The sequence below is a fragment of the Anolis carolinensis genome, chromosome 2, assembly GCF_035594765.1.
Source record: "Anolis carolinensis isolate JA03-04 chromosome 2, rAnoCar3.1.pri, whole genome shotgun sequence".
Lineage (NCBI taxonomy): Eukaryota > Metazoa > Chordata > Lepidosauria > Squamata > Dactyloidae > Anolis > Anolis carolinensis.
The window spans coordinates 71,956,573-72,016,845 of record NC_085842.1 but is presented as its reverse complement, the minus strand read 5'-3'; the positions used below and the strand labels follow the sequence as shown (position 1 = coordinate 72,016,845).

At 39.2% G+C, this 60,273-nt stretch overlaps 1 protein-coding gene across 5 annotated transcripts; it reads right to left on the bottom strand.

The window, feature by feature from the left end:
* Positions 1–5,980: 5,980 nt before the first annotated feature.
* ptpdc1 (protein tyrosine phosphatase domain containing 1) lies at positions 5,981–54,707 on the bottom strand. 5 transcript variants are annotated; one of them, XM_003223975.4, is made up of 10 exons: positions 54,553–54,707; positions 28,621–28,713; positions 19,237–19,408; positions 18,178–18,258; positions 17,870–17,988; positions 17,018–17,155; positions 14,627–15,765; positions 13,599–13,784; positions 12,166–12,276; positions 5,981–6,754 (listed from the first exon to the last, which is right to left on the bottom strand). In XM_003223975.4, the coding sequence occupies exons 2-10, from the start codon at positions 28,703–28,705 to the stop codon at positions 6,638–6,640; spliced, it is 2,148 nt and encodes a 715-aa protein (XP_003224023.1). In that variant the 5' UTR covers positions 28,706–28,713; positions 54,553–54,707; the 3' UTR covers positions 5,981–6,637. The 5 variants fall into 5 exon arrangements, with proteins under 5 accessions (XP_003224023.1, XP_062826027.1, XP_008113775.1 ...); XM_062969957.1 differs by lacking the exon at positions 54,553–54,707 and adding an exon at positions 24,041–24,180; XM_008115568.3 differs by lacking the exons at positions 28,621–28,713; positions 54,553–54,707 and adding an exon at positions 26,894–26,990.
* Between the last annotated feature and the right edge of the window lie 5,566 nt (positions 54,708–60,273).

Genomic DNA, 60,273 nt, shown 5'->3' with positions numbered 1-60,273 from the left:
TGAAGTGGCAATGAGCTGAGGACACAAGGAGATGCCTGTGACTTCTTTCTCCAGATGTCCACAATTGCTCAATTCCTAACCTCACAAGTGAGTAGAGACAAGCAAGATATTAGCCTTGTTGGGCAACATGTGTACCTTAACTATTGTCAGGGATTCCTCTTCTTCAGAAGAGGAAGGGGAGCAGGAAAGTGTTCATGAATCTGAGGGTGAGTTGGAGTCTGAGGAGGAGGCTTTGCTAGTACCCTCATTCCAGGAGAGGCGAAAGGAAACAGAGCAGAGATGTCGTTCAACTAGATTAGCTGCCAGAAATGCAGCTGAGTAATTAGGAACTGCCCTAGCAGCTGTGTGGGGACCCAGGTGTTGCACCCCAGGGCAGTGTGAGCACTGAAAACCAGACAAAGACCAATAAACATATAATATCTTTATTAAAACAATTATAAATCCAGAAATGAATAGGTGGAAAGGTTGAGCAGATAATAGTCCTTTATGAAAAGGTATGAATTAGTCCAAAGAATTGAAGGGAAATGTCCAATAATATTGTCCAAATTCCAGAAACCGAAACATGCTCAAAACTGTTGGAAAGTTCTTGAGCAGGGAAAAACAAGGAAGCAAGACTGAAATAACAAGGTCCAAAGTCACTAGGAAATCTTTGATATCCAGGCAGGAACGTGATGAAACAGAGGCAAAACTTGGTTCAGGAGCTAGGCAAGGAAGTAGACTTAAACTGGGTCTACTCGGGAGTTGCGGCTCTGCTTGGCCGCCAGGATCTGGAAACTTGGCTTGGAAGAAACAGGAGCTAGAGTCAGTGAACCTTTCTCAGGAAATCACAAAGTTGACACTGCGAAGTGTCCACAGTGTAAAGCACTTTTATGGAACTTAGATTTGATCACAAACAAGGAAAGCCAAACTCCCTAAAAGTTCCCAAGGGAAAACATTCTATCCATTATCCCCTCGAGATGCCAAGCGGTTACTCCTGCGGAGTTCTTGTTTCTTAGATCTCTGGCGATGCAGAAACTCCCTTCTGTTGAAGGACACATTCTCTGGGGAACTAAGAACATCTGGTTCTGCCATAGGAGTAATATTTTCACTTTCTTTCCCAATTAAGGAATCATCCGAGCTATCAACAGTCAGCAGCTGTAATTGGAAAGAGCTCTGTGGACTAGGTAAAAAGTCAGAATAAGCTTCCTCCTGGTCATAGTTCATTTCTGGATCAGGTTCAGAAGCCAAAGGTGGCTGGGGCTATAAAAGCAGAAGCAGGTGCAGCCAGCTCTTGCTGGTTACAAACTGACTCTAATGCCTTCACTCTCTGTCTGCCTGCTCCAAGGCTACATCTGGATTTATGCCTGTTTCTTTGTCTGAAGTAAGACTTCCTGGCTTTCTTTTGCTTTATTTCACTGAGTGTACTGTACTTTATGTTTTGATGAAGTAAAGCAGTTTTCATTTACTTACCACAGTGTCTTAAGGCTGTTCTTGAAAGACAAAACAGGACAACTATCTATATATATAAAAATGTTCTGACAGTTTTCCCCTTAACTTAAACAACAAAATTTCTGGAGCAAATAACACCAAATTTGGCAACAAAAGACATAGTCATCCGGTCTGTGTTTTTATATTAAAAAAAAAACAAGAAAAATAGTCCAAATTACAGAAAATGAGAAAGAGCCTTTCTCCCTTAACTGCCAGTTAGAAAGGTAGGCTCTGCTGCCTTTAGCCCCCCCCCCACTGCCTTTAGGCCCCACCCCCTTCGTATCCTAGCAACTCCCTCAGCCAAGATGGCACCCAGGGGACAGGCACTAAGGCCTGATCCACACTGCCTATAAAATACAGATTATCTGATTTGAACTGGATTATATGGCAGTGTAGACTCAAGGCCGTCCTACACAGCTATATTACCCAGAATATAATTCACAGTATATGCTTAGAACTGGAATATATTGAGTCCACACTGCCATATAATCCAGTTCAGTGTGGATTTTAAACACCTGTGTAGAAGGGACCCCATATAATCCAGTTCTAAGCAGATAATATATTATAAATATAATGTGTAATAATTACTGTGATATAATAATACAGAACAATATAATCTCTAAAACCAGGACAGTAAAAAAGAGCAACACTCTGAAAGCAGGGAAATTGGGAATTCCAGAAAGGAAACAATCAGGGCCAGCTAACACCTCCCAAGAAAGGATTCTTCCAGAAATGAAGCTGAGAAGTGAGAGAAGCAGTATGTATTACCAAAGTCATTATTATTATTATTATTATTATTATTATTATTATTATTATTATTATTATTGTGTTGCTGTGAACCATGAAAATGAACAGAATCTGGCTCCAAGTATTCAAAAACACTAAAATCAGAATATATAAAAATTACTGTGGTATAATAAAACAGAACAATACAATCTCTAAAATCAGAACACTAAATAAAGAACAACACTGGAAATAGGGGAATTCTATACAGGAAACAGTCAGAGCCAGCTAACACCTCCCAACAAAGTATTCCCATCACCAAAGTCTGGCAAAACCTCTGTTTTCTGAGGGCCACAGCCTTTCTTTTAGTGTGTGCGCTCAAGCACTGCATATGGGACTTCATCTACACAGACAGTAGAAGCACATAAAATATCGCAAAGAACAACTCTGAAAACAAGGGAATTCCAGACAGGAAACAATCAGGGCCAGTTAACACCTCCCAACAAAAAATTCCCCCAGGGAGGAAGCAGCCAGGCTTTAAAGCTGAAAGGCTATTACATGCTAATCATTTTGGCTAATTGCAGCATTCATACTTGCCTCCAACAGACAAAAAATGGAACAATTAGAAATATTGTATATTCACAAGCTTTAGGAAATAATATTCCCCTAGTGGCGCAGTGTGTTAAAGCGCTGAGCTGCTGAACGTGTGGACTGAAAGGTTTCAGGTTCGAATTAGGGGAGCGGAGTGAGCCCCCACTGTTAGCCCCAGCTTCTGCCAACCCAGAAGTTCGAAAACATGCAAATGTGAGTAGATCAATAGGTACTGCTCCGGCGGGAAGGTAACAGCACTCCATGCAGTCATGCCAGTGGCCACATGACCTTGGAGGACAACGTCAGCTCTTCGGCTTAGAAATGGATAAGCACCAACCCCTAGAGTCAGAGACAACTGGACTTAATGTCAGGGGAAAACCTTTACCCTTTACCACCAATTCCTCATATTATTTCCCATATCACCATACTTTGCCACAGCAACGCTTGGCCGGGCACAGCTAGTTCCAATATATTTGAGCTGGGATTGTTTCCCTCCTCATTTTACTTTTACAGTAATCCTATGACACGTTAGGCTGGGAAAAGTTAAATGAGTGTGTGCTTTCAAGTTGTTTTCAATTCTAGCAGCCCTAAGGTGACCTGACGGCAGGGTTTTCTGGGACTGAGAATGTGTGACTCTTAAAAGGTTAGCCAACAGTTTTCCATAGATCAGCGGGAAAATCGAACCTTGGTCTCTGGAGTCCAACATTCAAACCATTACAACACATTGGTTCCACGTGGGGCATTGTAAATTTCCTGAAATACTAAAAATCAGGACAAGTCATCCCATTGTTTCCAAAGTCTAATAATAATAATAATAATAATAATAATAATAATAATAATACCAGTAAAAACCAGTACAAGAAAGCCACACTACAAACTAGAGCTGACAGCTGGCACAACAAAACATTGCATAGAAAGTTCCTTGACAAAATTGAAGGAAAAGCTGATAAGGAGAAGACCTGGCTCTGGCTCACGAATGGGACCCTGAAGAAGGAGACAGAAGGCCTGATCCTTGCAGCCCAGGAGCAAGCCATCAGAACAAATGCAATTAAGGCCAAGATCGAAAAATCAGCTGATGACCCAAAATGCAGACTGTGCAAGGAAACCGACGAAACCATTGATCATATCCTCAGCTGCTGTAAGAAAATTGCACAGACAGACTACAAACAGAGGCACAACTGTGTGGCCCAAATGATTCATTGGAACTTATGCCTCAAGTACCACCTGCCAGCAGCAAAGAACTGGTGGGATCACAAACCTGCAAAAGTATTGGAAAATGAGCACGCAAAAATACTGTGGGACTTCCGAATCCAGACTGACAAAGTTCTGGAACACAACACACGACATCACAGTTGTGGAAAAGAAAAAGGTTTGGATCATTGATGTCGCCATCCCAGGTGACAGTCGCATTGACGAAAAACAACAGGAGAAACTCAGCCGCTATCAGGACCTCAAGATTGAACTTCAAAGACTCTGGCAGAAACCAGTGCAGGTGGTCCCGGTGGTGATGGGCACATTGGGTGCCGTGCCAAAAGATCTCAGCCGGCATTTGGAAACAATAGACATTGACAAAATTACGATCTGCCAGCTGCAAAAGGCCACCCTGCTGGGATCTGCACGCATCATCCGAAAATACATCACACAGTCCTAGACACTTGGGAAGTGTTCGACTTGTGATTTTGTGATATGAAATCCAGCATATCTATCTTGTTTGCTGTGTCATAATAATAATAATAATAATAATAATAATAATAATAATAATAATAATAATAATAGAATACTGCTAAGGAAAGATATCAGAACTTTCTCTGAATCATGAATCATGGTTTGACACTGAGATTCCCAACCTAGTGTCAGTCTTGCTTTTGGGAAGACTATTAGTGATAGAGAAAATGTGTTATACAGTGTTCCCTCACTTATCGTGGGGGTTAGGTTCCAGGACCACCCGAAATAAGTGAAAATCCATGAAGTAGGGAAGCTATATATTTATACATTATTTTAGTAGTTATACACTGTTTTAAGTCTTTATCAACCAATTGTGTGTTGATAAATTGCCTCCTTCTCCCATTGCCACTTGGGCTCCCTTTCTCTCCCTTCAGCTTCTCCTTCCTCTGGCTGTAAATTGTAATTTTTTATTATTTATAATATTTTAGAGTTTATTGAAAAACCGCAAAACTGAATCTGCAAAAAGCAAACCACGAAGTAGTGAGGGAATAGCAAAGTACGTCTGTATTGTCGTTGCTCCTGTCACTTATTTTGTACACATTCCAATGCAACAAAATGTCATTTTATCCCTTTTTATCTCACAGAAGATAAACTAGGTTGGATGAGTGCAAGAAGCAGATAAACAGCAATCTGGAATCATAAGGGCTGCTAGAGCAGGGAACATGCTGAATTAGATTATATATCGAAGTATTCCTGCCCTAAGGCTCTAAGAAAGCATGAATCACCAGGAACTCATCATCTTTCTTGGCTTGAGTAGGAAATGATGAAAGTTTAGAGCATTTCATGTTTCATTTTACTCTTCTGGTCTCGGAGCGATTACAATATAGGTCTGCCAAAAGCAAGAAGTGAAGGTACCATCAGCAGGGGCTTTGAGGGAAAGGGCAGTGTTTGTTTCCCTTGCTGCCCCTGGCCCAGCTCCACTTGGTGCTGCCGGACTCCATCTTGACAAGCCTCCATTTCGGCATCTTGGGGTCAGCACAGAGATACCGGCATTTGTTTCTTCCAGCCATGGTCCTTGATTCACCTGGGCCCTCTCGAGTGAACGCTGCCACCGCAACCCCAGTTTTTTGTCTCATTTCTCCCGATGGAACATCTCTTCCATTAAAACTATGTTTTAATCTATTTTACTGCATTTATATGTTTGAATTATTTTATAATTTGATATGTTATATTATTTGTTGTATAATGCGGCATTGAATTTTGCCATAATCTGTAAGCTGCTCTGAGTCCCCTTCGGGGTTGAGAAGAGCGGCGTATAAATATAGTAAATAAATAAATAAATAAATTAAACTTCTGTTTTTCCAGTAGGTGGGGATTTTTAACCTTACAATGTTTTTTTAAGAATCAGAAATTCTCAATTTCCAGTGAAGAGTCTATTAGCTTGTGATTGTCCATCTCTGTATTACGAATTATGTTTAAATATTTGCCTACAAGTATGTTTAAGTTTGCAATCAGTCCCTTTATTACTCCTAAGAAAGAGACAAGTATGAATGAGTGTTTATTCATCAAAGTAAAGGCAATACCACTGAGGTACACATCAGAATGTATACTTAAAAGGGTTAATACAGAGATACTTAACTGAATAAACCATTTCATAACATGGCACTGAATGTATGGCAGTAGTTAAAATGGGAAAAAACAGTGTCTTGATTCCAGCTGTTATTCTGCCAGCAGGAGCAGCCTGAGAGGCGTTTCACCCAGAATATACCCATAAGCAGAAGGAGGGATTTTTGTGTAATCCTCTCTCTTACTGAAACCCCCAGTGCCACCTACCCCACTATTTTTGGGGCATCCCTACAAAGAACGGACAAAGACTGTTTTCTTCTTCCTGCAGCAACTCTATCAGAAGCATCCTGCGGGCAGAATGAGCCCTTCTGCCTATGGGAGGCTTATGCTGGATCCAATTCATAGCTTATTAATGAGAAACTTTCAAAAACAAAAATATATATATTTTACAACACAAGTCAAATACCAAATGCCACAGTACAAACCAAAGAATGGCAACTTAAGTATCAATTTATAGACATATGTAGATATAATAACTTAACACAAACCAGGAGATACAAAGTACAGAGTAAATTAGAAGTAGCTTTGGAGGACTTCAGAAATCTATAGCTTAGCAGTGTAAGCATCATAATGGCTTTTCTGATCCTTCCTTGGAAGATTTTCTTTGGTGTTCCAGAATCTGTTTAAAAACATTCTTCAAAATGTTGTAAACGTATGCTCCGTCTTCAGCATCACAGCTCATCTGTTGAAGTTGAAACCAAACTTAATTACCTTGTTAAAATATGGCATCTAACTATAGTAGGACGAGATATAAGATGCAAGCACCTGCTTTTTCAAAACATTGGGAGAATATAGTTTTACTAATTATTTGAATAATTTCTATATTTTTTCATGCCGCAATTTGATCTATAATGACTATTAGATGTAGCTAAAAGAATTAAACAGAGCAGCAGGAACAAAATGTAAAAACATTTCTGAATTAGCTGTTCAAAGCTATTGTGAAGTATGACTCACAATTCCTTCTCTTCCAATTACTTCACCTATTTCACGCTATATTAGAAGAAATGCTGAGAGGAATACAATTTACTCTTTTGCCTCCTGACAGTCAAATAAAAGCACAGTAGGACTTCAAGAACAGAGCAGCTATTCTACATGGGCAGATTGACACTGCATATTATTTAATGTAAAAAAAAAAACAACAACAGAGAAATTTAAAAGGCTGTTTTGTACTACCTGGGATAAACTGGTCCACATGATGAACAATAACTGAAGTAAAATGTGCATAAGAAATCAGATTATTCCAAGCCGAAGTTTCAGCAATCCTTTGCAGGATGGTACACATGAGTAAGTCTTCCCAAACCAGGGGTGACTTTTAACTGATCTAAGAAAATGAACGCTAGAAGGCGTCATGCCATGAATACAAGGTCTTTGTGAAGTTCTGCCAGAAGCACCAATGACTAAACAGCATATGCCAGGCTGAGCACAAAACCCAGCAGTGTATTACCCCTTATGGCTAAGACTGAAGATACTCCCAGAAAACATGCAATTAATTAAGATGGACATCTCCATATGGGAAGGGATGAGGCTCTTGGTGTAGGTTAAAGCTAGCCAGATTCAGTGCTTAAAAGGGGATTCATAACAAGCACTGATTCGTCTTTCGTGTTCCTTTTTTATTTTATTGTCCAATATTCCTAGTAATGTAAGTTCCGGCTTAAAGTTTATTCTTGTTTTAAGGATTTCTTGGATTACCCCATTAATTTGTCTCCAGATGTGTTTACCCTTTTTATAGGACCACTACATATGATAGTAAGAGCCTTCATGGACTTCACACTTCCAACACTTAGTTATTCGCACTGCAGTACATGCTAACAGCTGCAAAAATACTATATGCTCAAAAGTGGAAAAGGACAGAAATACCAATTATCATGGAGGAAGAACCCACCCAAACCTCTCAGACAGATGGCCATCCGGTTTAGTTGTGTTGTTATAGTCACAATGCGTTGTTGTGAGTTTTTTGGGTCCAGATTGTGGTTTTGTGGTGTGGTTGTGTTGTTACAACCGGGAGGGAAGGCTTTTGTGTTGTGTTGCCAAGTTTCGTATTTCTGGGGCGTTTAGTTGTGTTGTTATAGTCACGATGCGTTGTTGTGAGTTTTCTGGGTCCGGATTGTGGTTTTGTGGTGTGGTTGTGTTCTTACAACTGGGAGGCAAGGCTTTTGCATTGTGTTGTCAAATTTTGTATTTCTGGGGTGTTTAGTTGTGTTGTTATAGTCACGATGCGTTGTTGTGAGTTTTGTGGGTCCAGATTGTGGTTTTGTGGTTTGGTTGTGTTGTTACAACCGGGAGGCAAGGCTTTTGCGTTGTGTGCCAAGTTTCGTATTTCTGGGGCATTTAGTTGTGGTGTTATAGTCATGATGCATTGTTGTGAGTTTTGTGGGTCCGGATTGTGTTTTGTGGTGTGATTGTGTTGTTACAACCGGGAGGCATGGCTTTTGCGTTGTTTTGCCAAGTTTCGTATTTCTGGGGTGTTTAGTTGTGTTGTTATAGTCATGATGCATTGTTGTGAATTTTGTGGGTCTGGAATGTGGTTTTGTGGTGTGATTGTGTTGTTACAACCGGGAGGCAAGGCTTTTGCGTTGTTTTGTCAAATTTTGTTTTTCTGGGGCATTTACTTGTGTTGTTATAGTCACAATGCGTTGTTGTGAGTTTTGTGCATCCGGATTGTGGTTTTGTGGTGTGGTTGTGTTGTTACAACCGGGAGGCAAGGCTTTTGCATCGTGTTGTCAAGTTTTGTATTTCTGGGGCATTTAGTTGTGTATCAAGTTTCGTATTTCTGGGGCGTTTAGTTGTGTTGTTGTAGTCACGATGCATTGTTGTGAGTTTTAAGGGTCCGGATTGTGGTTTTTTGGTGTGGTTGTGTTGTTACAACCGGGTGGGAAGGCTTTTGCATTGTGTCGCCAAGTTTCGTATTTCTGGGGTGTTTAGTTGTGTTGTTATAGTCACGATGCGTTGTTGTGAGTTTTGTGGGTCCAGTGTGGTTTTGTGGTGTGATTGTGTTGTTACAACTGAGAGGCAAGGCTTTTGCGTTGTGTTGCCAAGTTTTGTATTTCTAGGGCATTTAGTTGTGTTGTTATAGTCATGATGTGTTGTTGTGAGTTTTGTGGGTCAGGATTGTGGTTTTGTGGTGTGGTTGTGTTGTTGTAACCGGGAGGCAAGGCTTTTGCATTGTGTTGCCAAGTTTCGTATTTCTGGGATGTTTAGTTTTGTTGTTATAGTCACTGCGCCCGCAACTTTATCCTTTTATATATATAGATACTAGCTGTGCCCGGCCACGCGTTGCTGTGGCGAAGTATGGTGTTATGGGAAATAAAGTATTGAGGAATTGGTGGTAGTTAAGGTCAAGGGTAAAGGTTTTCCCCAGACATTAAGTCCAGTCGTGTCTGACTCTGGAGGTTGGTGCTCATCTCCATTTCTAAGCCAAAGAGCCGGCGTTGTCCGTAGACTCCTCCAAGGTCATGTGGGATGACTACATGGAGCGGCGTTACCTTCCCGCCGGAGCAGTGCCTATTGATGCACTCACATTTGCATGTTTTCAAACTTCTGGGTTGGCAGAAGCTGGGGCTAACAGTGGGGGCTCTCTCCGCTCCCCCAATTCAAACCTGTGGCCTTTCGGTCCAGAAGTTCAGCAGCTCAGCGCTTTAACACGCTGCGCCATCAGGGGATATTATTTCCTAAAGGTTGTGAATATACAATATTTCTGATTGGGTTTTTTTGTTTGTTGGAGGCAAGTATGAATGCTGCAATTAGGAAAAATGATTAGGATGTAATGGCCTTGCAGCTTTAAAGCCTGGCTGTTTCCTCCCTGAGTGAATTTTTTGTTGGGAGGTGTTAGCTGGCCTTGATTGTCTCCTGTCTGGAATTCCCTTGTTTTCAGAGTGGTGTTGTTTGCGATATTTTATGTGCTTCTACTGTCTGTGGCCCTGAGAAAACAGAGGATTTTCCAGACTTTGATGATGGGAATACTTTGTTGGGAGGTGTTAGCTGGCCCTGATTGTTTCCTGTCTGGAATTCCCTTGTTTTCAGAGTGGTGTTGTTTGCGATATTTTATGTGCTTCTACTCTCTGTGGCCCTGAGAAAACAGGATTTGCCAGACTTTGATGATGGGAATACTTTGTTGGGAGGTGTTAGCTGGCCCCGATTGTTTCCTGTGTGGAATTCCCCTGTTTATTTACTGTCCTGGTTTTAGAGATTATATTGTTCTGCATTATTCTATCCCAGTAATTATTTCATATTAAAGAAGAATCTCACTTATCCAACATTCGCTTATACAATGTTCTGGAGTATCCAACGCAGTCTGCCTTTTCATAATCAATGTTTTTGTAGTCAGTGTTTTAAATTCCTTGTGATATTTTAGTGGTAAATTTGTAAATACAGTACAGTAGAGTCTCACTTATCCAACATAAACGGGCCGGCAGAACGTTGGATAAGCGAATATGTTGGATAATAAGGAATAAAGGATAACCCTATTAAACATCAAATTAAGTTATGATTTTACAAATTAAGCACCAAAACATCATGTTAGACAACAAATTTGTCAGAAAAAGTAGTTCAGTACACAGTAATGCTATATAGTAATTACTGTATTTATGAATTTAGCACCAAAATATCACGATATATTGAAAGCATTGACTACAAAAATGCGTTGGATAATCCAGAACGTTGGATAAGCGAGTGTTGGATAAGTGAGACTCTACTGTAAATACTACATAGCATTACTGCGCATGGAACTACTTTTTCTGTCAAATTTGTTGTATAATATGATGTTTTGGTGCTTAATTTGTATAACGATTACCTAATTTGATGTTTAATTGGCTTTTCCTGAATCCCTTCTTATTATCCAACATATTCACTTATCCTGCCGGCCTGTTTACGTTGGATAAGTGAGACTCTACTGTATATTGATAATCTTATATTATCTGCTTAGAACTGGATTATATGAGGCCCCTTCTTCACAGCTTTATAAAATGCCCACTGAAGTGGATTATATGGCAGTGTGGAGTCAAGATAATCCAGTGCAAAGCAGATAATATAAGATTATAAATGAGTTATATAGCTGTGTTGAAGGGCCTTGAGTCTACACTGCCATATAATCCAGTGCAAATTAGATAATCTGTGGAAGAAGTCTAAGTGAGGCCTAAATCTGCCTGTCCCCTAACTGAAACCTGGCTGTCCCTTGGTTGCTAGGCAACCAAGTGGACAGAGATTAGCCCTCTAAACTGGCAGCAATTGGATAAAAAAAATTATTGCTCTCCCTCTAATTAGGACTTTATTTTTCTTTTCTTTTTGTTGTATCAACCTTGAGGCGTGGATGATGGGTTGTGTTGTCAAATTTTGAGGTTGGGGGGCCTGTACTTTTGTTGTTTTGTGAATTGCCGTGATGCCATCACTCTTTTATATATATATATAGATATATATATATAGATTGTTGTTAGGTGTGCCTGCATATATACATATCGTTGTTTATTTATTTCCAATATTTCTATCCCGCCCTTCCCACCTGAAGGGACTTAGGGCGGCGTTATTTGTTTATTTGTTTTTTTCTGTAAAAATATTGGGGGATGAATCCTAATTACATATAAAACCTGGATGGCTTTAGCTGTGGTTAATATCATTCCTATGTTCTGATATGCCTTCAAGTAAACACTGCCTTATGGCAACTCTATCATAGGGTTTTCACATTAAGATTTCTCCAGATAATTTTGTTATTGCTTTCTTTAGGTTGAAGGAATAGTGCACATTGTGGCAGCCCACTCCCAATATCTTAACTCTGATTTCAGACATTCTGGTATGTTGAGCCTTAGAATGGGAGAAGCATTTTACTATATTCTCTTGTACTCACCTCCATAATATATCTCCCATAGAACTGGATGCATCTGACTTTCCCAACCCATAAATCATAGGGATTCACATAGGTGGAAATACCTTACCACAAATGGATACCCTAATGCTAGCTGCCCCTATAACATGGTCAATTCTCATTCACTGCAAGAAATGTCAATTTAAAATAGATTATCAAGATGACTATGGTAAGCCTGCTAGCCTACCCTTCAGCAGCTGATTCTCTCATAACCGATTGCAATATCTTATGCTACTTACCTTTGTAAATGCTTTAACAGCTCGATCAAGAAGCATCTCTTCCACATCAGTTGGTATGGTCTGTAAACCCACCACACAGTTTAAGATGCACAGTATAGTATGGTATTTTCCCTGGTGAATCAAACATCAGGTTTTTAATTAGGATATGCTTTTAAGAGTTTTATATCAAAGACATGTGAGCCACAATCCAATACTGTCCTTTTAAGTTAGTGGGTTAGATCCAAACTTGGATTCAATGAAGTTCAAGTCAAGCTGAAAGAAGGGGTCCTGGAGGATCCCACAAATCTGATTAGATTTGTTGGAAATGGGGCTGCTGGAAATGGAATTGATACCTTCAAGAAAACTGGCAACTTCTAATTGGAAGGTTTCCTGGGATCCCAGTTCCCTCTACTGGAGTCCTTCCAACAATTGGAAGATAACTATGGATCCAACTCAATATATTTAACTACACTTAGTGTTGGACTTTTGACTTCAACCTATTCATAAAACATGCATTATCCTCAGTATGTATACAGTATGTATATGAGAACGATAGATTATGAGCTGCCGAACAGATAGGGGTCCCATTAAAATTTTTGAATCCAACAAGAACTGGCAAGAGTTGGCTTATTAAAGTAATTAAAATTTCAAATTTGTTTATATAGCCATAAATGTAAAAATATGACTTATGACATATAACTAGCATAAATGGAAGAAATAGTCTTTTTATTACTGTACCACTGACACTTATCACATAACAGAGGACAAGAGCTCTCACTTGTTTTAATGACTTCTAAATATGTAAATGCAAAATTATTAACACTATGAAATGCAACATGCACCACCATGCTCTCCGGTCTAGCTATTTTATGAGACCAGGGAAAAGACAAAGGACAGCTATTAGCAAAAGGAGATCATAAACAAAATTTAGTTTAGGAGAGAGACAGCAAAGGAGGAAATACATCTCTCAAATAACATAGAGAGATAAATTTCATATAATTTCACATATACAAAAAAAGATTTGTTTATGAAAGACTGAAGACTGAAATAAATGAAGTGGAACAAGAAAATGTGGTTACTGAAACACAAAATATGAAATAGAAGGCCTTTTCACACACAATTGTAAAAACAAATGCAGTAAATGCATTGAATCAAGTGCTTATGCTTCTCACTGTGTATGTACTTACCAATATAATGGCCAGCCGCTTAACTTCACCTTCCCTTTCTAAAAGTCAAATGGCACAGGCAATGAAATGTATGCCTATTTGTCCAATTCACCCTTCAAATTGCATGTGATGCATTTGTACATGTTCCTCGTTTACTAGCAGTGCACTATGATGATGTACACAGATGTACAAATGCAACAACAAAACACTCATTTCCTTATATATGCCAGTAGGATAAAACAGCAAGTAGAATAAAATATCAAGGACAAAAATGTTTGCAAGACTTACCTTCTCTAGTAATTTAAGTGCTTCTTGTGAGTCTACATTATCTTTTGCTAACACTTCAACATCATGCTTGTTTAGGAGAGGTTCTTTAAGTTGCTCAATCCATGACCACATCAAACTACTAAGGATAAAAGGATCTCTCTCAGCACATATTTTATCCCAGGCTCCATTCTGAGAATTTAGTTCTTTCTAACAGAAGAAAAACATCTGAGTCAGTTCTCTATAAATTGTCTTTGTTTAATGTTATGACAGATCACTGAAGTGCCTTGACAAAAAAAGTCAATTCTCAGCTTTATCTTCCACAGCATGGATGTAGCCAGCTAGCCAAACTTTATTAAGGCCACAGATTAGTCATAAAACAACCAAAATGAAGCAGAAAATAGAGATTAAAAACAGCTCACAAATACAAAAAAAAAATCCTCTATACATGCGCATGGACACACACATATCAGTTCAGCAGCTAAAGTTTAAATATCACACAGTATTCATTAGAATCAAGAAGAACTGGGATAAAGTTTGACCAGTTTGCTCCTAATGGACCACACTAACATATGAACAAATTCTGCCACCAAGCCATAACTGTTTAAGATTCATACAAAGTGATAGGGCTGTCTGGGCCAATGGTAGTTCATCCTTCAGAGTAATGCATTGGGTTTTTTCCAGAGGGAATTGGCAAGTACAGAACCATTAACCTCATGCATTCTAAACAACCCCATGCATTCCGTTGCCATTGAAATTGAAATAATGGAACACATTCATACAGTGTATAGGTGCCAGAGTATGGCACATTTGTATAGTCAGAACTCTTGCATGTCATGCCCATATGTAACATGTATGACATGAATAATGGTTTCTCGTTACTGAAGTCTGTACAATAATCACTTTTGACTATTTCCAATCTTATCCAACTATATATTACAATTGCCTCCAAAAGAATATCTAATGCACTCTGAAAGATGGCATAGTCCTTTTTATTTCTGAATGTTTCTTTCCTACTTCAACAAGTACATGAATGGTGTTAATGAAAATACCTGCCATATTTCCACTCTCTGCTTCACTTCTTCAGCTTCCATAAATTCATTTATATTTGCAAGGGCTTTGGCTGCCAACTCTCGTCGTCCCTCCAGAGTGAGCTCAGACTGTACAATAATATGGGGGATTTCAGAGGGGTCTCTGTTATTATGGATGTCATGCTCTGAGTCTTCTTCTGAGGACCACATTTTTTTACCATAAAAATTAGCTATTCTGGAACAATTATAGTTTAATGCTTTCAGTTCCTCATCATCTTCCTCTTCGTCTTCCTTCTGATGACATGTAAGACCTGAAGAATAGGTTTTACTACGCTGTACTTCTTTGGGAAAGCTGCCTTTGCGGCAAGATTGAGAATTACGATCGTTACTATTTAAATTAAATTTACCCTGACTTGCGAAAGTAAATGTATTACGAATTAACAGTTCTTTGTTTAAGTCCGCCATGTTCGTCCGATTGTTGTCATCACTATTTTGCTGGTTTTCCTTGTTGCGGAGTGGCATTTGCACAGGCACTGACCAGGGTGTCTCTCCTTGCTCAGAAACAAAAACAGCTCTTCTTAAATCTGAGTCACTATAGCTCATGCGTCTTTTTGAATGACCTAGAGGCTGAAGGTAATCAACGTTCCTCCTCCTCCAAAGGGAATCACATTCATGGTCACTGGGATTCACAGGGTTTGATCCTGAGAGGGAAAATGGCCCTGAAGCACTGCTGTCTTGTCTTGTTAACTCTTTTTCAAGCTCTGTGGAATCTAGCTGGGAAACAGTCTCCTCAATTTCAGCTGAAAGATCTGGTAGATCCACAAGTTCCTGTTCTATCATCTGTCGGTTTTCAGCCAAATCCAAGAGCAGTTTGCAAACCAGATGAATAAGTTTTGGCACATGTTTGAGATGTCGACTTTCATAACCATGGAGCAAATGCCGCTGCCGGATCAGGTACTGGGAAAGAGTCACTGGATGTACTTTGGGCTCACAGGATGCAAACACGTTTCTCAATGGAATTAAAAACTGTGAAAACTCTCTCACACATAGTAGTTGCCCCCTAGTTTGAATAGAATTAGGCCTTTTTGCCCTGACAAAAAGAATTGCTTGGTCAGCAGTCATTCTTGTTGCAAAAACCAAGTAACAAGCTATTAAAACGCCTGAAAAAGAAAAAGACAAAAATGGGTAAACTTGATAGGAGAAAACTAAAGTAAATAAAAGTAGCTCAAGAGTGCGTATGTAAACTCATAACCATAGCACAGATGTCGCTCTTTTTCTCCCCCAGTCATAGAAAAAACCTCCATAGCAAAAACTGAGGAAATCAGATAAGCTCTACATATTTATTTATTTACTTATGTTCTTTATTTATATACCGCTTTTCTCACCCCAGGGAGACTCAAAGCGGTTTACAAAATAAAATGACAAAATTCAATATCTAACATACATATAAAACCTAATCATAAAATCTAAACAAGAAACATATAGCTATGCATTAAAACAATAAACAATAAAGCCAATAAAACATAAGATAAAACAATATTTAGACATAAGGACATAGAATTAAAACCACCCAAGATAAACATTAAAATCACATGATCCATTTATTTATATAATCATACTCTTAAATATATGTTTATGTATACAAAGATGTATTCATAGATTTTACACAATAACTTTCAGGACAAAATAAATTTTAAAAGAACACAAGTGTAGCGTCCAAAACACCAAGGACAAAATTATTTTTAGGAAGCACCATCAACAAAATTGGGGTTTTAAAAAAATAAAATTGAAGAAATATTCTTCAGGAAATGACATCAGTGTAGGAACATGGTAAGCTTTTCTAATGGTACCAAATAATAACATTGAAGTAAAGGATGTGCAAATAGTACTATGGAGAGATGGGGAGCAACCATGTCCATGTTATTCAATTTTTTTAATGCTACATGAATGCTTCCATGCCTTAAGTGATACTTTGGGAAAGTACTTTGGGAAATAACTCTTATACTTTGGTTGTTGTTTGTTTGTTTAAAGGTGAGTATGAGAAGAGAGCAGAATTGAAAATTAAAACAAAATTTGATATGAAAACATCATCACAAGTAATTCAACAGGTATCTGTTTCCCAAACCTTCTTCACTTTAAGATAGCTCTCATGCCAAGTTCTCAACCTGCTAAATGAAATCAAAGAACATCCTGGGTGTTTTGTGACACATATTCCATATGGAGCACTGGAAAATAAATGTAGACATGCAAGCAGCAGTTAACAATGAGTACTTTGTGCTTGCTTTCTATCAGAATACATGTTATATATATGTAAAGAGTGTCAAACAATCTAGTAAGACTCATACATTGTGTGCACTACTTTGCATTTCAGAAAAACAGGTTTTCATTGATGTTGTACTTGAATATCTTTACCTGTTCTGCCAAGTCCTGCATGACAATGAACAGCTACTCTCCCTTCCTGTAAGGCAAAAGTCATCACTTTTACCATATCGAGGATAGTTGTGAGAGAAGCCACGCCATAATCTTTCCATCCAAAGTTATAAAAATAAACTAGAAAGAAAATATTGTAGAACAGTAGTGTTATCATCATCATAAGACCCTAGACAATATAATGTATTATCATAATAGAAAAATTGTTAAGATTTGCATTTAAAAGATCTGAACAGATTTAAGAACAACATTTTGGAATTTCTTTTTGAACTTTAAATTTCACATGTAAACTAGGCAAGGTATTTCCCAGAAATCTTGATTTAGAAGACATATGATAAAACAAAATGAGTTCAGCACACATGTGTATACACCTTCTCCAAACAGAATACACTTAAATAGGAACAATATAACATTTTGCCCAAAATAACAACATCTCTAATTCAATGGCATCTTTCTCAAACAATTAACAGTCTTCTCAATTTAAAAAATTGGCATTTTTGTAGTGCAGGGAAGCCTTCCTGAAGAAGCAAAAGACAATGAAATCTGCATACAATTGTGATCTTGTCAGCATACAATGCTGTACATGAATATTGCTATCACAGCTTCAGAGTCACTATCAAATGCTGATACCCACCTACTGCAGTCAATTCCACTGATTTACTATCATGCTTCCACACTGGATCTGTACATGGCTTTCCTTCCCATTTCCTACAAGTTGTCTTTTTAAGCAAACATTCCTCAACTCGCTGCTTTTAACCTAGGAAGTAGGTGGCAATAACAGCTTGCAGCACCATGCTTTATCATTATAAAGAACAACAGCAGGAGCAAACTTACTTCCCGCCTCCATGAAAGCCTCAGGAAGGTAGGTGAAACCGCTCTCTTGTTCCAATGGATTCCCGCAGCTAGCATGTTCCCCAGGACGTTGGAGGTTAATTACTGTTTTTATGCCACATCTTAGGCAAAGAACAAGATGAGGCATTACTGAACAAGGCACGCATTCAGTCTCTCCCCCAAACCCTCCAATGTTCCTTCTTAACTTCAAATAAAATGTCACAAACAATCCAAACAAAGCCAGAAAAGGAACATACACTTGCTTTACAAACATAAAAATATAGTACTTTATTCCAATATAGTCATTTTACCTTTGGAACTGTTCAATAATATTATACTTTTCAATAAGTTCTGTTGAGGGTCGAGACATGGCTAAAATATTATCTGTAACCCTGAGAATGTGGGGAAAGAAGTGAAAAGTTAGGGGTTAAAATATTTTAGAATTGGTATTCGTAGGTAATTTTCTAGCTAATAAGCCATGACAATTTAGATAACTACGCACTTTCAAGCCATTAAACGCCTTTTATCCCTATGTAGCTGGAACAATTTACATAACAAAATGCCATTAGGGTGCCAAAAGCTTGTGATATCTAGAAGGTGCATAACACAGGATATGCATACATTTCTATATCCATCACAGCAAATAATTACACATTTTTTTAAAGTGTTCTTTTAACAGTTTATAAAATGGCTTATACAATTTAAGCTCCTGGTTGGATGTTTTTATAAGTAAAGCCATGCACTGAACTGTAGCCAGGAGCTGGATCCAGTCTGTTTTTTAGAAGATACCTTTTGAAATTGATATGACAAGTTTACTGTGATTAAAATTCTATTGAAATGAATGATAGTCTAGATACCACACACCATTTTTCACAATTTAAGCATGAACCTGAGACCTAGAGCCTTCCAAACTATATTTATATGGTTCATGCACGGTTACTTGTTAGTCATACTTCATTTAGCTGATTTACGTATATGAAAGATGAAGAACCTCTATCTGTATAAAATTATTTCCCCCCCTGAAAGTCCTAAAGGCACCAGATCTTGCCTGATTTTGAAAGCTAAGTAGGGTCAATCCTGGTTAGTGTTTGGATGGGAGACTAAGGAATACCAAGTGCTGTAGTCTATATTTCAGAGAAAGAACTGACAAAACAACCTCTGAGTATTCCTTGCCTTAGAAACTCCTATAAAATTAATAGGGTCACCATGAGTTGACAGGTGACTTGAAAGTACATACACATATACACAGTCTAATCTAAAACTTATTCACTGAGAAGTCCGTTCAATAGGACTTAAATTCAGGCGTAAAAGAGCAGAGATTTATCCAAATGATTTGTTTAAGTCTAGCAGAAGCAAATACTGCACACTACCAGGAAGAATAGAGCCCTTTAACAGCCTGTTCTTGGTCACTCCACCGAGTTGGGTTTTCATATTTGCAAGCACGGCCACCACATGCCATAGAGCACTGCATATGACCAGGGATGACATGGCGAAGACGCTCTCCAACTTTTGTGTATTTCGCCGTAGGACGTCTAGACCTTCCTGCAACACAAAATTCAAGACCAAACAAAATCTTTCAAGAAGATATAGCTCCTAAATTGAATTTTTATTACTCATATATACAAAACTAATATAGGCAATTTTTAAAGAAATCCAATTGTCAGAACAAAATTTGATTTCTATTGCAACTTTTCCTTCTTGATATGATGTATTTCTAACAAAGTAAATGTCATACCATAGCTTTTATTTTTAAAAGCACCCTTTTTCTTTACACAATGACAGTTACAAAGGTATTAACCAAAAATGCTTGAAAAAGCACATTAAACCTTTTTATGATATAGTGATACACTCAAACATTCACCTTTGATTAGTTATAACAAAAAGACAACAGATACATTTACACAGAGCAATAAAAGTCCAAGTATAATTCATACAAAAAAAATTGCCAATACTTTACTTTTTCTCTCATAGAAAGCAGCATTTAATTCATCTGGGTTTACGGAGGAAATTGCCACCATAACCCTGTGTGTAGAAGTTGAGAGGACCTCTACCACTGAACTCCGTCGCCTATGAAGTACGCGGAGAAGGGGATCGGAGGAAGAATGTCTCCGACCCTGGAAAAAGTTGCTGAAAATATTCACTGTCAGGCGTCTCCTTGGTGAGCCTTGCATGATCGGTGGCCACTACTTGCAGCAGCTTGGATATGATGTAGGGAGTCAAGCCGAGTGAGGAATCTGAATTGCTCGGTACTGAACTTACAAAGAGACATGCATCTTTCTGTATGATCTAATGGCTGTTCACGATAGGCTGGCCACCAGTCTCCATGGAAACCAACAATGAACTCACTGAAAAATCCTATATCCATTGATTCTGTGTGGGACACACAATGTTTCCCGCTGAATTACAATCACTCGAAGCAGATAATTCCCAATGGATCAAGAACTCCCAAATAGTTTCATATGAAAAGGGAAGAGTTATGCAATCTTGAACAAATGACTGTTCTTGGATAAGAGGCAGCTTCTCTATAAAACATGCTATACTGTTCAAGAAATCTCAACTGTAGTGTCATGAATAAAATTTGAAATATGCGGAGCATTTTACAGGAGAAAACAGACTTTCTCTGGAAAATGTCACATGATCATTTTCTAACACAGTAAGTTTATGTAGCATACTGAAATAAAAACGTTTTTTTTAAAAAATGTAAATTATCCAGTTAGTTACTTGCATTATATAAGTAGCAAGAAAAGGCACAAGGAAATGTGTTAAGAAAATGTATAGATACAACTTCAAAAGTGAAACAGAAAAATGCAGGAATGGGAAAGTTAGTCCTCACTTAAACTAAAAACAAAGGGAGCTCTTATTACCAAAATAATAGTTCAGCAATCCAAACACAGATTTACATATCTGCTTATTTCAGCTTCAGCAGTGACCTCTACACTCGGTAGTCCCAGCAAGCAAAAAACAAAGCAAAAAATCCAAAAAGTAATAAAACGCCACTGATAAATAAGGCTATCAGATAAAAAATTGAATAAAAGTTCTTTGAGGACACAAAGGTTTATGTCTGAAGCCACTAGAAGTCACGCGTGGCCTTTCCAAAAATAAACAAAAAAGGCCAAAGTTGACAGATACAATTTTACAGCAAAACAAGCCAAATAGTCTAGCCCATCATAAATGCTAAATTACAGCACACGGAGAAACAAATAATTTACTAAACTTTATTAGCCAAACCAATAGTCAGTTACACTCTGAACTTCCTCTTTGGCTGTAAGCGTTAAAATTTGCCATGATTTGCAGGCCTATTGTCCCAAACGTGGAAGAAGACATAAATGAACTGGGCAGTCATGCTGATATTATAACCTTACATGCTTTTTCTCTTCCTAATCCTTGCTGAAGGACAAAAACAAGTTAAGTTTTGCTTTTGAAAGATCGGACATTGATATGGATGTCGCAATTCATACTGAATTCTCCTTACATGATTTAGAATTTTACATAATAATAGCTAACAAAAGCTAGAGTGGTAAGTTTGGGTTACTCCGTACAGAGAAACATTCTTTTAGAACAAAGAAAAACTGAACACGTATAGTGTCTTTGTAACATTCATTCATAAATGTACAAGTGGAGGAGGCATTGAAGAAATAACAAAGTACTGTAATGAAAGCTCCGTCAATTTTGGCACCCAAAATAGATATCTGTATAACAAAATTTAAAACAGCTTCTTTTTTAACTTTCACAATAAGTAGGCATAATTACTTTAAACCCCTCTTCATTCAGGAAAGGCTGCTACAGCTTTTAGACAGGGATGAAATAAAATCCTGTCAGATTTAGATGTATTATTAAAGGGCAGTAAATTACCAGGTTTATTATTTACAGTTTGATGGCCAAAATGTTTGCCTTTTGGTTTTTGTATATCAGGAAACAAAATGTTTTTGATTATGTGTACATTCAAACTTTTAGAATGCTTAAAACAAAGGGATTTATATTTTTGCTGACTCTCAAACAAGGTTGGTTTTATTTTAACTTTGTTTGCTATTAATTAAAATGTGTTTAATAACAATTAACTGGTACAGGAATAAAATGTATTTTAATTAATACATTTTAATATCCACGTATATGTTAGCCTCGTTTATTGGGAAAGTTTGGGAGCCAAAATTATGGATTTTGATATATTTTTCCCATGTGAAATGCCATTCCATTCTCATTTCACATTTAATAATAATAATAATAATAATAATAATAATAATAATAATAATAATAATAATTTTATTTTTATACTCCGCCACCATCTCCCCAGAGGGACTCGGGACGGCTCACAGATATAAAACAAGCATACAATGGTAATAAATACAAAAAACACACAAATAAAATTAAAAGGCATAAAATAAAATCACAGTCATTATAAAACACATGATAAAACACAGCAATAAAATCATACAATGGGCTGGGCAAAGTGCACTGAGTGAAACTTGTAAACATGAAGGAAGTTAAGGTGCTATAAGATCATGGGGAGAACCTTAAACTGGGGTGAACTCTGTGGCTATGTCGAGGAGTTAACCAACAGGTACAACTGGCCAGAAGTAACCGCTAGTATAAGGGTTTAGCGTACAGTGGGCGGTACTTATTCAAAAGCCTGTGTGAAGAGCCAGGTTTTCAGACTCTTCCTGAACACTTCTAAGGTGGCAGCTTGCCTAATTTCCCTAGAGAGCTGGGGGGCCGCCACGGAGAAGGCCCTCTCCCTCGTCCCCACCAACCGCACTTGTGACGGAGGCGGACGCGAGAGGAGGGCCTCCCCCGACGAATGAAGGGATCGTGCAGGTTCATAGGGGGAGATGCGGTCAGAAAGGTAAGTGGATCCCAAACCATTCAGGGCTTTGTAGGTCAACACCTACACCTTGAATTGGGTCCGGAAAATAAACGGCAGCCAGTGGAGCTCCTTAAACAGAGGAGTAGACCACTCCCTGTAATTCGCTCCTGTTAGGAACCTGGCTGTGATGACTCATGGGCCTTGTAGTCCTGTTCCTAGTACTATTGTGGCAGATGAAGATGAAAACATGGGGTTTTCGCCGGTTCAACAAGAACTGGAGTCTCTTCACCTGCCGGATGTTGATGTTTGCCCTCAAGAATTCAGTAAACCAGGCCTTGGGCAGTACTCCCCTCCGTTTCCCAGGAAGGAATTTTATTCTAAAGACAGGGGAGTCAGAGAAGCTAATCGGAGAAGTCTAAGAATCGCTGCCAAACAAATGGCTGATTAGGTCTGCTTCCCTTGGGAAATTCTAAGGAGTCTTGCATCTGGACAGAGTTGGGTTTCGCTTCTCGTTCTCTAGGGAAAGAGTTCTGTTGGCGGGAAAACGAGACCCAATATAGGTGTTTGGCGCGAGGGATTCTTTGCGGAGTCAATTGATCAGCTTCAGGAGAGAGATCGTGTGTGGACTTCGTAATCCCAGTTCCTTGCTTCCCGGATCAAGCTTCAAGCCTTGCCCTGCCTTGCGGTTTTACCACGGACCCTGCTTCATGCTTCATGTTTTGCCTTGTCTCCAGTCACGGACCTAGTCAAGAATCAAGTTTATTTCCAGCCTTGTTGTCAAGCTTCATTGGACTCTAAGACTCTGTTATTTCCCCACACTATTGCTTGGCAAAGTGTGTGTTTCGGTCAAGTGGATTAAAACTTTGAACTCTAATATCATTTATTGGACAATACATTTTTGGACTATATTTGACCTCATTTGAAAGGTCTGCTTCTGAACTATATCCTTCACTTGTTTTTATTGATTTTATATATTTCTTTAATAAAGATATTAGATAGAGACTGGCCTCTGTGTAAGGTTATTGGTGCCCAGCTGCCAGGGTTCTGACACTGGCTGCTGCCCGCTGAACTAGCTGGAGTTTCCGGGCCGTTTTCAAAGGCAGCCCCACGTAGAGTGCGTTGCAATAATCCAACCTAGAGGTAACTAAGGCATGGGCCACCGTAGCCAGATCAGACTTCACAAGGTATGGTCGCAGCTGGCGCACAAGTTTTAGTTGTGCAAAGGCCCTCCCGGCCATCGCCGACACCTGAGCATCAAGCGTCAACGCTGAGTCCAGGAGGACCCCCAAGCTGCGGACCTGTACCTTTAGGGGGAGTGCGACCCCATCAAGCACAGGTTGCCACCCAATACCCCAATCAGACATGCGACTGACCTGGAGGACCTCTGTCTTGTCGGGATTAAGCTTCAGTTTATTCACCCTCATCCAGCCCATCACAGCGGCCAAGCACTGGTCCAGTATCCGAGGGGCTTCTTTGGATTTCGGTGGAAAAGAGTAGTAGAGTTGGGTGTCATCTGCGTAGAGATAGCAATGAACTCTAAAACTCCGGATGACCTCTCCCAGCGGTTTCATGTAGATGTTGAAAAGCATGGGGGAGAGAATAGAACCTTGCGGGACCCCACAGGTCAAAGGCCAGGGTTCCGAGCAGATATCCCCCAGCTTCACCAACTGGGAACAACCCTCTAGAAAGGACTGGAGCCACTGCAAAGCAGTGCCCCCAAGGCCCATCCCGGAGAGCCGTCCCAGAAGGATACCATGGTCGATGGTATCGAAAGCCACTGAGATGTCCAAGAGAACCAGTAGGGACACACTCCCCCTATCCAATTCCCTGCGGAGGTCATCCACCAAGGCGACCAAAGCCATCTCAGTACTGTGCCCAGGTTCAAAGCCAGATTGTGATGGATCCAGAAAATCAGTGTCATCCAAGAAACCCTGGAGCTGAGAAGCAACCACCTGCTCCAGGACTTTGCCCAAAAAAGGAAGATTTGAGATTGGTCTGTAGTTATTTAGGATGGTCGAATCAAGGGAGGCTTTCTTCAAAATTGGCCTCACTATAGCCTGTTTTAGGGCAGATGGAAATTTGCCTTGAACCAATGAGGCATTAATTATACTCACAAACCAATCTCCCAATCCTCCTCTGGCCGATTTTATAAGCCAAGAAGGGCAAGGATCCATGGCACAAGTGGTCGCCCTCGCAGCTCCAAGGATCTTGTCCACGTCATCCAGGTGAACAGGCTGAAACGAATCCCACAAATATGGACAGACAGGTGCCTTGGTTACCTCGTTTGGCATTGCATTTAAGCTGGCGTCCAACTCAAGGCGAATCTGAGCGATTTTATCTGCAAAATGGTGCGCGAACTTGCTGCACAGAGTTGCTGGGTCTATGGGTACCCCTCTCTCCTCAGGAGAGTGGAGGAGCTCCCCGGCGACCCAGAACAACTCCAATGGTCTATTTGTTGCAGAAGCTATGCGGGCAGTCGAGAAAGCCTTCCTGGCTGCCCGCAAAGCCGCGGAGTAGGCCCTAATAGCCCGTGCTTGGTCAGATACGTCATGAGTAATCCGCCAGACGCATTCTAGTCTCCTTCTCAAGCGTTTCATCACCGCCAACTCCTCCGAGAACCAGGGAGCCGAAGTGACTCTGCGCAATGAGAGGGGATGTTCAGGAGCGATATGTCAATTGCTCTAGACATCTCGCTATTATAGCGATCTACCAAGGCATCGACAGGGTTGTCAGCACCCAAGACAGGAGAATCCCCAAGAGATCTCAGGAATCTATCAGGATCCATCAGTCTCCTGGGGCAGACCATCTTAATGGGTCCCCCACCCCTGCAGAGGTTTTTTGGGGACACGGTAAGTCTTAGACTGATCAGGTGATGGTCGGAACATGACAACGGAAGGATGTTTTTCTCTTCCACTCCAACCTCACCGTCCATTGCAACAAAAACCAGGTCGAGCGTGTGACAAGCTTGATGGGTGGAACCAGATATCACTTGGGACAGCCCCATGGTCATCATGGCAACCATGAAATCCTGAGCTGCACCTGGTAAAGTAGACTCAGCATGAATGTTTAAATCCCCCAGCACTACCAGTCGCTGGGAGACCAGCGCCACACCAGAGATCACCTCTGCTAGCTCAGGCAGGGAAACTGCAGTGTCGCGGGGTGGACGGTACACTAGCAGAATCCCCAAACTGTCCCGGGCACCCACCCTAAGATGTACACACTCAAAACCTGTAGATTGCGGGACTGCGCATCTGACCAGGGAGATGGACTACCGAAAGACCACCGCCTCCCCACCCCCCAGATCTGGCCTGCTGTTGCACCCCAAAACCTGGAGGACACAGCTGGGCGAGATTTACCCCACCCAGCTCATCCGACCAGTTCTCATTGATGCAAGCCAGGTCCGCCGCTTCATCCAAGATAAGATCCTGGATGATAGCTGATTTACCATTGACGGACCTTGCATCGAACAGCAGGATCCTCAATCCAAGGGGACCGTCATGGGTGCTACCACACTTAACCTTCTCCAGGGTCGCAAGAACTCTGTGGTGCTTCTCCCTGGGATGACAATGACCACTCCTCCTCCTCCCCCACACAACCTCAATGTTCCCCCCCCGGCTCCGGTCCACCCCCTCCCCTTTGGGCAACAGGCGATTACTTCGATTATCTTTTGACAAGGCACAACAGAAGCAATTTGTCTACAATGTACGTAACATATGGAGCTCACTGAAACTGACATGTTATTTTTACACCTATGTAGTACACCAGGCATGGCAAACTTAGTCCCTCCAGATGTTTTAGACTCCAACTCCCACCATTCCTGGCCTCAAGCCCCCTCCTTTCCCCCCTCAGTTGATTAAGCAGCTGAGGGGGAAAAGAAAAGGACCTGAGGCCAGGAATGGTGGGAGTTGGAGTCTAAAACATCTGGAGGGACTAAGTTTGTCCATGCCTGTTGTACACTGTACATTTCATGAAACTGGGACAGGGATAAATCTGATACCAGCCCCTGGCACAGTGGGATAAAAATGTTAGTCAGCCACATCTGATATTTAGGAAGTAATCATCATTGTCTGGACCAGGGGTTCTCAAACTGTGCTCCTTGGAGCCTTTGGGGCTCCGGGAGTGATAGTGAAGTGTTCTGTGGCACCATGCTGTTTCCTGCCTCATCCACTTTCCTCCTCCTAAGAAATGCAGAGAAATTAGTTTTGAGCTGCTGGAAACAGCAGTACCATACTCCAGGGTATAGACCCTTTCTCCCCTGCCTCCCTTGCTGCACAGGATCTTTTCCTCACTCTCCATCCATCTGCCACTGGCCTGGCCACAAGAAACTTTTGCTTCAAAAAAGGGCTCCACAGCTGAAAATGTTTGAGAATCTTTGGTCTGGAGAGACAAAAAGACAAAAATCTACCAATTTGTGCAACTTTTGGGCAGGGTCTACCTTTAAAGCATTTTGTCTAAACTATGAGTCATAAGAAGTCATGATAGTGATAAGTCTGTCATTCTGTTAATTTTGTCTTCCACTTGCACAATGGTATCATTTCATTAATGATTCTGCTACAGCTGCCCATTTTCTATCCAAGCCCCTTTGTAAAAGTGCCTCTGCCTAGGAAGTAAAAACTTTTTTTGAAGATGGAAGCCAAACTACAAATATTTGAATTCTGTTACAACTACACATCCACAATACGCAATAAGATGGTGAATGAAGTAGGACTGGTCTACTGCTAGGTTATTTTAAGCAGCTGCCCAGCTGAGACAAATGTTTGGGTGTTACAGCAGTAAGAAAGAAAGACACAGCTTGCCTACATATGACTCCATACATATGTTTTCAATGCTTAAGAAAAATAGTGCATAAAAATAAATAGGATCCTGACACTGTCAGTGTAATGTAGGATCACAGATAAAAGACAAATTGGACATAAGATATGCACTTGGGCCTATGACTAAATACAAAGAATGGATAGACAAATAAAACTAGCCATTTTCAGACTAATACTAAGGATGGGATTCCAGCAAACAAATATAGGCCAAGTTTTGTATAGATTTCATAAACATAAGCACTGGCACAACATGTTTACTAATGGAGACAAGTTCACAGTGCGATCCTATGCTATTTATTCAAAATTAGTATGCATCAGGTTCAACAAAACTTCCTTCTAGGAACAGCTGTATAGGATTGCATTCTAAAACACTCACGTTTCAGCTGAAGTAAAGTATAAGTGATCCCTCCAGGAACATACTTTTATTTATATCAAAAGAACACCATATTTTCTAAGACAGTATTTCTCAAACTGTGCTCCTCCAGATGTTTTGGACTTTAGCTTCCAGAAATCCCAGCCATCCTACCAATTGTTAGGAATCATTGAGATTGAAGTCCAAAACATCTGGAGGAGCACAGTTTGAGAAACTCTGTTCTAAGATACCAGTGGGTACAAGAAAGATGAACATAGATAAGGGGGACTCGAAATCATGTTTTAGCTCTGCCATAGCTATGACTTCAAAGTCACTCTCTAATTGCTTCCAATTCCCATTTGTAAAATGGGAGTGAAGTAAAAACCTCGTATCCACAGGGGTATGTTCCAAAACCACAGATAATCACAAATCCTATTCAAATAAAGTATTTCTGGCCCTGGAATAACACAGAGTTATGCTGGAGAACCTAGAAATGCCTAGAGACACCATATTTTGTTGGATGTGGACAAATTAAACAACAAATATGAAAATTGGGGTTGTACTGAAATACCTTATTTTATTCCACTGTAGTAACACAATAAAAATAAAAACATTCTCACTCCTCTATTTAAAATTAAAGTGGTCCCTCTTGCCTTGAAAACTATACAGCTTCTTCAAATCTTTAAAATCTTGTAACAGCTCAGGCGTCATCTCTTAGTTTTTCAGTTCTATACTGAGATTCTTCCAAATTTTCATCCATGAGATATAGAGTATTAACAATGATTACCTGAATTCATGTCTGCAAGATAAGCACTGCTTGTTACCAGAGAACAATAAGGTAATTCATTTTGCAGTAAGACTCCTGCAGCCATTGCAGTACCTGTTGAAACAGAACATTTAACACTGATTATGTTTTGTACATCTGTTGTATATTGGCTATAGGGTCTTAAAAATAAGCAGAGGAAAAATGGTAGGATATAACATATTGACTTATGTCTACAAGTTAATCCCAACCAGAGGAAGCCAAAGATTCACATTTTGTTGTACCTTGTTTTCATGAAAATAAGCCCTACCCCCAAAATAAGCCCTAAAACGATTTTTCGGGATTTCTGAGGATGTTAGAAATATAAGCCCTACTTCAAAAATAAATCTATTACAGTTCATTTAAAAAGTCAATTTAAATAGTTCAGACAGTTATACCTGTAAAAAAAGTAAAAGCAAATGGCAACAGAATGCAACAGGACATAATCAACCTTTACCAAAGAGTGGCAAACACCCCCAAAAGACCCCAAGAAATCCAAAACTCCTATCACAGGTGTATTATGTGCTGTCAAGTCCCTTGGCATTCCAGCTGCTCTCTTTCACATCCCATCACAGCCAAGTGTAGTGGTTGGCTCCCCCGGTTACCGGAAGCCACCACAATGTTCTAATATAATGGGCTCGGGAGGGGAGTGACGCCAATGGAACTACTTGATCTGTGTGAGAGTCCAGTACTTGCCAGTCCTTATTGTTTTGGGTTTCTTGAGGTCTTTTTAGTACAATTATTTTGGGGGTGTCTGCTTTTCTTGGTAAAGGGTTTATCTATCATTTACTGCAATAGAGTACCATATATAGAAACATGACATATTTGAATAAACATTGATTTTTTGTTCAAGAATACATGTAGGTTTTTGTTCATGGAAAAATAAGAAATCCCCTGAAAATAAGCCCTGACACATCTTTTGGAAACAGGGTAGTATGTTTGCATACACTTAAATAAAATAAAATGGATTCAGTGTGGGAATCCTGTGACACTGGTTCCCCTAGAAATCTTTCAAGGGAGCCATGGCCTAAATACATTGCAGAGTGAGGCATGCTTAAGGCCATTTATTTCAGTGACTTTAAGTATGCCTCAGTCTGCACTGGATTTAGGCCAGCATCTGCTGGGTGATAATGCTGTGAACCACCACCTGTGCTCATGTGGCTTAGTTCATTGATTGTAATTTAAAGGACTACTTATATGACTTAATGAGAGCAAAGAACCATGCTGGTCTGCATTTGGTTTTGTACTCCAAAACGTTATATATGCTTTTTGCCTATGTAATTGTGTACAGTAATTGTGTAATTGTACAATTCCTGATTTTAGATCTTGTAGGAAATCTGATCCTGAACCGTTCACGGACATGGTGAGGGGAATATTTAGCCATTATTTTGCTTTGTAAAAGGAACTGAAATATTTGGGAAGATTACTCCTCAAAAGGTTGGTATGATAATTACATATCTTAGTATGTGTTAGCTGCATTGCATATTTTATGTGGAATGGCAGGTAATGTTTGTGATGAAAAAATATGTACAGAAATGAGATAGGTTTTCTTTTAATTTCTTTATTCTGAATAGCTAACAAAGCTTTAATTAAAACAAAAAACCACAGATGAAAATCAGTTACTTATTCAAAGTTCTCTACTATGAGTAATATTCAGCCTCTGCATTTTCAGCTTCTGCATTTGTATTTAAGATGACTAATTTCAGGAGAAAACAAGAGCTCTTGAAAATTTCACTTGCACATCCACATCACAAAATGACAGGAAACACAACCCCCTCATACTCCACAGTTCCAAATACCTTTTGTTATTTCTATATAAAGGTCTTTAATCCTAACTCATATAATAAAACTGCTAATCACAGTCTAATACACAAACATCCTGATGGGTATGAATGTTTGGAAATGGGGGAGAACATTTCTTCTAATATTAAGAACATGAATCTCAGGGTTGGTTCCGTAATCCATAAAGGCAAGACAACCAAATTTAGCAGGGATAGAAAGGGATAGACAGAAGCAACAATAGTTGTTTGATTGCCCTGCTAAAACTTTTTAAAGTGTTAGCCATAGGGGAAGGGAATGCATTTTGGGAGTTTTGTGTCAGTGAGAAAAAAGTATCTTGTGCTGAAACTCTTCTGTTAGCAGCAATAGCCACTGCAGCCTACACATTGCAGAAGGTAACAGCGCTCCATGCAGTCATGCTGGCCACATGACCTTGGATGTGTCTATGGACAACGCCAGCTCTTCGGCTTAGAAATTGAGATGAGCACCAACCCCCACAGTTGGACACGACTAGACTTAATGTCAGGGGAAAACCTTTACCTTAAAGGAAGGAAAAGCCCTTCTGCTTTGGGTACTCTAATTGCTGCTATGAAAATGCAAAATACTGGGAGGAAGAGAGAGCCTGTTAATGTAGATACTTGATGGAAAACTATGGGACTATACTAAACCAGCTTTCAAATACTGTGGATCCTTAACTTGAGTGTCCCAACTTAGGATTTTTGAGTGAAGAGTCATTGCTTTGACATACAAGCAGCATTTTGAGTTAAGAGTGCTAGCGCAAGAATTCGGGGCTTTAGGGCTACAAGAGAGCAGCCTCTGAACCTCGTGCTCTTGTCCACTTTGGGAGATTACTGTCCTCTTTGAGGAATTTTGGGTTAGTTGATTTTATGTGTTTTTTATTCCTGGTATGTTTGGCTTCATGAAGAGAGAGGGAGAACAAGAGAGAGTGGGAGGATGGAATGAGTACAGTATGAAGAAGATGATGCTTCTGCCACTTCTCTTTGTGCTTCCTTGCCACAACTTTATGCTTCTATCATTGTGCCACAATTTTGTATTTCTACCATTTTAAAGTTGAACTTTTTAATTGTTCCATGTGAAAGTGTTTTTATGGATGTAATCTGAATTGTTTTTAACACTAATGAAGTTTAATACTGTTTTAATATTTGTATATTTGAAATTGTATTGTAGTGCTTTTGGTGTTAGCTGCTTTGAGTCTCCTTGTGGAGAGAGAAAGCGGGATATAAATACTAGGCATGTGCAATCCATGAAAAAAATGATTCAATACTCGCTTCTTCTTTTTTTTTTCTTTTTTTAAATATATATTTTTTATTAATTTATCAATCCAAATGTACAAGCTCACATTTTCCTCATTCTACAATATCTCAAACACATCACGTTGCATACAATCCAACAACAACAAAATCAAGAACATCCCCAAGCATATTTCCCATCAGTCTTTTAACTTTTCCATTACAACTTCACTATACATCTCTCCACTACACACCCTTCATCTACCTATACATGCTTTATTTTCACTATTATTATTAATTTATAATTCTTTCCTCATTTTACAGTATCCCAGACATATCACATTGTATGCAATCCAACAATAAAGAAAAATCAGAATCAAAACATCTTTATGCATATTTCTTGTCAGTTTTAGACTTTTCCATTACAACTTTACTACATATCTCTCTACTACACCTTTTTATCTACTTATACATGTTTTATTTATTATTATTATTATCGTTATAATTGTTATACCTTTTCCCCCTCTTCCCTTCCCCTTATTTTGTGCCACCTTCACCAGGACCAACCAACTCATACTGTTTCACAAGTCCAAAATGTCATTGTCTCTGTTGCTGGCTTATACCCCTTTCCCTCATTAAAAATATACTCAATAAATTTTCTCCATATTTTCCAAAAATCTGTTTGTTTCGATATTCCCTTTTTAATTTTAATACTGCAAGTCAGTTTATCATTGATTGCTATGTTCCAAATTTCCCTGTACCATTCTTCTAATTGGATTTCCTTTTTTTCTTTCCAGTTTTTTGCTATTAGCAATTTTGCTCCAGTTATCAAATTAGAAACCAATTCTTTCTCCTCTTGTGAGAGGATATTATCATGCATAAGTAATAATGCTGATTTAGGTGTATTCATTATCTCTATTTTTATTATTGCTCTTATTTCTTTAAATATCATTTCCCAAAAATTTTATATAATTTTACATGACCACCACATATGAAGATATGACCCTATTTCCTGACAGCCTCTCCAGCACTGATTTGTGTATTTTTTAACTATCTGATTTAATCTGATGGGAGTTAGGTACCACCTCCATACCATTTTGTAATAATTTTCCTTAATTCTTATGGACATATTTTTTAATAATCTCATACTCCATATCCTTCCCCATTCTTGATTATTCAATTTTTCCCCCAAATCTACTTCCCATATTTCCTTCAAATGAACTTGTTTCTGTTTGTCCATTAGTAATAGTTTATAAATATTGCTTACTGTACCTTTTAATGCCACATTCTCTTCTTTAGTCTCCCTTTGAATTATCATCTTTTCTATTTTTGTATATTCCCTACCCCCATTATACTTTTTCCTTAAATCATTTGACCATTTCCCCAATTGTAAATACTTGTACCACTCAAAGTCTCTTCCTCTTAGTTCGTTTTTAATCCTTTCCATATTTACCATCTTCAAATCCCAATCTTTTACTTTCATTATACCTCTTTCCTTAAATTCTGCTTCTAGTTGTTTTTTCAAATTTACTGGGAACTTTTCTGTCATTAGAACTGGCAAGATAGGAGAAATACCCGGCATTAGAGTTTTTTGTATCTTCCCCAAATCTCCAAGATATTTTTTAAAAAGGGGTTGTTTAAATTACTATACCATTTCTTTTTATCCTTTTCTCTATTGTTCCTGTAAAAAAATATCTAGTTTCAATTCTAATTTTTTATCGTCTTCTTCTAGCCACTCCAAGCTCTTTTGTTTAGCTAGGCAGTCTACTATATATCTTATTTGATTGGAGTGATAATACAGTTTAAGATTTGGAAGTCCGAGACCTCCTTCTTTCTGTGGTCTATACCATAAGCTTTTATTTATTCTAGCTTTTTTATTCCCATTACAGTATAAATTTAACATACTTTGCCAATTTTTTATTTCTTGATCTGAAATTTTTACAGGTAGCATTCTAAATAAAAAATTTAATTTGGGTAATATCTTCATTTTGACTAATGATATCCTACCAAACCATGATAATTTGAGTTTATTATACTCCACCAGCTTCTTATTAATTTCCTTTCTTAATTTGGTTAAATTGTGTATTTCCAAATTTTTTAATTCTTTAGTTATATTTATCCCTAAATATTTAATTGTTTCTTTAATTTTGATTTTGAATTTCCCTTCCTGTTTTATTTTTTTATCTCTTCTTCTTGATAGTTAAATATCATCATTACTGATTTGTTCCAATTAATTTGTAAACCTGTTATTAATCCGAATTCTGTTAAATGAGCCTCTATTTTCTCCCATTGTTTTATTGGCTGTTCCATTGATAAAAGGGTATCGTCTGCAAACAAATTTATTTTATATTTCTCTTTTAGTCCTATTCCTTTTATACTACTCTCTTCTCTTATTACATTAGCCAATAGTTCCATTACAATTGCAAATAAAATTGGGGAAAGGGGACATCCCTGCCTTGTGCCTCGTGTTATATTTATTTTCCCTATTAAACCATCATTCACCATAACTTGGGCATAATTTTTTGAATATAATTTATCAATTAAGTTTCTAAATTTTTCTCCAAATCCAAATTTGTCTAGTATCATTTTCATTGTCTGCCAGAAGACACTATCAAATGCCTTATAAATATCCAAAGCTAATACTCCAGCTTCTAAAGTAGGGGGCGCTGGTGTTTCGTTTCTGAAACTACTTCCGAATCTTTACCCCAAAAATTTTGAAACTTAACAAATATTCAGAATATTCGTAATGGATTCGTTAATGGCGGATGCGCATGCGCAGTTGCCAAAAACAGCACTGGGGGGGGGGACATTACAGAACTCTCCCGCCCTCATTTTTTGAGCTATCCACTTCAAACTTGGTATAGTGGTAGAACACACATGCTAGCTCACCAAAATTCAGAACGTTTCCCTTATCCTCTGATTTTTGGCAAATCTTCATAGCTTATAAAAAAAACAATTTTTTTAATAATTTCAGAAATCTGTTCCTGGTGTGAAAGTGTTATTTCCTGTTTCACTGGGTTGTCTTTATTTGAAAGTCATTGTTCTACTTCAGAAACTTTGTTTTTGTGGCTGAAATTCAGTGAAATTGGTGGACACAGTGTCCCAGGAAACCATATTGTGATATCATAGCACCATGTCCCTTGCACAAAGACAAAGTACAGGCAGTGTAATAAAGTTTAGCCATGTTTCTATGACAGAAACAATTAGGAAATGACATTTATCACCCAGGAACAGAAATCATAGTACACCATCAACACCATAGTACACCACTCCTGACAGAGGGCCATCAGCCTCTGAATAAGGAAATCTGTTCCTGGTTTGGAAGTGCTATTTCCTGTTTCATTGGCTTTTCTGGGGCTGAGAGTGTGTGACTTGCCCAAGTGGGTTTCCATGGCTGAGTGGGGAATCAAGCCATAATCGGAGTCCAAACCTCAAACCCCTCCCTCCCTCCCTCCCTCTCCCCCCCCTCTCTAAACTTCTCATACCTTCACGAATTCACTTATGAAAATTCGGTCCAAATGGTCAAGTGAGGACAAAAGGGGGTGGGGAATGTTAAGAGGAGAAAGGGCCTGGGACATCTGGGAATTGTAGTTTTAAAGCGGGCATAGTACTATTGGGGAAACATCTGCTTCAGCCCAATGCTTTTTGGGAAATGTAGTTTCATCCAGGCATATGGCTTCTCGCTTCCCCTTAAATAAATTGGGAAAATTCAGAGGCTCTGTTCTCCATTTTTAAAGCTATTGGGATGAAATTTGCTAGAATCGCAGAAAATATTTACCACTTTTGCTTATCAAGTTTGATAATGTTTGACCCATCCACTGGTATTTTAGGAATTTTCAAAGTTTTTTAAAAACATCATTTTTAAAGGCTACAAGAACGATGGCCCTGCCTCTCCCTCCCTCTCCCTTCAGCCCTGATTGGCTTAGCCCAAGGCTTCTGGGAAATGTAGTTTAGTGCCAGCGTGGCCTCTCCTCGCTTCTCCTTAAATAAATTAGGAAAATTCAGAGACTCCGTTCTCCATTTTTAAAGCTATTGGGATGAAATTTGCCAGAATCGCAGAAAATATTTACCACGCTTTGCCTATCAAGTTTGATAATGTTTGATCCATCCATTGATATTTTAGGAATTTTCAAAGTTTTTTAAAACATCATTTTTCAAAAAGGCTACAAGAACTATGGCCCGCCTCTCCCTCCCTCTTTTGTCAGCCCTGATTGGCTGAGAGGCATGCCAACATGTTTGGCTTCACCTCTCAGCGGGGCTTGGTCACAGCGACATCTGAAGACATCCGAGACAGACGAAAAAAAGGCACCTTTTGATTCAAATGCTTAATATTAGGATGGCAGTGAGTAGGTACTTCAAAAGTGCTTTAGATCCGAATTTGATACGAATTTAACAGGCATACAAAAAATTCGCCCAACCCTAATAAATACACATAATGATGATGATGATTATGATGATGTGCAGGTTATCCTTGCTGTTACAATGGCCAACATACAGTTTGGTGCCTCAAATGTGCTTCCTTGTTGCCTTAAAATGTGCTTCTACCATTTTAAAGTTGCTTTCTTTTTGTTCCATGTGAATGTGCATTTACACATTATTTGTTATTTATAAAGTACATTTTCTTATTTAAAAACACCTAACAAAAATTAGGGGGGAGCTACGGCGGGGCAAAATGGATTAATAGCATTTCAATGGGAAAATTCACCTTGCGATAAGAGCAATTTGAGTTAAGAGCTCAGTCACAACGAATTAAACTTTTAACTCAAGGTATCACTGTAGATAAGAAATGGGTTTCTAGGTAGCACTGAGTTAGATATCTATGCCTGTAGAAACTGAAAAGTTTTAAAATCTATCAAATGCTATATTATGTCATCACCAAAGGTGTTTTCTAAATGAAGGACTTAAATACCTATGTTTAAAATGTATTAGGACAATGATAAAAACATTATGTAACAAAATTTGGAAACAAATGTTCCTGGTTTGAAAGTGTTATTTCCTGTTTAATTGTGAGGTACTTACTTTGAAAGAAGTTTTTATACTCCAGAAACGTCATTTTTATAGCTGCCACAAACTATGCTGAATTGGTTGAGACTGTGAGATAAACTATAGCAAAATATGCTGCAGGATGTTCCGTAAAAACAAAGATTTTCAGTTTAATTAACAATTTCCATTTTTTTATGATAGAACCAATTAACAAATGACACTGATAACCCAGGAACAAAAAATGTGTTACTTATTGTAATTGGTTCATTACATTTTTGTACACAATTTGCACTCACACAAGAAATGTTGTGTTATTTCAGGCCATGCTCCTAATTCTGCAATGTAGGTAATAAAATCCCATGCTTCTGGACGGCCAGGATATTGGCCTAATCAGATCAGCAACGTTTATCCATGTAACATGCGCCTCCATTGCCATGACAGCTAAGAAATACATCCATAATCTTGAAAGCATTGTTAAATGGAACTGTGTCACAGCAATGTTTTATCACCCCACAATGAACTACAACCATCCCTAATTTGTTAATTTAATGTGTACAAAGGAACATAAATGTGTTACTTATTACCTCATGAAAGCAAATATGTATTATGTGTTTTGTTTTGTCTTTCCTCTGGAAAGTGGCTGAAGAGAAATACAATGCTATCAACCTTTTATTTGAAAATAAGTAATTATATTGTTCATGTCCAGCTGTCATTTGGCAGATATTTTATTTAAAAGTTGCTTTCTAGTGGAACTAACTGGATATGCTGTCAGGTTTATTTGAGAATAATGTATCCCCCACCCCAAAAAATCTGTTATTCTCAACAGAATACTCTACTACTTCAAGATAACCAGTACATTTCAGCCAAGATAGGATGCAACATATTCCTTTCACCTACTCCTTGTTTGTTTTCAAACGACTTGGTCCAAATTTCATTGTTTATCCACAGAGTTTCCAAATATTACATAGCTTGTTGGCCTTAGAACATAATTCTCACATAGCGGTTAGTAGGTTACAGGTTAAATGCCGTATTAGCCCTTGCTTCCATGACGAATGATGCCAGGAGATCCCTAAACACTAGTCTTCAAGTAGGGGCACTAGTAGCCATGAGTACTAATTCACTTCTTTGCTAACTGCTTCCTTCTTTATCCTCAGCTCTTTAGTGAATATTGAGTTTACTCTTTAAAATGAGTGAATGACGAACATGATACACAAAGCAGAAAATAAAATCAGTCTCAGGGTTACTGCAAGGTTCCATTTCCTTGCCCCACAGAGATGGTAAAATGGTATGTAAATTAGTTACATACTACATTTCATTAAATTTAAGACCATATTTTTCCAAGAATGCAACTGAAGACACAGCCAGTAATGACAATTCTCTGCAGTCACATCTGATGACAAATAGCAGCAAAAAGCGATGCGCCGTATCAGTGCGATCAAAAAATGCAGTTATCACAAATGTGTTTTTTTTAAAATCACAAAATTATTTCTGTAAAATATTTGCTTTAAGACACCACTTCTGAAAATATAAATGTTCACAACGGACATCAAAAAGTGTTTCTATGTTACTCATGGCAGGAGTCAATATACACTATACATGTAATATAATGAGGCCAGAAACATAGGGTGGATAAAGATAACAGAATTATGGGTGTGCTGAATGTAGAAAGGAACAGTAAGTCAGTGGAGGATTTTAAGGTAAAATAGCATGATCAAAAATGAAATGAATAACTAGTTTAAAAGGCTGACAAGAAGGTGAGAGACCTGAAATGGAATAAAAGAGTCAAAATAGTAGTGCTGCAATCTTAAATCCTTTTATAGTGCAACTGGGGACAACATTTTTGTTTTTTAATTTTTTTTACAGTACTGAACGTCCATACATAATTTAATTTAGAAATCAGAGAAGAGGGAGAAGTAACAAGGTATGATATAAATGTTGACTATGAAGAGTTAAGAGACCAAGGAAGCAATATAACAAGTCATTGAATTGTAGTTGATGAGTACTAAAGCTGTTACTGTTGTAATTATGGATAATCACTAGGATGAATGTTTGGGAGGAAAATGTAGCTATTTAGGCCTATTTTAGTTATGCCAATTCAATTGCCAGCTCATGAATTTCTCCCATAGGAATGTTCACAGGCTCTGCATTCTGGAATACAGAACATGAAAATACCACCAAGCTTATGTATTGCATTACTTTTTTTTTTTTTTTTAATTTTTATTGAAGGGTAAGTGCAATACATAGACATAGTATTAAAAACAAGTGACAGTGAGGGGTAACTTAGAAGGGAAATAAGAGGAAGGGGGGGGGGGAGTGAAGGGGAACAAACACCTAAGGATCAACACGAAAGGGGTAGGGGTACAATGATGACTTCCATTCTATCCCTTTTTCGGAAAACAAATTCATTAATATATAATTGTTACTATGTCCCGGCTCAATTTACTGTTTTGGATTTTCGTTAATGTATGTATCAAATTTTTCCCAATTTGTGTTTCCCAATTAACCTTTTATTTGAAAACAAGTAGAGGAAAACTGATTAAAAACACAAATTGGGATGTATTGCATTACTGAACTACTGAAATCTGGTATCAGTTTGAATTAGGTGTTATTTTGATTTCTAGATCTGTAAATAGGAATATTAGCTCTATATGCAAAAATGCCAAATATCTGTGAACATTTAAATCTCAATAGAACTACTGAAATTGGGAAGTACTGGGTGGGGGGGGGGGGTGAGAGATTACCTGGGAAATATGGTAATTACTTTCTGGTCAATATGTGAACATGACAGGGTATTGCTGGAATAAAATGTTTCTAGGTTAAATTCAATTGTTAGCCACAGCTAAAGCAGATGCATTATATCAATGGCAACCTGCCCTGAGGAGAGGCAAGAAATCAAAATTATTATAATTATTACTATTATGCCAAAAATGAGCCTATTGATTTCATGAGTCTATTTTCATTGGGACTAAAATTGCATGTTTTAGGTGTTAAGGGGTGCTTTAAAGAAAATAACACAAATTCAGTTTACTTATTTTTTATTTATTAAAAAAAGCTACTGGGTTCTGAAATACAGAAACATCTGAACTATAAGAAACTTCTTTGTTTTTTCTAGGTAGCAATAATAATAATAATAATAATAATAATAATAATAATAAACATCATCATTAGTATGTATGTGTGTGTATATATTCCTCTACAGAGTCAGACAAAAGCAAACCCAAAAACTATGAAAAGAAAACTAAGACCAAGAATTTCAGTAATGTGGGGTACTATAGTTTCACATAAATGTTTGCATATTACATAGCTTTTACAAATAATGTATGAGGAGGACCAATGTAGGAGAAATATATACAACATTCTGTCTTAAATATATTATTTTTCATTCTAAAAGTAAATATTCTGTAACCATTTTTCAAATTTCCCCAAAAAAATGATCCAAGGGGAAGAAATATCAGATATGTTTTCCTCCATTATTTTTTCTCACACTTTCACCTCTCTAGATCTACATGGAAACAAAGGCAAGGGAATAAAATTAAAATATGATTATAAGGTGAACTAAAGAGCTTTTAGTGGAATGTATGAGATATTGAGCTTTAAAAATTCAGGCAGAAATTTCCTATCCCATGCCCAAGAAAAAGAAGAGAGAGTGGAATTTTGCCTACTTCTAACAAAAATACACTTAAAAGCAGTAACTCTTTCTAAATGCATAACTCTCCATAAATGCTTTTCAAAACAGAATGTGAGAAATAAAAAGCAAACATTACCAGTTACACACAAACACACACACAAATAATGGCATTATCCTCCAAAAAGTAATATTAATAGTAATACCATTACTTTTAAGATGCTCACGCCGGACTCAAGTGAGAGATTTTTCATTGGTTCTCGACTGCCAGAAAGGATTAGCTAAAAAGCCTCCAAGCAGAACACTACACAGAGTACTTCTGAGTTGATTGATCCCATAAATCAATACATGTGCCACTAATGGAAAGGACAGATGATGATAAACCAGTTGCACATAAGCCAAATGAGAAGTTCTATTCTGCAATGCTGCCTGACTTTCATTGAAGCTAGTTTAAATTTATTACTGGGTCAACACTTGCCATTTCATGTGCTCACTAGGTCAGCACGTAAATGGAACTTGGAACTTCCTGCTCCCTTTTCGGAGTGCCACATTTGTATGATGCCACATTTGTCAGAGAACACAGTGTCTTCAATAGAAACATTGATGCACAGAAGTGACTCAAAAGCATTGCACTCTGTTCCGTATACATGAAATTGCTAGATTCCAACACAGAAACAAATTGAATGATATACACAAATGGCTATTTCTGAAAATGATATATTAGATTAAAAAGAATTACACCTACATTATCCCATCTGTCATACAATGCAAGAATCTAAGAAAAAATATGAGAGAAACAAAAATAACAGAAAAAAGGTTCCTTGGTGTGAGAACTAAGGAAAACCTGAAATATTGTTTTTTTGCCTTGTTGAAAACACTTGCCATCTGTTTAACCATAACTGGCTTTCACTTCATCGTCAAGCATCCTCTTTTTACAGTAATGGTTGTTTACAATTAAGTTAATTTATACAAAATGCATACACCTGAACAGAGATAGGAAGACACAGCATTTCATAGAAGTTAGCATATCAAACTACCATGAAGAACAAAAACCTAAACGCTAAACAACAAATTAATTAGCAGTTAGTACACCACTGTCACAAAGTCATTATGGCAGGGCCTTGAAAAAGATTTCCCAGACGTTATATACCTATCTTGAGAAGACTTCCAGCCAGCAATTAACATAGCTGTAACAAAACAGTGGGAAGCTAAACATCTTAATTGCTTCAAAAACAAAAAAGGTAACACTCATTTCCCCCCATTTTACATGGGAAATAAGATCACTAGTTTCTAAAATTCTATGGCTTAAATAGCTACTGGTATGCGAATAAATCTGTTATACAACCAACTGTACCAATCAAATTTCAAATAACCACAATTTACTGACCTTCTCGATTTCAGTGAGCTTAACAAGCAATTTACAGTATTTTAAGCTTGCTATGCTTACCTGTAACCCAGCAAAAAGAGCTGGCAATAGCCGATCCTTTCATTATTACTGGTTCTAGTCAATCACATCGACTGTGTAGAAATACTTGCTCAAAGAACTGGGTTCAAAATTGTGCTGCTACAGTTTTTGCTGTGGCTAATTGGATTTGTAAAAGGTAATCTGGGAGGAGCCATCACCAGCATTTTTTTTCTCTTCAAGCTACTTGTAAAATTCTGAATAGCCAGAACTGCTATCTGTTTTAACTCTGAGTTGGTATCAGTTTTCGGGGGGGGGGGGGGGGGGGTTGCTGTATTTATGCTGTTTCGATGTTAGAAGTTCATGTCTTATTTTATATGCAAATTTAATTTATTTATTGCAGAAAAATTTATTTAGACAGCATGCAAATGCCATAAAGTAATTATCCCAAATAAAGTTTTGTATAACTGCTCTATAGTTTAAATTATATTAAAAACTACATAACAAACAAATGCAAGCAATATTCATTTTTGCTTTTTAAAATCCAGCTCATTTAGAACAGCCAGTTAAAACAAATGTCTCATTTCAGTAATTTTAGCTAACAAACATTCTTCACAAATCTGAGTTGGATCAAAGCTCAAAGAGCATTCTGGTGGATGTTACAAATCAATGAGACACATCAATCAATATGACCTTAGCACAACTCACTTAGTCCTGATCTAGCTCCTTTTATATGCAATTAAATATCAATTTTAAAATCTACTCTATAAAGCACTTGAAATAGTAGCTACAATTTCACACTCATGTCTAACAGGTCTGCTTCCTTGGTTACTTTCTTATAGAAGACACTGGCAGATACGGCTAATTTTAATTAACCAGGTCAAGCAATTTAAAAACTAGGTCAATCACAGAAAGGTTAAGATAAATGTGACTGCTGGCACACACAAAATTGTAATAAGTCACTTTCAATAGTTCATCAAAAGAAGAAATAGCATATGGAGAAGTTCAGATAAGAAGCAAATACCATATGGAACAGCTTGCCATGTTCTAAAGTTACAATTTAATAACACTGCAAATATCGAAATGAACTTGTCTATCCTTTTGACTTTTTTACTATACCTGTATGTTTCTAATTCTACATATGTTTATAATTTATTCACGATAGCATTATACCATTTGAATATACTGACCTAAATTCACAGGATATTAGTTAGAAGTACCTCTTCTATTTATGCAAGCAAGAAGGTTCTAGAGGCAAGTATGCCAAAGGCCTAAGCCTGCAACCTAATTAAGCCTGGAAAACATTGTGTCAGCTAAGGACTTGCATTTGATTAGCCACCAAAGATAGTGAGCTTGAAACAAAACTGAACTGTTGGTTCATTCTAGCATTCTGCATGCCTGAAATGTCTTCCACCATAAGAATTCTACTTCTGCTAAGTTAAGATAGTCTCACTAAATTCTGGCAGATTCCCTGTCCACTACAAATGACCAGAGTTACCAGTGTATCTTATTACATGTATCTGAGAATGGGAAAATCTTCCCCTTTATATATATGTGTTATATTAAATCCTTTATTTTGCCTTCATGAAGCCTTCATAAAGACAGAAATGTGTGTATTATGTAATGTATGATTATGAGCACTGTGTGAATACATGGCCGAGGTTGAGTCTACAGCTTAAAAATTATTCATCTTTACCTCAACCCCAGTGATGCTCCTACCTTTTTAAAGTGAAAGCATGCACCTCTTTTAGGCTTTAATGCAATTTTTAAAGGAAAATGTTTTTCTCTGCAATTTTGTGGGGGAAATGGCTTTTCTTAATTTTGTAAAACGAGAGAAGGAAATGTTTTTATGGAAGGCTTCATAATTTAATTTCCCTTGTTTGTTTCCACTTCCAGATAGCATGAAGTTGCCAATTCTTTTAAAGATGATTTTATATGTGGATATCCGCATAACAAGTATAGCATGGCTTTTCTCAGGTAACAAAACAGCTCTTTTTAATTCATAGATTTTTCACTTTCATGTAGGGTTCTGTACCCCAGCCCCAGTGAAAATGAAGTGCCTACAGTAATGACACCAATAATAATAATATGTATCAACAAGTGTAAAACTCCTCTCCTGCTTTGTGCTCAGTAAATGATCTACCTGCACATGGGTGGCCCACAGAAAGGAAACTCCACACCACAACTGAACATATTCAGCCAGGGGAACCCCTTCATAATGCTACATTAGTCTCACTAATGTGACAACCATAGGTCTGTCCCGAATGGTATCTGGCCCCACCCACAGCGGTGGACACACATTAGACCTGGTCTTCTGTTTGGGGCAGGATGATGATGGCGAGGGTATTGTGGAGGAACTGTCCACAGTTCCTTTGTTATGGACCGATCACTACCTGGTCAGGTTTAGACTCACTGGGGCTCTAAACCTCCACAGGGGTGGAAGACCGATTAGGAAGGTCTGCCCCAGGAGGCTTATGGATCCTGATGGATTCCTGATGGCTCTTGGGGATTTTCCTGCCACTTTGGTAGGTGATTCTGTCAAAACCCTGGCAGACCTCTATAACACGGAGGTGGCCAGGGTAGTTGACACAATCCCTCCTGAGCGTCTTCTTTCAGAATGCAGGTCCAAGTCAGCCCCCTGGTACAACAGGGAGCTGAAAGCGATGAAGCAAGTGAAACTGAGACTAGAGCAGCGTTGGCGCACAGCGAGTCCAACCGAGCACGGTCTAGAACTTATTTAAAAGCCTATTCCACGGCAATGAAGGCGGCGGAAAAATTGTACATTGCCACCAACAATGCATCTGCAAAGAACCACCCAAGAGAGCTGTTTTGAGTGGTCAAGGGACTTTTAAACCCTGCCCATTCAGGGACCCCAGACCAATCGGCAGCTCATTGTGACGAATTTGCCAGGTTCTTTGCGGATAAAGTCGCTTGAAACAGCATTGGTCGCCTTGGTAGATGATCTACAAAGACAGCTAGACAGGGGGAGTGCGTCACTGCTGGTTCTCCTGGACCTCTCAGCGGCTTTTGATACCATCGACCATGGTATCCTTCTGGGCTGTCTCTCTGGGATGGGGCTTGGGGGCACTGTTTTATAGTGGCTCTGGTCTGTCCTGGAGGGGCAGACCCAGATGGTGGAGCTGGGGGACTCTTGTTCAACTCCCTGACCTGTGGCCCATGGGGTCCCTCAGGGTTCAATTCTGTCCCCCATGCTGTTTAACATTTACATGAAACCACTGGGAGAGATCATCCGGAGTTTTGGAGTTTGGTGTCAAATTTACACAGACGACACCCAACTCTATTACTCCTTTCCACCAAAAGCCAAGGATGCTGTTCTGATCCTGAACCAATGTCTGTCATCAGTGATGGACTGGATGAGGACCAACAAACTGAAACTAAATCCAGACAAGACAGAGGTACTCCTGGTCAGTCGTAAGGCGGATCAGGGTGTGGGATTACAACCTGTGTTGGATGGGGTTGCACTCCCCCAAAGTGTTTCGCAGTCTAGGGTTGCTCCTGGTGTCATCGTTGACCCTGGAAGCCCAGGTGTCAGAGGTGGCCAGAAACGCCTTCACACAGCTAAAACTTGTGCGCCAGCTGCGCCCATACCTTGAGACGCTGGACTTGGCCATGGTAGTCCACATCTTAGTCATATCCTGTTTGGACTACTGCAATGCTCTTTACGTGGGGCTGCCTTTGAAGATGGTTTGGAAACTACAGCTAGTTCAGCTATCGGCAGCCAGGTTTTACTGACTGTCATGTTTAAATTTATTGTTTTTCTAATGTGGAATTTTTATTATAATGTATGTGTTATTGTCGTGGAGCCCCGGTGGCGAAGTGTGTTAAAGCACTGAGCTGCTGAAATTGCAGACCAAAAGGTCGCAGGTTCAAATCCCGGGAGCGGAGTGAGTGCCCGCTGTTAGCTCCAGCTTCTGCCAACCTAGCAGTTCGAAAACATGCCAATGTGAGTAGATCAATAGGTACCGCTCCGGCGGGAAGGTAACGGCGCTCCATGCAGTCATGCCGGCCACATGACCTTGGAGGTGTCTACAGACAACGCCGGCTCTTCGGCTTAGAAATGGAGATGAGCACCAACCCCCAGAGTCAGACATGACTGGACTTAGCGTCAGGGGAAAACCTTTACCTTTTTATGTTACTGTCATTTTATACTTTTGATATTCATGAAGAAATTGTGGCATTGAATGTTTGCCGGTTATATGTATGTTAACCACCCTGAGTCCCACTGGGAAGACAGGGCGGTCTAGAAATAAATTATTATTATTATTGTTATTATTATTACTACTACTACTACTACTACTACTACTACTATGAGTAATTAGTTGCCAGAAATTTTATTAGACTCTACCACTGGCTTATTACATGTTGCTATAGTTATATTCATGGTCTAGGTGGTAAAATATTTCTTACTGATGTGGAAATTGATTCAGTCGATACTGCCAGCTGGGACTTCAGAGTTTTAAACTTTATGCAGCACTGGGCAGCGGTCCCGTGAAACCCTGTTGCCCAAGGTCATGACCAGTAGCCACAAAAACTGCCTGTTCCTTCTATTGGTGCTGCTAATAAACATTAAGCAGCACCACTCCCCAGCAAGGAGAACAGCATGATGCTGGCTTGTGTGCTGCTAGTAGGTGATGTAATGGGATAGTTGACGGTCAGCCATCTATTAGCCTTCCTACCGTACCAATAACCATCCAAATAGTTAAATAAACAGAGATGAGGCAGGGTTAACCAACAACCAATCTCCACTACCTACAACATTTGAAAAAGTTGTGTAGATCAAAAATACCCACCTACTTAATGTGAAGCATTGCCTTCTCCTTCAAATGGCAGCACATAGGAAAAATGATATTGTTCCATTTGTCTGAACAAAGCCTTTCTGCAGAACGTGTTTTCTATCATTGTTGGACATACAACTCCACTGAAGAGTCTATACACACTCAACAATGGCAACACACATTTCCAATGGCAAATGTTTTGGTTACTTGAATATTCACATACATGGAACAATGGGATTTGCTACCCTTCCTTAAGGAGAAGCAGAAACTGTAATCACAGACAAGGCAAACTTTAGGTTAAAATGTTTATTTTTACACTTGTTCCACCAAACAACAGAAGTGGGGGGAAAGCCACATTGCTCTCCTCCTAATTGCAGTGAAGCCACAATGCAAGGGGAAACCCACAAGGCAACTCCCGCCACACAACAAAACAAGAGAAACATCTCCATAACTCTGTCTCCACAAGCAAAGGCAAATGTGCTGGAGTAACCCAGTCTATATTCTTATAGTCCAAAAATATTTGGCCAATGCATTTTGAACATACTTCGTTTCATTTTTCTCGCTCCTTCTCACTGACAATCAGCACTCCAAGAGTATTCAGCACTGATTCTTGTACATGTCCTGGAGTATTTATGAGAACCTGCCACCTCATCTCACAGATGTTATGCAAGATGACACAAGCAGTTATTATAAAGGGACATCTCTTATTCAGGCTCCAGCATCATCACCACCAAATGCTCAAATGCCCTTTTACTATGTTCCTCACAAGATTTAGGCAGTGACAGAGTGTTTCCTGTTTGTCCATCAAGGTATCCAGAAAAGGCTTCATCAGACATTTTCTAATTGTGTATGTCCAATCAGCAAGTAGTAGTGGACCAACCTGCTCCCCATCCCTAGTTATCACTGAGTTGCCAGGAACAAAACCCAACACCTGCATAATCTCATATGTTGCAGACTTCCTGATCACATGGGCATCATGATTATTCCCAATCTAATCAATATCCACATTGATAAAGTTCCCTGCATGATCCAGTCCCCTGTGCATCCTGTTAATGAATTATCTGCCTTCTTTGATCAGAGAAAATTTCAGGCAATGGCACCCATCAACTTCCACCCGCTGCGGAAATGCTAATGCACAAAAGCCATCCACTATCTGCAAGAGAAAAAGGAGGTAGGGAAGAAAAATGGTAACTTAATACATCGCAAATCTTCATAAATTGAATGTGCTTCACAGAGAAAAGGGGAAAAGGGGGAAGCAACTTATGTAAATATTCAATTATCTGGGTACACATCATAGAGAAAAGAGGGAAGGGATAGACAACTTATGTAAATATTCAAGTGTTTGTAAATCTCCTGAATTATATATGAATCTATGGCAATGTTGCCATTACAATACACACCTCTCAAGCGTTTCCCAGGAAAATGGTCCAAGGTAGACGCATTCCACAGACAGGCAGCTGTTGAGCAACCAGAGCCAAACTGGAGGGCTGCAAACTGATATACGCAATGGTTTGAAAACATCTAAAGGACTCTTTTTTCCAATGGGATGGCCCTCCTCATGACTGTCATTCTTGTGCATGATGGGCGACGTACATTCATAATGGACAGAGCATGGATTGTAGCATACAAAATAGTCAACCTATTTCTCAATTGACCAGACCAATATATTGAAAACCTCCCATTGCTCTTTGTAATGTGGACAAACCCAGCAGCTCCAAAAATATCTGGACTCCTGAAGAATGGTCACATACATGATATCCCCACCCCATGAAGCAAAAGACAGTGTTGCTGAAGACGTTTTGCACATGCTCTTGCTCATCTGTAAAGGACTGTATCCAACCACTCACATGCCATTTCCAGAAATGCAAACACTTCCAGGAACAACTCCAGTGTGTTCTTCATTTCAGTCCGCGGAGACAATGTATGTCTACAGAGACTATCAGAATGGCAGAGGGAGTACATGTGAGGACTAAGGCAATTACCCAGGTAGGTATGTACCTTCGCAGGGACACATGCTATCCAACAGGAATGTAGATGGCCAGTACAAGAAAGGCTATTGGTTTAATTGCATTTAGGTGGATACACATATATCCACATGCAGGCTGGGGAAAAAAAGAACACAGCCATTATGATCATGAGATCTAAGTTACACATCTACACATGCATGATTCTTTGTTTGTTGCCAGGCTCAAATCAAAGTGCTGGTTTTTACAGTTTCTGAAAGATCATCTCTACTTACATGTGCCTATCTGTGCCTATCTATGATCATCAAAGATTTTGTATAATAATTTCTGGTAGACTGCTATCCTTAGGTATTTTCAGTGGATTATGGAACACTATCCATAAATTGGTCTGCTGGATTCCTATTTTATTGACTTTTCCACCTGACACAAAACAACCTGTGCTCTCAGACTTTTACATTTACTGTATGGCTAAAAATTCTGTTACCACAGCTCTTCTCCTTCCTTGTATAAGATTTCTAGAAATTGTGCCCTTGATTCTCCAATTTCATAAATTTTATCTTGCTTCTGCTTTTTCAGCCTTTAGATTTAATTGGATTGTACTGTTTTTATGTTACACTCTACTTTTATTATGTACATCACATGACAGTTTTGTGTACCATTCAGTTCATAAACTGAATTAATAAAATAAAAGGACTCATAGTTGTACAAGACAGGGCCAATAGTTTTAACTGCTGAACAATTAGACAAACTGGTTTGTATCAAAAATATGGTGCATCTGGGACAATAATTGCAAGAGAAAAAATAGCTGGTCCTTTTGAAGCAGCTACACAAACTTTAAAAGGAGACTAGAAACTGACAAAGTGCAGCTTTTTAAATCTGAAAAAATTGCTGTCAGTGTACTTCAGAAATAAACTATACAAACATTAATGGTGACAGTCTCTTCTGACAACTAAATATTGCCTCATTTATATATTCCCCTGCTACCTAACACATGGGATTACCACAGAGGACTCTACAGAAACTACTGATGACAAAATAATGTAAAGAAAATTGCCTCAAAAGCAATTCTAAGCCCTTGGTTTAGTTGTATATATTATCTGGGGATTAATTACTCCACAGGCCTGGCGCCTATTTTTATTAGCTGGACTGTAAACCTGCTAGAAACAAGTTACTCATTCTAAGAACTAAGTGTCAAGAGAACGGTGCAAAAGAAAAAAAGGTTCACATCATCAACATGTGAGCTAATCATTTTTGTTGTTTAATTAAAACAGAACATGTTGTTGTGATCATAACAGTGGGAAATTGAAGCAGAAACCAAAAGCATAGATGCATAATTCTTTCAAATTAACCAATTATAATACAGACATTTCTTCTAAAGAGATCACTAAATTAATAGATTATTGTGCACTGTTTTATAATCCTCTAATTTAAATTACACGCACATAAATACTTAAAATGCTTTGTGAAAGAAAACTGGATTCAAAAAGCACAGCATCTACAGCTCAAAACCCACACAAAACAATATTTACATATGTGTGTGTGTGAGTGTGCAAAACAAGGATGGGGCATGAAAAGTGATTAAACAAATTCATACCTGCTTATTCAAGACTCTCTCTGTATTTCAAGTCACAACTACACATTTTGCATAGAAACAATGTTTCTGTGATTGTTAACCAGAACAATGTAGCCACTAATCTATTGAAGAATCACCCTTAACCCTTAACTAATAAATGAAAACACCAAACACAGTATAATGAAATCAACATTCAGTATAATCAAGTCTAATGTTTCTCGAAAAGAGGGTGAAGTGCTGGTTTAATTATTTCACTGAAATGAGACTTAATCTTAGCAGAATCACTGCTGAAGTTACAAGGTTTTACTGGGGGGGGGGGGATGATGTAACTATTAGCATCTTTTAAAATGTTTAGGAAGGTGAACTCTAACAGATAAAGCTTAGTTTTCAAACATTTAGAACTGACAAGTAGTCCCACTTGAATCTATAGTTGTCTTACAAGAGCGCTTTTTCTTCAGAAAATCACTTTTAACTTTTCTTTTAGAAACTCAAATATGTTCAAACATTTCAGAACCTTAATTCTGCTTCCATTTAGGTCCAAAACACAGACACCAAACCTATAGCTATAGAGAATACTTTGGAATGCACATGTGCTCCCAAACCATCCAGACAATCTTGGATCAAGCTTTCTGAAGGAGCAATTTTTCTAGTAAAAGCCTGACCAAGCTATTGAAATGGAGAAAGACCCTTTTATTTGGCCCACCACTGATATATGCTGGCAGGCCTATAGGTTTTTTCCCCCTCAATTGACTTGTCCAGATCTGAATACAGCCAACAATAAGGGAGGCCAACATTTTCCTTCTTATTGTCTTTCTTCCAAAAGGTACAAGCTGTTTCTTTTAAACATGCATTTGGCCAACTGAGCCCATTTATCTTACTCTGCATCTTGATTTGTATATTATTTTTAATTATTTTTTCTATCTGGTTGCTGTTGTCTAAATGTTTTACCTGGCATATGTTTTCACTATGCTGTGGCTCATTATGCTTGTCTTAAACCAATTGGTTATTTCCATGTATTCTATTTTTTATTACCTTGAATATTTTGTAAGAAAATATAGAATTTGTAGTTAATATACAATGTTAAATTATAATAGCAATATTTTTCTTAACAGTTCCATAACTGTATGGATCTTAAAGGTTAAATAAATGGCAATGATTGGTTATTTTCCACAATTCTCCTGGCAACATGTGCTAGACTAGCTAATCAATCTTTTTTCTTATACTGTAAAAGTCTCCTACCTTTAAAAATAAAACCCTTTTGAACGTTAGAGATCCAGGTTCAAGGCTTAACTTAGCCATGAAACTCACTAAGTGATCTTGGCCAAATCAATGTATACCAAGACTTTGATATTTTTGGTGTCATGTGCCTTCAATACAACATGGGAGTTTTCTTGGCTAGATTTATGCAGAGAAGAGTTATACAAACGGTCCCTGGGTTACAAACATCTAAGTTACATATGAATCCAAGTTACAAATGGAGGGATACAACAGGAAGTGAGAGAAAATACACCCCTAAAAAAGGAAATTCACTCCTGTAAGTGTTAATCATAGGGAAAACATGTCTCCACTAAAGCTTTATCACCAATGCTTATTTCCATGACAAGAGAAAAAATAAAATAAAATCCAATTGTCACAGGAACAAAAAGTGAGACGAAGTCTTCTGAACAGGAGGCACAGGCAGCAAAACAATTGTTACAGGGGTGTTAACCCTTCTTATGCTATCCAAAACTTTAAAAAATGGCTGGCGTTACATTTTAAAATGTTCCTGTTCTGACATATATACATATTCAAATAAAGAACAAACCTACAGAACCTGTCTTGTTCATAACCTGGGGACTACCTATAAATGCTTTCCTCTATGGCAGTGGTTCTCAATCTGGAGTCCCCAGATGCTTTTGGCCTACAACTTCCAGAAATCCCAGCCAGTTTACCAGCTGTTAGGATTTCTGGGAGCTGAAAGCCAAAAATATCTGGGGACCCCAGGTTGAGAACCACTGCTCTATGGCATTGGTTCCCAATCTTTGGTCCTTCAGGTGTTTTGCACTTTAGCTCCCAGAATTCCTAACAGCTGGCAAACTGACTGGTCTTTCTGGGAGTTGAAGTCCAAAACTCCTGGAGGACCAAAGGTTGGGAACCACTGTTCTAAAGGCACTTTGGTTTCATGAGTGAGAGAGAAAAGAGGAAAACCCACATTAATTGTGGATACTCAATCTAGGAAACCACAACTCTGACTTTGCAAGATCTGAGTAATTCATGTTTTGTGCTTTCATGTTGTTTCTAACCTATCAATGGGTTTTCTGGGCAAGATTATTCAGAAGAGGTTTCCCATTGCCTTTCTCTGAGTTCATTCACAGAGCTGCATTAAATAAAAGTTAACTTCATTGAAATTAATTCCCAGAATACAGTACTAGTTTAACCCACTATACCACACTAACTCATGGTGGGTATTTTAGATGTTTAGATCACTACATTAACAAAATTTACTCCTACATGGTTTCTAAATCCCTGGAATAATAATAATAATAATAATAATAATAATAATAATAATAATATTTCTTACAAAACAATATACATAACAAAAACACTACAAATACACTAAAACGTACCTCTATAAAAGTTACACACCAAAACGTATCTCTACAAAATACATACTAAAACACACAAAACAGAGATCAAACAAAGGACACTTAAAATTCATGTTTAAAGACTGTCTGGGTAGGCCTGCTGGAAGAGAGATGTCTTTAAATGGTTTTAAAATTCCGACAGCTCATTTAACTGTCATTCTTCAGGCAGGTCATTCCACAGTCGTGGGGTGGTCAATGAAAAGGCCCTCTAGGTGGTAGTTGCTAGTCGGGTTCTGACTGGTTGGAGCAGATGCCCCCCAGAAGACTGAAGTCTCTGGGGTGGGTTGTATGGGAGAAGGTGATCCTTTAGGTAACCTGGACCCAAACCATGTAAGGGTCAAAACCAACACCTTGTACTTTGCCCGGAAACTAACTGGTAGCCAGTGGACTGACTTTAGGATAGGTGTGATATGCTCACTCATACCCTGTTTCCCTGAAAATAAGACATCCCCTGAAAATAAGACCTAAATATAAGGCCTCCCCCAAAAGTAAGACCTAGCAAAGCTTTTGTTTGGAAGTTTGCCTGCCGAACAGAACACTGATAGTAAACACTCCTGACGTCACATCTACCTGGGTTGACATTTGGAGAGAGGGATACAGAAGCACTCCCAAGCTGTGAACACAAGTCTCCAGAACTGGTTGATACACCTCCAAACCAGATGAGGACCCTTGATGGCAAGCACCTCTGTATCCAACACTTAAACATCCTGTTTAAGATCATCCCTTATTAATATAAGGTGGAACTTAAGTTGAGAGAAAAAACATCAACCCTATCGTAGTTTTCTTGGCAATATTTATTTAGATGGATGTATTATTTTTATCACCATTATTATCCTGCTTTCCTCACCTAAAGGGGACTCAAAACATTTAGACGTTTTCGTCTAAGGCAGGCATGGGCCCTCAAGGTGTTTTGGACTTCAACTCCCACAATTCCTAACAGCCTCAGGCCCCTTCCTTTTCCCCCTTAAGCGGCTGAGTGGGAAAAGGAATGGGCCTGAGGCTGTTAGGAACTGAGGGAGTTGAAGTCCAAATACCCAGAGCGGCCAAGCTGGCCCATGCCTGCTCTAAGGGCACTTGGGGTTTAATGACTGAAGGCCCTTCCACAGCCCTATATCCCAGAAAATCAAGGCAGAAAATTCCACAATATTGGCTTTGAACTGGGTTATCTGAGTCCACACTCAGATAATGTGGGATTTTCTGCCTTGATATTCTGGGATATAGGGCTATGTGGAAGGGCCCTGGGGAATAGAAGCAGTTTTCAAAAAAAGCTGGAAAGGGAGTCAGTAGAGTCTCCCGTTCCCACATACTGTACTTCGATTTTGAGTTCACTTTCGCTCATTTAAGTTTTGCAAACAATATAAAAACACCCCTGCCCACAGCTCTTCTCCGTAAACATGCACAGCATAGGATTCCAACTCCCTGAAGAAAATTAAACAATTAGGTTCTCTGCCTGCCCAGACGTTCTTTCCTCGCTCAGCAATTCGTTGTAGGACAGGACCTGAAGTGGGCCCACGCCCCCCTAAGTGGGGGATTACCCTAAGTGTTAGTTATCCCGCAATTGGGAGACTTCTACTTCTGTCGGGGGGGAGGGGCTGAAAGAGGAGTGGCCACAGATGCCTCGCTGGGCATATAACCCAAGCCATCGCATCCCTCAAGCAAGTACAGGGGAGGGAGGCTGCCTTTTGGTGGGAACGGCGGGGCGGGTGGTTGTCATGGAGACGCGCAGGGCCATTGTTGAAACTGCGGGGGAGAAGAGCGCGCGCGGGAAGGGAAGAGGAGGAGGGAGGGGCTCGTGAGCCTGCGCGCGAGCAAGCGAGCGAGGCGGGAAGATGGCGAGGCTGGGCTGCTTCGAGGGGGCGAGGAAAGGCAGCCGAGGAGGAGCCACTTCTTGGGAGGGGAGAGGCGACAGGAAGGCACCCACCTCGTCACCGCCGGCTCCTGGGCAAGCCCATCTTACGCCGCAATAGCTCCTGAGCCTCCTCTCGAAGCCGGGCCCGGCCGGCATTGGGGAAGGCCCCGCGGGAGGCGGAGCGGGCCCGCCTTCCAGCAGGGAATTGGGCGGAGGAGGCGCCGCCGCGGAAGGAGGGCCGCTATTGCGCATGCGCCAGTCAACCGCCCGCCCGGCTTTGGACTGCGGCCGTTGGGCGGGAAAAAGGGAAGCGGCCTAGGGTGGAGGCGCGCGCTTCTGCAGTTGTTGTAGAAGCCCAGATTTGGAAGGGGCCCAAGGGCCACCCAATCCAACCTCGTTCAATCAAGCCACTGTTGAACAGCTCTTACCGTCCTAATGTTTAGGTGGAACCTCTTCCTGCCCTTTGAATCCATTACTCTATGTCAGTGGTTCTCAACCTGTGGGTCCCCCAGATGTTTTAGCCTTCAACTCCCAGAAAACCTAACAGCTGGTAAACTGGCTGAGATTTCTGGGAGCTGTAGGCTAAAACACCTGGGGACCCGCAGGTTGTGAATCATTACTCTTATGTCCTGGTCTCTAGAGAGCACCAGGAAACAAGTGAAGGAGCAGAGATGCAAAAAGTATTCCTTTAATCCAAAGACAAAAGCAGGAGCCCCCTTCCAGTGCAGAGGGTGAGGAAAGACACTGTGAAAGTTGGATCTTCAAACTGCAAAAAGCTGTTTATTGCGTGGCCATAGCAATAACCACAAAATGCATACAGGAATGCAATCAAAGGTTTTGTCGCAACCTGGAATGGGGTTGCAAGGCTTTTCAAGAAAGTTTAAAACACATTCTTCAAAGATCAATAATTTCCTTGGTCTAAAATTGATTATGTTATAAGCATCTTAACTAACACGTTTCCATTGGCTGTTTATGTTCTAACAAGCAAAAAAGCAACGTGATTCTTTAGACAAAGAGGCCCGGGCTGTGGCGCAAGCTGGTGAGCAGCCAGCTGCAGCCAGCTAAGACCAATCACTCTGACCAAGAGGTCATGAGTTCGAGGCCAGCTCGGAGCCTATGTTTGTCTTTGTCTTTGTTCTATGTTAAGGCATTGAATGTTTGCCTTATATGTGTAATGTGATCCGCCCTGAGTCCCCTTCGGGGTGAGGAGTGGAATATAAATACTGTAAATAAATAAAGGTACTTTCATGTCACTGACCCTAAGCATTGTATCGGCAGGCCAGGCTTATCTACTTCTGTTGCAAGCATAACTCCAAAATGGCTGGAAAACGTAGGGAGTACTAGCTAACCAGTTCTGTCCTGATGTACTTTTATCCTTCAAAAGTAACTTCCTCTCTGCAGCAACATTTTCCAAATATCAGCATTTTCTCTTGAACTTGGGCCTCACAAGGGCCTTTGCAAATTGGGTCAAATAGCAGTAATTCAGGACATATGGGACTTACAGTTGTAAAGATGTCATGATCATTGTGTTTTATTCATGATTGCTATGTTTAGGTTGACTGTTTAAGGTTATATATTTCAGCTATTCTTGTACAGAAGTTGGGAGCCTCTAGGGCATGGCCAGGAAAAGGGGCGTGGCTTCACCTTGCTGGTGGAAGCCTTAGAATTCAAAATTTAGCAGTTGGAATTGGGCAGTTGGAGTTTGTCGGTTGAGCAGAGCAGTTGGTTCTGTTCAGTGAGAAAGGAGGGTGATCGAAAAAAAGGAGATTGTGGGAGGAAGTTGAGCAGCTAGAGAGTTTTAGCGGAGAAGGGCTAAAATTAAAGTTGCTGAGCCTTTAGTAGGGATAACTAAAGAGCTGAGGCTGCATCCCTAAGTCAAGGAAGACTAGGGTTGACCAGTTAAACTCCCCAGTCCAAGTTTGATCGGGTACAGGTCAACTAAGTTCAAGAAGGACAGTATTCCTAACTGAAAGAAACAAGTAATATAAAGCTGATACCATACTAAGCTCAGTGAAACTATTGAGAAATCTTGCAACACTTACTGTACAGAAGTAACATCGTTCACCTCAAGTTATAACATTCTTGCAACCATCAAGCTTTGTGCTATAAATAAACAAGTTACTGTTTCTTCAAATGTTGCTTATTATTTGAGCAAAGCATCTTTCAAAGGTGGTGGCAGCGATAACATTGAAAAGTGGAATACGTAGAGGTAGAAGGTGAATCCTTCGCATTTTGGTGGCAGTGGTGGGATCCAAAAAGATTCCATCCCTGTCATCACATCAAGTCTTCACACAGTCATTGGAAGTATCCCTGAAAATTCCCTTTTAAAACTATGTCCCCCTCACAAGCCTGTCCCCTCCTCAGTGTCACATCCTTTCAAATATTTAAACCTGGCTGTCATTGTCTCTTGCAATAATAATAATAACTTTATATCCCGCCACAATCTCCCAGAGGGACTGGGGGCGGTTCACAAAACACTCAAGGAGTGACACAAAATACATCAAGTGCAAAACAAAACAATAGGCAATACTGTAAACAGTCAACAAAACATCATAAATTCTCAGTACCCCCTGGTAAAAACAAAATACAGCAATTGCTGTAAATAAAACAGCAGTTTTCGATCTCAGAATTGCAAAGTGCTAAGAAAGAGTCTTAATGGTCCTCATATCTATATATATAAAAGAGTGATGGCATCACGGCGACTCACAAAACAACAAAAGTACAGGCCCCGCAACCTCAAAATTTGACAACACAACCCATCATCCACGCCTCAAGGTTGATACAACAAAAAGAAAAGAAAAATAAAGTCCTAATTAGAGGGAGAGCAATATTTTTTTTATCCAATTGCTGCCAGTTTAGAGGGCTAATCTCTGCCCACTTGGTTGCCTAGCAACCAAGGGACAGCCAGGTTTCAGTTAGGGGACAGGCAGATTTAGGCCTCACTTAGGTCTCTTCCACAGATTATCTAATTTGCACTGGATTATATGGCAGTGTAGACTCAAGGCCCTTCAACACAGCTATATAACCCATTTATAATCTTATATATCTGCTTTGCACTGGATTATCTTGACTCCACACTACCATATAATCCACTTCAGTGTGCATTTTATACAGCTGTGAAGAAGGAGCCTCATATAATCCAGTTCTGAGCAGATAATATAAGATTAGAAATATACAGTAGAGTCTCACTTATCCAACGTAAACAGGCCGGCAGGATAAGTGAATATGTTGGATAATAAGAAGGGATTCAGGAAAAGCCAATTAAACATCAAATTAGGTAATCCTTATACAAATTAAGCACGAAAACATCATATTATACAACAAATTTGACAGAAAAAGTAGTTCCATGCGCAGTAATGCTATGTAGTATTTACAGTAGAGTCTCACTTATCCAACACTCGCTTATCCAACGTTCTGGATTATCCAACGCATTTTTGTAGTCAATGCTTTCAATATATCGTGATATTTTGGTGCTAAATTCATAAATACAGTAATTACTATATAGCATTACTGTGTACTGAACTACTTTTTCTGACAAATTTGTTGTCTAACATGATGTTTTGGTGCTTAATTTGTAAAATCATAACTTAATTTGATGTTTAATAGGGTTATCCTTTATTCCTCATTATCCAACATATTCGCTTATCCAACGTTCTGCCGGCCCGTTTATGTTGGATAAGTGAGACTCTACTGTACTGTATTTACAAATTTACCAATAAAATATCACAATGAATTTAAAACACTGACCACAAAAACATTGATTATGAAAAGGCAGACTGTGTTGGATAATCCAGAACATTGTATAAGCGAATGTTGGATAAGTGAGATTCTTCTTTAATATGAAATAATTACTGGGATAGAATAATGCAGAACAATATAATCTCTAAAACCAGGACAGTAAATAAACAGGGGAATTCCACACAGGAAACAATCAGGGCCAGCTAACACCTCCCAACAAAGTATTCCCATCATCAAAGTCTGGCAAATCCTCTGTTTTCTCAGGGCCACAGACAGTAGAAGCACATAAAATATCGCAAACAACACCACTCTGAAAACAAGGGAATTCCAGACAGGAAACAATCAGGGCCAGCTAACACCTCCCAACAAAAAATTCACTCAGGGAGGAAACAGCCAGGCTTTAAAGCTGCAAGGCCATTACATCCTAATCATTTTTCCTAATTGCAGCATTCATACTTGCCTCCAACACACACAAAAAAACCAATCAGAAATATTGTATATTCACAACCTTTAGGAAATAATATCCCCTGATGGCGCAGCGTGTTAAAGCGCTGAGCTGCTGAACTTCTGGACCGAAAGGCCACAGGTTTGAATTGGGGGAGCGGAGAGAGCCCCCACTGTTAGCCCCAGCTTCTGCCAACCCAGAAGTTCGAAAACATGCAAATGTGAGTGGATCAATAGGTACTGCTCCGGCGGGAAGGTAACACCGCTCCATGCAGTCATCCCACATGACCTTGGAGGAGTCTACGGACAACACCGGCTCTTCGGCTTAGAAATGGAGATGAGCACCAACCCCCAGAGTAAGACACGACTGGACTTAATGTCTGGGGAAAACCTTTACCCTTGACCTTAACTACCACCAATTCCTCAATACTTTATTTCCCATATCACCATACTTCGCCACAGCAACGCGTCGCCGGGCACAGCTAGTGTATTATAAGAGAGTCTAAACATGTTCGAAGGCTTGTTGGAATTCCATAACCTATTGGAACATATTGGAAAATAACTGCACCCAGTCTGGGCACATAACCTTTTGGCAAATGGGAATCTCCATGAAAACCTGGTTATTTCAATGTGCTTTTGACTAATTCAACACAATTGGATAGAGGCCTTTTACCTCCAGCTATACCCAGCCACTGCACTTTATTACTGGCCCATCTTATTAATGACCTTGGAATATATTTCACATGTGTAATTTATTGCCTTGCCTCCAATTTTTGAACATACCCGTTGCATCCGGCTATTGGTTATTAGTTATCGTTGTTGTTGAGTTTATGCTCTTATGATTTTGTATGTTTTTTATGTATTAATTCATTGTAATTGAATGTATCTTGTGTTATTGTATTTTACTGGGCTTGGTCTCCATGTAAGCCGCCCCGAGTCCCTTCTGCTTGTTTGCCAAATCTTCTCTTCTTTCCAGACATACCCACCTCCCCCGGCTTTCTATATGTCTTGGGTGGGATCTAAACTGCAGAATTAATGCAATTTGACATCACTAACTGCCATGGTTAAATGACATAGAATCAGGGGAGTTGTCGTTTCACAAGGTCTGCCAAAGAGTGCTAGTGAAAGAAGCCCTATAATTCCATTTGAAACTGCATTGCCCAGGGGATGCCAGGATGTGTTACTATCCTGTGGGAGGCTTCTTTCATGTCCCTGCATGGGAAGCTGGGACTGAGAGGAATACTAATTTCAGTATCACCAACAGAAAAAGATACACACACACATATACATACATTTATTATCTTTATTAATACCCCGCCTTTCTCCTCATGGGGACCCAAGGCGGCTACTGTATATATAGTAAAGCACCCTTGATTCTAAGGCCCCTTCTACACTGCCATATCATACAGATTATCAAAGCAGATAATCCTCATCTGCTTTGAACTGGATTATATAAGTCTACACTTCCATATAATCCCGTTCAAAGGAGATTATCTGGATTTTATATGGCCTAAAATGCACCCCATTTTTAGAGATGTTTATATGGGAAAAAAGTGTCTTAGAATAAAAGAAATACAGTAAAAATAAGGATCAACTCTTATGAGCCATGAA

What these genes read in the sequence shown, in the direction of transcription:
- ptpdc1 (XM_008115567.3), bottom strand. Translation starts at nt 20,037, where the DNA reads ATGCAAGGCTCACCAAGGAGACGCCTGACAGTGAATATTTTCAGCAAC. An exon ending in GGCTTTCATGGAGGCGGGAA is followed by an intron (nt 17,156 to 17,869) that starts GTAAGTTTGCTC and finishes TTTTCTTTCTAG; the next exon opens with TTTATTTTTATAACTTTGGA. An exon ending in TGCAGGACTTGGCAGAACAG is followed by an intron (nt 15,766 to 17,017) that starts GTAAAGATATTC and finishes TTTCTTTTTCAG; the next exon opens with GCGTTTTAATAGCTTGTTAC.